The sequence below is a fragment of the Prosopis cineraria genome, unplaced genomic scaffold (genome assembly GCF_029017545.1).
Source record: "Prosopis cineraria cultivar Desert tree isolate PC_DT_omini unplaced genomic scaffold, ASM2901754v1 PC6, whole genome shotgun sequence".
NCBI classification, from domain to species: Eukaryota; Viridiplantae; Streptophyta; class Magnoliopsida; order Fabales; family Fabaceae; genus Prosopis; species Prosopis cineraria.
The window spans coordinates 39,772,550-39,833,663 of NW_026555337.1; the positions used below are offsets into that span (position 1 = coordinate 39,772,550).

At 32.0% G+C, this 61,114-nt stretch overlaps 2 protein-coding genes and 1 long non-coding RNA gene across 7 annotated transcripts; 2 read left to right on the forward strand and 1 right to left on the reverse strand.

Annotated features, from left to right (window-relative positions):
• The first annotated feature begins 9,853 nt into the window (after positions 1-9,853).
• LOC129312843 (putative wall-associated receptor kinase-like 16) lies at positions 9,854-16,044 on the forward strand. The gene is made up of 5 exons (XM_054955595.1): positions 9,854-10,736; positions 12,819-12,980; positions 13,336-14,276; positions 14,481-14,484; positions 15,601-16,044. The coding sequence occupies exons 1-5, from the start codon at positions 9,866-9,868 to the stop codon at positions 15,855-15,857; spliced, it is 2,235 nt and encodes a 744-aa protein (XP_054811570.1). The 5' UTR covers positions 9,854-9,865; the 3' UTR covers positions 15,858-16,044.
• An 18,242-nt stretch (positions 16,045-34,286) lies between these two features.
• LOC129312564 (uncharacterized) lies at positions 34,287-48,130 on the forward strand. 4 transcript variants are annotated; one of them, XM_054955222.1, is made up of 17 exons: positions 34,287-34,311; positions 34,419-34,567; positions 34,893-34,980; positions 35,245-35,424; positions 35,797-35,955; positions 36,742-36,921; positions 38,685-38,843; positions 39,862-40,041; positions 43,232-43,390; positions 43,698-43,877; positions 44,170-44,328; positions 45,000-45,179; positions 45,531-45,710; positions 46,008-46,187; positions 47,464-47,520; positions 47,603-47,704; positions 47,777-48,130. In XM_054955222.1, the coding sequence occupies exons 3-16, from the start codon at positions 34,915-34,917 to the stop codon at positions 47,687-47,689; spliced, it is 2,106 nt and encodes a 701-aa protein (XP_054811197.1). In that variant the 5' UTR covers positions 34,287-34,311; positions 34,419-34,567; positions 34,893-34,914; the 3' UTR covers positions 47,690-47,704; positions 47,777-48,130. The 4 variants fall into 4 exon arrangements, with proteins under 4 accessions (XP_054811197.1, XP_054811198.1, XP_054811196.1 ...); XM_054955223.1 differs by lacking the exon at positions 34,287-34,311 and having other exon boundaries at positions 34,318-34,567; positions 34,827-34,980; XM_054955221.1 differs by lacking the exon at positions 34,287-34,311 and having other exon boundaries at positions 34,318-34,567; positions 34,881-34,980.
• LOC129312566 (uncharacterized) lies at positions 40,246-42,744 on the reverse strand. Of its 2 annotated transcripts, none has more exons than XR_008593625.1 (3): positions 42,568-42,744; positions 42,362-42,434; positions 40,246-40,397 (listed from the first exon to the last, which is right to left on the reverse strand). It is a non-coding gene; the product is annotated as an uncharacterized LOC129312566 (long non-coding RNA). The 2 variants fall into 2 exon arrangements; XR_008593626.1 differs by having other exon boundaries at positions 42,362-42,467.
• Positions 48,131-61,114: the final 12,984 nt, after the last annotated feature.

Here is a 61,114-nt window from a genome sequence, read left to right on the forward strand (position 1 = left end):
GCTTCCAGAAGTGCAAATGCAAAACCGGTTTTGAGGGCAATCCTTACCATCCAAATGGATGCTATGGTAATTCTATGTATATAATTCTTTTTTATAAAAATAATGTAGGTGAGTTGGGTTTCAAAACTCATTAAGGTTAGGGCATACCTCCAATCTTAGAACATTTGCAAAATTACTTATAGACCGCCCTCTAATAAAATTATCACATCAACAATAGGATTTAAACTCATGACCTTGTAGTTATGAGCCAAATCCTTCTTGATCAACCTTTATTTTATCTTTTTATGGATTTTCTTTTGTGAGGAAGTTGCTTGAGAAAATCTTAAAAATATTATTTTTGTGAGAAAAGGCACGAGAAATTCTCTCAATTTTTTTCACAAGAGATAGCTGCAACAAAATCGGTGTTTTCTTATATTGATCATATTTACTTTTTGGAAATAAAATGGAAATGGCAGAGCTTTGATGAACAGAAAGTAAATGTCTACAATCATGAGGCTTTATCAAAACTACAGTCTATGTGTTATAATGTTTTAAGTGAAGTAAACAATGAAATCCGCACAGGTATTAGTTTATCTATATAAATGCTCATAAGAAATCTCCCGATCTCCCGCGTCAAAAGATACATGATGTCTTGAACAATATTGTAGTTCGGATGGTTATTATAAATGGTCATAATTATATTGATATGAGAGATAAGAAATATGTAAGAATAGAAATTGTAGAAGATGGCGTATAGAGCCCTATGTATGATTTCCTTTATATAGTGATAATACACAACCATAATAGGCCATAGAAAGCCATGTATTCAAGTGAAACAATAAAGAATAAAACAATTCTATACATATAACAAATAAAAGGTAAATGGGCTCTAATATTATTAGGACTCTTTGTTGGGCTTGTCTATTGCTTTCACATTCTCCCTCAAACAAAGGATTGAGTTTCTGACCAAACCAAATTTGTCTCTTAACACTTGAAATCATGAGTGAGACAGTGCCTTTGTGAAGATATCAACTACTTGGTCTAATGATGGTACATAGTGAATAGACAATTGGCAAGAAATAACTTGATCTCGTACAAAATGGATATCCAACTCAATATGCTTTGTTTGTGCATGATATACTGGGTTCGAAGCCAGAGTTGAGGTGCTCAAATTGTCACAACAAGCAACAGAAATTTGCTGCAACTTGAAGCCAATCTTAGAAAAGAGTGATTGAAGCCATGCGAGCTCAATGGTTAAATCAGCCAAGGCTTTATATTCAGATTTGGTGGAAGAACGAGAGATGACTCTCTATTTCTTCCCAGACCAAGCAATGAGCGAATCACTGAGATAGACACAGTAGCCTCTCAATTCAATCATCAATCATCCATACACACTACCCAATTGGCATCAGAGAAGCTATGTAAGGTAAGAAATTGACTTGGTCTGATACATAAGCACAAATCTATTGTACCCTTGAGATACCTTAGTACTCGTTTAATAGCCTGCTAATGTTGATTTATGGGTGCATGGAGAAATTGACTTAATCTATTCACAACAAACATTATGTCGGGTTGAGTATTAATCAAATATTATAGAGCACCAATTGCTTGCCTATAGATAGAAGGATTCTTAAGAGGAGTACCTATATTGATAGATAACATTTTGTTAACAACCATGGGAGTAGGAACAGATGCACACATTGCCATGCCAAATTTCTTAAGAACATCCATAATATATTTTTCTTGCTTTTAAGTAGATACCAGTGACATCTCTGTGAGTAAAAAAGCTAAGAAAGTGATGAAGATTCCTAAGATCCTTCAAAGGAAATAAACAATTAAGTTGTTGAATGAATTGAGTCAACATAGTAGGATTACTCCCTATAATCATAATGTCATCCACATAGAATAGAACAAACATCACACTTGAATTAGCTTTAAAAAGAACAAGGAATTATCACATTTAGAGTGTTTAAAATTCCAACTGAGTAGATTGACTTTAGACTATCAAACCATACTCTTAGGGCTTGTTTTAAGCCATAAATTGCCTTATTCAAAAGGCAAATATGGTTTGGAAATCTTTTATCAAAGAATCCCTCAGGTTGCTTCATAAATACTTCCTCTTGTAGATAACCATTTAGAAAAGCATTATTAATATCTAGCTGTCTTATTTGCCACTTGAAACTTATAGTTGGAGTCAAAATGAACCTTAGTGTTGCAAGCTTCAAGATAGGGCTAAATATCTCATCATAATCAATTCCTAGATATTGTTGAAAACCTTTATCTACTAGATGAGCTTTAGGTTTAAGGAAAGATCCATCTGGATTAAACTTGGCTTTAAATACCCATTTCCAATCCATAAGCTTTTCTCTTCCAATATTAGGTACCAAAACCCAAGTTTTATTTTTAACTAGTGCATTAAACTCTTCTAGCATTGCCTTTCTCCATAACTCAGACTTCAAGGCTTCTGTAACAGTTAGAGGCTCTAAAATTTCATTAGAAATAGAATCAACTGAACCTATAAATGGATTTTTTGGTTTAAAAAATCCAGCTTTACTCCTAGTAACCATAGGATGTTTATTTTGTGTAGCAACAATATTTTCTTGCTCATTTGAATTATGAGAACTAGCAATTGTGAGTTTAGGACTAGTACCAAAATCTTGATGCGAATCAACATTATTGGAGTCATTTTCTTCTACTTCTTCAGCATTTAGTTCTCTAATGTTGTCACTACCTTGAGTTGATGACAGTGATTCACTTTAAGCCATGTTACTTCGTGTAGGAGATTGAAGAGCACAAGTAGAAATCTGAGATGAATGAGAGGGTTGATTGCTTGAGGCTGGACACTGTTCTAGCAAGGCTGATAGAAATGGTTTGAAAAAGATGCAAGGATGAATTTCCTCAATAGGAGCGTCTCTTTTATTGATAAAACCTATTTCAAAAGGAAACTCCTCCTCATTAAATTCAACATGTCTAGAAATATAGATTCGTCTTGTGGAACTTAAACATTTAAAACATTTGTGAGAGTTGTTATAGCCAAGAAACACACATTTAGTAGTTCTGGACTGAAGTTTGTGCTGGTTATATGCTCTCAAACAAGGGTAACAAGCTAACCCAAAAACTTTAAGACTGTCATAATTAGTGTATTTAGTAAATAACTTCACATAAGGAGAAATTTCCTTAAAAACACTGCTAGGAAGTCGATTTATAAGAATAGTGGCTGTGTGAAAAGCTTCCCACCAATAATAAAGAGGCATTTTAGCTTGAGCTAGCAAAGTAAGTCTCATTTCAACAATGTGTCGAAGTTTCCTTTCTGCTATTATTTTGTTGAGAAGTATGTGGACAAGAATGTCTAAACATAATTCTAATATCTTATAAAGTTTTAGAAAAACTTCTATATTCACCTCCCCAATCACTTTGAACAATCTTAATTTTACTATCAAACTGCCTTTCAACAAATTGTTTAAATTGGATAAACATTTGTAAAGCCTCATCTTTGGTTTTTAGAGGAAAAATCCATGAGTTCCTACTGTAATCATCCAAGAAATAACACATAATAACAAAAAACCATTCACTGAAGGTAGAGGAGAGGGTCCCTAAAGATTAGTATGAATTAATTGCAAAGGTTTAGAAGTTTCAAAAGTGGAAACATTAAATGGAAGTGAGTAAGATTTTCCATACTTGCAAGATTCACAAAACATAGGTTCAGTTTTTCTATTGACTTTCAATTTACATTATCTAATAACTTAATTCAAAATCCTATCATTAGTATGTCTTAATCTATAATGCCAAAGCTTCCAAGGATCATTTGTATTATTTTTGTCATTTTGGACTTCTTCACCGCTTGCAGCAAAGGTAATTGTGGTGGAACGAAAAGAACATCCATTGGTTGCTTAACGCGGTTTGACAATACAATATGGCACGGTCTTGCAAGGGTTAGCCCAAGATTGGCAAGATGATTTCAAGAGTTATCTACAAAATCTCAGTCAGTGATACCCTTACAAAATAAGGATACACACCAAATACTTTATTTTAATTAGAGATGAATTATACAGAAAAGATCCCGACAAGTTATTACTTAGATTTTTGGCCTTCATTGATTATATGGAGGTCTTAAGACAGGTGCATAAGGAAATATGTGGGGCCTATCAGTCAGGGCCAAACATACAATGGTTGGTGTGTAGACATGGATATTATTGGCCATCAATAATAAAAGATTGCATTGAATATGCTAGAAGATACAGGAAGTGCCAGACTTACAGGTCAACACAATAAGTGCCAGCATCAAACATGCATCTAATTATCAAGCCATGGCCCTTCCAAGGATAGGCCATGGACGGGATAGGGAAGATCTATTTGGCCTCATCCAAGGGCCACTCATTCATCTTAGTGGCCACAGATTATTTCACAAAGTGGGTAGAAGCTGTTCCGATGAAGAAAGTGGAATAAGACGACATCATTAACTTCGTATGTGAACAAATCGTGTTTCGATTTAGGATTTCTCAAACGATTACAACAGACCAAGGGACAATGTTCACTTGAATTGAATTCAAAGCCTTCACCGAGGAAAGTGGGATTAAATTATTGACTTCCTTACCATATTACTCTTAGGAAAATAGATAAGCTGAAGCTTTCAATAAGATCATCCTCTAAATTTTAAAGAAGACAATTGAAAAGAATCCTAAAGAATGACACGTACGATTACCCGAAACATTATGAATGTACCAGATGTCTAAAAGAGAGGCTGCGAGCACCAGCTTGTATGTGTTGACATATGGACACGAAGCCGTTTTACCTATAAAAATAGCAGTCCCTTTGTTATGCATTGTGAGCAGTCTATGAAGACCATCTGATGACTACAATGAGGCTTTAATGAATGAGTTAATATATATTATCAATAAAATTTTAAATTATATGAAACTGCAACATATATATATTTATATGTAGATATAAAATTGAATCAATTATATACCTTACATTTTTCAAATATAACAACAATTTTCTTTTAAAATTTATCCGTGTTGTTCAAAATTCATTTTATAAAATTAATTAGTTGAACGTTGTTACTCCTCTAATGATATATTTTCCATAAAAATAGCATTCTATTCAAAATTTCAAAAGTTTACAACCAACTTATTATAAATCATATTTTATCATATTTAATTAGTTTAAAAAGTTATAAATTTAAAATCACATGTTAAACAAATGCATGCAAAAAATAATTTTGTTAAAAAAATATAAAAATTAAACTAAATGTTTCAGCAAAAAATAAACATAATGGCAAAATACCTCAAACATCTCTTAAATAGTATAGTGGGTAAATAAAAAATATATTTTAACGATAAAAATAAAAAAATAAAAAATATTTATGGAACAAAGTGCAAAAGGGAAAAAATATAAAATATTTCCGGATGAAGACTGCACTTTACTCTTCTTATATTTGCTTTCAGTTTTCTTTTAATCTAATCTCTCACTCCTTGCGTCTCTTCTCGTCCAGCCCCTTTTCTCCACTTCCTCGTTTTCATTTTTCACCTATCTTCGCTTTACCTACGATCTCAGTTTCGTTGAGTAAGGGCAATTGCCCACACTGAAAATGACGTAGGTCCGTCTCTGACGGAAGACTTGGGAGAGTCTTCAGGTTCGAATCCTCATGTTCTCTCCACTACACAGAACACGTGCACGCTGGCTACTAGACTCAGGAACAACTTATAGGATGTGTTTGAATTAAAAAATTTACAATTGAGTTTAGGATTCAACTAAGATTAGCAAATTGAGGTTAGAAAAAAAGTTAGTTAATATAATGTGATTTATATATGGATGTCTTTTTTTAAAAGTCCGTTAGATAAACATAACTTTGTTTGAATGATTTGATTCAAAAGTTAGTTAAGATATTTAATAATAAAAATAAACATAATTTTTTTGTATGTATATTTTTTATTAATTTAAAAGTAAAAAATAATAAATTTACAATTACAATTAATAAGTAAAAAAATCTTAAATATTCAATAATAAAAAGCTAAAATAAATTCATAAATTACAAAATATTTAATTGATATGATCTACAAATTAATCTCATGGTATTGTTTTATGATAATTGAAATTTATTAGAAAATTATTTGAAAGAGAATTTACCAAAATGAGCTAAGTTTTAAGTATATAATACCTAGTCATGATTTTTTTTAAAAGAAAAATAATTGGGTTGTGGTAATAGTAATAGTAATAAGGTTAAGTAGGATTAAAAAATATTTTGTTTTCCCACTAAAAAGATTTTTAATCATCTAAATATTGAGAGTTATGTTTACAAGTGAAGTTTACTCCTTTGGATTTTATGGGAGCATTAAGAAATGATAGCAAATTATGAAGAGATGATTTGATTATTTATGAAATCATGAAATATTATTTTTGAAATTATGTGAGAATTATATACTAAAAAAAGAAAATTAAGAAAAGAACATTTAACAAGAAGAAGTGGAAAAATGGCAGGACCCAGCCCCCTTCACCTTCCCATTTTCATTTCATTATTCCCATAGCCTCATCTTCGAGCATGTGTTAGCTTTGTCCTTTCATTAGGAGCTTTCAAGATCTTCTATGTTTCATTTCGACGGAGGAGGTGCAGGACAGGAGCCACACTTCGAAGTAGGGACAGCAGCACTGCAACTCAGTGTGAGCAACACACACGGTGGAGATCGAGTGTCGGTGGTGGTGACTGTGATCTCTCATCAGATTCGGTAGACTTGGGAGAGTGATGGGCAAGCCGGAGCAACCATGGGAACGGCAATGAAGAAGGAGGCTTGAGACAACATGGCTGGGGTAGATCCTTAGATAGCAGATAAAGAAGAGAGAGAATAAAAATTCAAAAAGCATTTAAGCTCTCAACAGTCATCTACCCAACGCACTATTGATGAAAAAGCCAGATGAATGAACTTTGTTAAAAACACTGGTTGGGATCCTAACTATGGTTGATTTTTTTTTTTTTATCCAAACATGATAAATTCAACGTTTAACATCCCAACTTAAGTTAGAGCTATCCCAACAAGTTAGGATTCAATCCAAACATGCACATAACGTAGTTTGTAATGTAGTCTGTAACTGATAATGGACCAAAGATGACGGGATTTCAAAATGTTGGGCACCTTAAATATCTTCGGGTCCAACACGAGTGCGGAGTGTTTGAGAATTAACATGAATGTATTGCGCTTCCTAAATTGTTGCGTTTATGGTTTTTATGTTTTCCGTATTTTTAGTTTTAGTCTTCGAGTTCCATTTTTTCTGTTTTGTTCTAGTTCATGTTTCTTGGGCCGCATATATTATACGTTGTTAGCCCAGTTGTACGTTTAGCCCAAGTGGCTTGTTCGATTCAAAGTGTTTTCAGACAAGTTAGTTTTCCATTACTTTAAAGGAAGAGTATGTTCATATGAGATATATATATATGTATGTATGTATGTATGTATGTATGTATTTATTTTGTCCCACAAACTATTTTTTCTACTTCCGTGACCACTTGTATGATTAAAATAATTACCGAATTAGGGAAGACACACAAAAGGGACAAGCATGGATGCAGGGAAAAACCACTCGAGAGCATCATCTTTTCGCAAGAGTTGCATGTGTTGAAGTGGGTGTTCCAGAGTTGGCGTATCAGAACTAATGATATGACTAATTGACTATAATTATTTTATTTTGGTTAGCAGCAAAGAGTTATTCCTAATTCCCTATCATTTCATTACGTGAAGTTAGGAGAGAACAAATGAGAATCACAATTCTGAAAATATTAACCTAATGATGATAGTTAGGATCTCCAATAAATTTTTCTAAAAGATAGATTGCAGTTATTGATCTAGACTGTTGTCAATTAAAAAATTTTAAATGTATCTGAATTGCTCATTAAAATTACTTTTTTGTTGACATAAAACACCCACTATTTTGGGTTCATTTCACATCAAGCTAAAAAAATTTGGGAGAATAGCATCCAAGAACTTGCCAAAAAATTTATCCTTAGATAAGAACTAATAAGAAGTCTCAATTGAAAAAAAAAAAAGTCAATATTTTTATTTTAATAATAAATTTAGTATTTGTTCTCATCTGCAAATAAATTTCTTGCCATGTTTTTAGATATAATTTCCTCAAAGAACTTTAACAAGAGCGCATGTGAGTCCAAGTCAAGTTAAGTCGGGATCTTTTTGGGTGAAAATTCTACTAATAATAATATTGCATTTTCAAAATTCAAACTCTAAATCTCTTGTTGAGTTAGTATTACTCTTTTGCTAGCTAGTTGAACGAAGCATATGTTAGTATTATTGATTTAAGAAATTATTAAATTCCTGATAATTTTGGAGGGAAAAGAGGGTGGGGTAGTCTCGGATAAAAAGAAAAGTCAGATAGACTGAGATAAGGAAAGTAAAGTAGTGAGTCACAAAGATAGTTGAGAGACCCGCCACTACCATTGTCGTCCATGAAAGAGACAACCCAACAGCCGTCCCTTGTGATCTATCATGATCAGAGACCCGAATCCTCTTTCTCCCTCTCTTTTCACATACTTTCACAAGAATCTAGTATCCATACACTTGCATGATGTATGTATATGAATGTATGATTTTTAATATGAAACTAAACGCCCACGTATTACATTAATATTGCAAGTGCGAAAAAATGGAGTAGTAAATAGCAAAAAGATTTTGACAAGGGTGAGCTATCAACCATGAATTAGCATCTTATCTTGATTGTTAAGTTCAAATATAAGTGAATTTAAACCAATGTATTGAGTTTGAAAACTAATATATAATAAAAAAAAATAGACACAAACTTAAACTGAGTTTGGGATAAGAAGTAGTATCATTTCACTGTTCTTTGCTCATTTATTATTTTTCCTCATTTTCTGGTGATCGCTTCTCATTCTTAATATTGATATAATTATATAATGTTTGTACCATGCACTGGATCAATTATGAGCTACTACTCCAGTCGTTTTTAATAGGCACATTCTAAAAGAAATAAATATTCTTTATTAATTACAAGTAACTTAAAAGGTATTAATTAAGTTTTTTTAAAAAATATTTCTCCTATATATGATAAAAGATCAAACCTACACGTTGTTTTTTTTTTTCATTTTTTTGATTTGTTAATGAGTCTACTTCCTTTTTTTTTTAAGAGAATTAATCTGTTTTCTTTTCATATGAATGATATTTGGCTAAATTTTTATTTTGAGCTACATGACTTTCATTCATTTTATTTCAACTAATTTTGGGAGCCTAATCTAAACCCTCCATTTTGGGATAAATTGTATTGTTAATGACCTTTTAACTAATTTGTCTGCATTTATTATATGGATTTGGGAGCACTGTTTTAATTTGGAATGAGATGAGATATTCCTTGTACTAAAAAAAAAAAATCCTTTATTTGATTCATAATGTAAGAAAGTGCCACGACAGGACACAATAATTGGCTCCAAAGCTAGCTACCACTGTCGGTGCAGTTGAATCGGTCCAAGTCGTCTTCTTAAGTCTTAACAATTAATCCCTCGTCTCTGAGATATGAACAACCTTTTTTAAAAAAAAATCTGTATATCATTTATTTTTATACAAATATATATAATTTTTTTAATTTTTAATTCTAATTATCAATGTATTTTATAATAATTGAGAGATAAATTTATTCAAGAATATATTTTAATAAAGAAGGGGGTAAAATAGAAAAAACAAATGTTTATATGTAGGCTAAGTTGTTTATATTTTAGATGAAAGGAGTAAAGGTGAAAGTTGACTCTTATTCCTCCTTGAGTCTTCCCATTGGCATCTAGACAATGTGCCTTTAAAAGCTATACAATTAGCTGCCATAGCACAAAAGCATTCCTTTTCCTTTTCTTTTTCTTCTTCCCGAGAAAGTAATCACGATGGTGCTGAAGCAGCTGTTCCTTGTTATACTGTTAGCAGCAGCCGCCATGGCAGCAGCTCATGAAGCTCTATCCCTTGATGGATGTCCCGACAAGTGCGGAGATGCGGACATTCCATATCCGTTTGGTGTCGGGGTACAACGTGGTACTTCTCGAAACTGTTTCTTGGATCACTCGTTCAATCTCACTTGCAACAGCTCCTCGTCCACGTTATACTTCGAAAACTACCCAGTTTCTAACATATCCCTCCAACAAGGTCAAATGGACATTTTGACGCCTGTCTCCAAGCAGTGTAACGGAGATTACAATGATTCCTATACTAATCTTTACACCAAAGATTTCACCATTTCCAGCACCCGAAACAAGTTCGTAACTGTTGGCTGCGACGCTTTGAGCTTCATTGAATTCACCAACAACAACAACTTCCATTGTAACAGCGGCTGCGTGTCGTTATGTGACGAACTGCAATCTCATCAAAACAAGACTAACGATGGAACTTGTTCGGGGATTGGGTGTTGCCAATTGAATATTCCTGTGGGATTCAATAGCATCAGTTTGGGTGCATCTTTTCGCGCATTCGAAAGTACCCCGGTGTCGCCAGTCAACAACTGTACTTATGCTTTTGTTGTCAAAGATGATGGGTTTAACTTCTCCTTTAATTATCTGGATAACTTTCCCAATGATAGCGTCCCACTCGTCCTAAATTGGAGTGTGTCAAATGGTACGTGTCAAACTGCTTCTACTAACTATACCACAGACTATGCCTGCAAAAACAACACAGATTGTGTGAATTCTACCGACGGAATTGGGTACAATTGCAAATGCAAACCTGGCTTTCAAGGAAATCCATACCATCCACACGGATGTTACGGTAATTCCATATGTAATTCCAATATTTCTTTTATGACCATTTTCTCTTAATTATACTCTCTCTTATCCTATTTTATAAGATATTTTTATGGGTGGTTTGACATTTTAAAATATAAGATGTTTGAAGGGTTAACAATCATTCGATTTAATAAAACGACTGTTAGAGAATTTGCCATATCTAAAATATTAAAAAAGTATTAATTTTTAAATTTTAGAAAGGAACAGTGTATGTGAGGACTATTTTAATAATGAGGATAAATTGTATTGAATTTTTTTTGAAGAGGAACATATTTTGATAGTTTTTAAATATCAATGAAATTTAACTGCTGTTATTGAGACACTCATTGAGTGAGTGAACATCACTCACCAAATCCAAATTAATAATTATTAATCTAATATTACCATTCTTCATTATTTCACACTCAAATAAAATTTTCCTTCTCTTATTAATAAAATATATTTTTAAAAGTTTATAACAAAATTAAAATCATAAAATGTATTTAATAAACTATACTATTGATATATGTAACTTTGTCAAAAAAAAATGTCTTTAAATTGGGAGAGAAGGAGTTTATAAAACACTTTTAAAATTAATTCAGTATCTTAAAATATAAGACAAAAATAAGGTTTCATTAATTATTACTTATTATAATATTACCTTCCCTCTTTATTATGTTCTCTCTGTTTAATGTTTTACAAATAAAATTATATTAAATATAGGATATTTTTAAAAATTTATATTTATACTTAAAAAAATAAGATTACAATATATAATTATTAATAAAATTTATTAATATGCATAATTTATTAAATACTAAAATATATTGATCCCCCTCAATTTTGCTAAAATTACATAAACCTCTTGTTTATTTTTAAAACCTACACTTCATTTCAATCATTGACACCATTAGAAATATTTCTTAAATATTCTAAAATATTTAATTTTTTTATTGATAATTTTGTCATCTCTCCCAATTTTTTTGAAAAAAATTTAAATAATTAAGATTGTTAATATTTAAATAAATAATTTAATTTTTTTTAATATTAATGATATTAAAAAACATAAACATAAACATAAATCATATTGAGCAATTTATTATGTTAAATTCTTATTTCATAATTTTCTTATAAAAATATTTTTTAAATATTTTGAATTAATTGTTTGAATATTATTTTAACTAATTTATGTATTTAATTTTAAAAAAATACTAGATAAATACATTTACATAATAAAATTTTTAAAATATAAATGAAAAAGTAAAAAAATATATGCTTTAAATTTTTTTGGGAAATTTGAATTATTTTTTGACAATATATATTTAAATGGGGGTATTTTGGTCAAATATATGTATCCTAACGGTCAACTAAAAATAAAACATTAAAAATAGAAAAAATATTTGTATTTTGTAATTATTCATACTACAGGAGGTTTATATAGGTTTTAACAGTAAAGAAAATATCACAAAAATATCACATATAAGTTCCACACAAGAAAATTAATTACTATAAGGTCCATTAATAATTGAATTAAGACCATTGAATGTTGCCAATGGCTCTAATTCAATTATTATTAATTGATCTTGTAATAATTAATTTTTTATGTGAAACTTTAATGTAATTCTCTTAAAAATAAAAGAGAGATATCTATAATTAAGATAAAATGGAAGGAAATAGTTACTTTCCCTCACATTGCACCTCAAAATACCATTGAAAGTTGCACTATTTACAACTCTTTATGAAAAATTCCACTTCTACTAACTTTTACTTCCTTTAATCCTATTTATAAATTACTTCTAATATGTTTTATTGGAATTAAGAAAGACTTTAAATTTCATTAATTCTGTTTTAAAATTTAATAAATTTTCACTTCTACTCCTATTAGAGCAAAAATAATTATTATTAATAATTTTTAATGAGGGAAAAAAAGTAAAATTGAACATAAAAAATAGTGAAGGACCCTATAAATTGTAGGACCAAAATTAATCTTCTCTCCATAATATAAATAGGATTTGGGGAGTATTTATATTCGCCCATCGATATTATTTATTTATTATTAATACTGATACTCTTTTCTTAATTTCAGATGTTAATGAGTGCGAAACCATCAATGAATGCACTATGCCAAATCAATGCCACAATTATGATGGTAACTATAGTTGTTCTTGTCCACATGGATACAAAGGTGACGGCTACAAAAATGGAACAGGCTGCACTCCATCATATATCTTTATTCTTATTGCTTTAGGTGAGAATATCATCAACGACTCTGGCTCTACTGTTTTAGTTTTTAAAATTTTTTTGGGAATCAGTTATAACAAAAAAATTTCATCATGAAACACTTTTAACAATGCTGGCATACCTAGAAGTACTAATGTAGTCTCTGTCTGTTTGAGCTCCATATATCCCAATTATTTATTCTCATATTATTCAAAGCCCGGTTTTTATTATTAAAAGGATGATTCATAATGGATTTTGGATTAGAAGAGATAAGTATAAACAAACAGAAGATCATATAGTAATCTTTACTAAAAGTCAACAATATTCAAAAGATTTTCCCTCCTCAAAATCATATGTCAGACTACATTATATATTGCTTGCAGGTGTTAGTGTAGCTTTGTTGGTTGTCTTCACACTAATCTCCACATTATGTTGGGCACAAAAGCGAAGAACTTTGAAGCAAATCAGACGAAGAAATTTCGAGCAAAATGGAGGCAACATGTTGCTACAACAATTTTCACAACAACATAAGTACACTGAGAGGACCAAAATATTTACAGAAGTTGAGCTTAAGAATGTCACAAACAACTTTGATGAAGGCAGAATCCTTGGTCGTGGTGGACAAGGCATAGTTTATAAGGGCATATTACAGGACAACACTTCTATTGCCATTAAGAAGTCCAAACTAGGAGGGGATCCTAGACAAATTAAGGATTTTATCAATGAAGTATCTATACTTTCTCAAATTAATCATCGGAATGTGGTTAAACTTTTAGGATGTTGCCTTGAAACTGAAGTCCCTTTGTTAGTATATGAGTTTGTTGACAATGGCACTCTTCTTGATCACATTGATCCTTTGAAGAATGAGTTTTCTATTTCATGGGAGACTCGATTAAGGATAGCTGCAGAGACTGCTGAGGCTATTTCATATTTACACTCTTATGCTTCCATTCCAATTATTCATCGAGATATCAAATCTACTAACATACTTTTAGACCATAATCTCACAGCTAAGGTGTCTGATTTTGGAGCTTCAAGAATTGTTTCTCTTGATGAAACTCAAGTTACCACTATGATACAAGGAACTCTTGGATACTTGGATCCAGAATACCTCCAGACAGGTCAATTGAATGAGAAGAGTGATGTTTACAGCTTTGGAGTTGTGCTTGTGGAGCTACTCACGGGGGAAAAAGCAGTTCAATTTAGTAGGCCAGAACAAACAAATTTGACCATGTACTTTGTGTCTTCAATGAAAGAAGATCACCTGTGGGAAATTCTTGACAAACAAGTGTTAGATCAAAAGAATATAGGACAATTGAAGGAAGTAGTGTAACAGCCCTCCTGGGTCACCACTGCCTCTCCAGGGTCTTTTCCCAGGCGCTGGACAACACACATGTCACCACATGATTGCCGGCTTTCCCACTGGTGGTACAGTGGTTATTCCTCACCCCACCCTCACGGGGGTCTTTTGGAACCTCCCCAGACTCGAACCTCCAACCTCTACCACCTTAACAAAGTTGAGGCTAAGTCTGGTACCATTGGGTCAACTTGACTCAATGGTACCAGACTTAGCCTCAACTTTGTTAAGGTAGTAGAGGTTGGAGGTTCGAGTCTGGGGAGGTTCCAAAAGACCCCCGTGAGGGTGGGGTGAGGAATAACCACTGTACCACCAGTGGGAAAACCGGCAATCATGTGGTGACATGTGTGTTGTCCAGCGCCTGGGAAAAGACCCTGGAGAGGCAGTGGTGACCCAGGAGGGCTGTTACATAAAAGGCGCCTTTTATGTAACAGCCCTCCTGGGTCACCACTGCCTCTCCAGGGTCTTTTCCCAGGCGCTGGACACTTCCCTCTCACAAGGTAATGCCGGCTTTCACCCAGGTGGTACTGGGCTTATTCCTCACCCCACCCTCACGGGGGTCTTTTGGAACCTCCCCAGACTCGAACCTCCAACCTCTACCACCTTAACGAAGTTGAGGCGAAGTCTGGTACCATTGAGTCACTCAATGGTACCAGACTTAGCCTCAACTTTGTTAAGGTGGTAGAGGTTGGAGGTTCGAGTCTGGGGAGGTTCCAAAAGACCCCCGTGAGGGTGGGGTGAGGAATAACCACTGTACCACCAGTGGGAAAGCCGGCAATCATGTGGTGACATGTGTGTTGTCCAGCGCCTGGGAAAAGACCCTGGAGAGGCAGTGGTGACCCAGGAGGGCTGTTACATAAAAGGCGCCTTTTATGTAACAGTACGGAGCCACCCCTTGGGTCTCGACTCGGTACTGGACTCTGGCCCATCACTGGACTAAAGCCGACTTTCCCACAGGTGGTACTGTGGTTATTCCTCACCACTGCCTCTCCAGGGTCTTTTGGAACCTCCCCAGACTCGAACCTCCAACCTCTACCACCTTAATGAAGTTGAGGCGAAGTCTGGTACCATTGAACCAAGTTGGTTCAATGGTACCAGACTTCGCCTCAACTTCATTAAGGTGGTAGAGGTTGGAGGTTCGAGTCTGGGGAGGTTCCAAAAGACCCTGGAGAGGCAGTGGTGAGGAATAACCACAGTACCACCTGTGGGAAAGTCGGCTTTAGTCCAGTGATGGGCCAGAGTCCAGTACCGAGTGGAGACCCAAGGGGTGGCTCCGTACTGTTACAAGTAGCCTCATTAGCATTAAGGTGTATTAGAGTGAAAGGAGAGGAGAGGCCTACTATGAAGGAAGTAGCAAGGGAGCTATGTGGTCTGATGGCCATGGAAATACATCCTTGGGCGAAGGGTGAAAATCTTATGCCAGAAGAAAGTGAATACTTACTTGGCCATGTGCCTAATGTGGATGGAGAAATTGGTGCTAGTAGTTCAGCTTTCCATGATAGCATGCAAAAGGAGATAATTGCATTAGAGATTGCAGATGGACGATGATGATTAATTTGGTATCCATATAGGTTGTTTTTCTATCCTTATACTTTCGTAGTTTTTGCTTGTTGTATGTTTGAAGCACCTTTTGATAGATGTTGCGATTATGTATGTATTCAATTGGTTGGATTTCAAAGCATTATATAGTTGTTTAAGGTAATTTTTTGTTCACTCATACAAACTTGCTAGCTAGCTACACTATGTCAGCAAATAAAAATGTTTGTTGGTTTGGATGATTTGTCAAGCCTTTTTTGAATATTTTTAGAAAACCATAATTTTGATTTCATAATTGATCATTTGAACATGTAATAGTGGTGTTTTGATATATTTTTACAAAACCATGATCTTAACCTCTAAAATTGATTATTATTAAATTTGTATCCAAACAGGTACTCTGGGCCTGTTTGAATATTCATTAGAAAAAAATAATTATAAAAAAATTGATTAATAGATTGATTATATTATATGGTGTAATTGATTTATAAAATTGATTCTAAGCAAAATTGAAAATTAAATTAGGTAAAACCATGATTTTATGAAAACATATCCAAACACCCTATTACATGTCAAAATCAATTATAGATTCAAAATCAATTATGAACGCAAAATCATGATTTTCTTAAAAATATTCAAACACATCTATACATGCCAAAATCAATTACAAACTCAAAATTACAGCTATTTTATAAGCTTTTATTACCTTCTTTTCAATTCATATTTTTTAAAAAATTATCTAAAAATCATATAAACTATTCTATAAATCATGTTTTTGAGTTTGTAATTGATTTTGACATGTGCAAGGGTATTTGAATTAAAGAAAATTATAGTATTAAATTCTTAATTGATTTTCTGATGTATAATGGATATTTGAATATTTTTAAAAAACATGATTTTTATTTTATAATTAATTTTAACCTGTAATATGAGTTTATATATATATATATTCACGAAACCATGATGATTGTTCGTATCCAAACTGGCACAAGAGAAGGGTAAAAAAAACAGAAGAAGAAGAAAGAAACATTAATGATTTACTTCTTCCTCCACGTGTTGGAGGAAAGCGACTTGGTTTGTACAAATGACAATGGAATCTTCACCACCGTCACCGATGGGTTCGTCTCAAGTGTTAATTGCCTCCTCTGCCTCCTTCCCCACAACTTCTGCCCAGCTCTCTTTGTATCTTGTATGGATGATAAGTTATAAAAGGTACCATTTGACTCAAAATTTTAAATTTGAAGCTTATCTGATGATTGTTTAATATGATAGTTGCAGCCATGGCAGCACCTGAAAGCTGCCCTTACCTGTTGCGCCAACAAATGCGTAGATATAGACATTCCATAGGGTCATCAAATGGCGGCTCGGCTCAAACACCCAGAGGCAGAAGGTTGATCTAAAATATAAATTGCAGTAATTAATGCAGACTGTTGGCAATTTAAGAAATTTAAATGTAATTGAATTTCTCACTTAAATTACATTATCCTTTTTTTCATAAAACCCCCCAGCATATATTCTGGATTTGTTCCACGTCACGTTAAGAAAAACTTTAACAAGAACACATACTCTAGTTTGGGTCAGGCTGAGTTATGTCTTTTTGGGTGAAAGTTCTACCATATGGTATTGCATTTTCAAAATTCAAACTCTAAACTTCTGATTAAGTTGGTATTTATAATGATATTAGTTAATTAGAACCAAGAATCACTACTAGAAAAATCACTATATTTGAGGGTCACAAATGTCAAAATTTATGTCATTGACCGTCAATATTAGTTTTATCAACGCTTATGTGACCGTTAATAAGTGTTGAATAAAATATTGTCGAAAATAGTATTATCGACAATAAGTGACCGTGAATAAAAGTTTTATGTTTTTTTCATCAATAAGTGTCAAAAATTATCATACCAAATCAATATACAATTTTCGACGGCCACTAATAATGACGATTATAAAATATTTTTGACTTCTATAAATGAATACTTTCAATAACTATGACCGTCAATATTACATAAATAATAAATTTAATCTTTTTTCCAATTATAATATTTACTCCAAATATATTTAATATTATTATGTATGTCAATAGTTTCTTGATTAATGAAATTATATTATGAGTTAGCAAGAGTTCATTTCAAGAAAGAATATATCTAATTGAGTTCATTGTTTATATTTGTATAAACTTGAATCAACATTAAATGCTTTAATCAAAATTCTATTCCCAACAGAAAATATGTCAAAGACACAATCCAAAAATTGTCATATGAAACAAATATTGAGTCCAAGTCCCTGTAATATAGCTTTAAACAGGCTTATGACCAAATAGCTGAGGAATAAAGCTTTAGAGAAAAAGCATTGTTGACAAACAAATTAATATACTGGAGAAAATTTCTAGAGAAACAGCATTTACATTTTTTTCTTATCTTTATAATGATTAAAGACAAGGAAACAAGAAAAACTCTATCTCTAACTCTCTGAGCCCCTGGCCATTTCCAATCAATTTTCATTTAATTCTTAGCCCTACATTGAAATATTGACTGCACAAAAGTCTACTAATATACCATGGATCCTAATATCAAATTTGTACTTGTATAGGTGGAGCCTTTGACAAACATTGAAAGATACCAAGGGTTGTTTCGAAAGTTGAATTATCTAACAATCACTAATCTCTCCTTGATTGTAAGAGTAGTGAGTCAATTCTTGCAAAGCACCGCACTAGTCATTGCGAAGTAGTGCTATGTATCCTTGGATAAATTAAAGGATACCTAGCAAAGGTTAACCATATGAGGATCACATGTAAATCCAAGCAGTATGATATGCCGACACAAATTGGGATGATTATTAGAGGAAATCATGCTCTGTTTTTCATTTTGGAAAAGCAAGATATAAAATGTTTGAGGACGTTCTGGTAAAGAATTTAGATTTTCAACTAGTGAGAATCACAACATCGAATATATGGAATATATAATTATAGAATAAGGGCTGGATATGGCCAAGAAACAAATCATTACAGTACCTTTGCTTCCCCGCTTCTTCTTTAAAAACCAATCGACCTGTTGAATAAATGGAATCACAAAAATCTTATCGAAATGCACAAAGCCACCGTCACTTAAAACAAGCACAGTCAGAAACCAATGGAATAAATGAGAGAAGAATACCTTTGTGCTTCAAGTCAAGCAACATGAAAAAACTACTAACGTGTTTGCAGCTTTTAGGAGCAGTAACTGCACTATTAAGAATGGTGGGAAATAAAATAGTGCATTTGGCGGCAACTTCTAGTTTTTTTAAAATAAACATAAAATGAAAATACTTTATATCATTTTATAAAATGAAAGAAAAATAAAGCCCAGTTACCTCATCGTTGGGAGAAAAAAAGAACTGCTCCAGATTATTTCCTTCCTCACGCAACACCTTTGTCAAAAACCAATTCATAGTTTTGTTCGAAAATTAGCTAATCATGGAACAAGGCATTGCGATGGCCTCTTTTCTAAGAAAGAGCAAGAACCTAAACTGATTGGCTGAACTTAATTACCCTACCTCGAGTGACAGGGCGGTTGATCAAGGGATACCGAAAAGAGGCAAACAACAGAAGCTTGTAAATCATTGCGTGAACTTGTGTGGAATGAAAAAGAAGAAGCACCATCAGAATCGAAGAAGCAGCCCTTCCTTTGATGAGTTTAATGGGTTTTTCAAATATTAATTCCAAATATAATAATAATGTTTAATGTTTAATATTTTTTTGGAAGAGTTGTCAGTTTTTTATTAAAAAATACTCACTTTTAAAATATTATAGATTATGGATATAGATATAGATAATGAAAATTAGTATAGATTATAAGTAGATATTTAGATATATAGTTATTTTTTATTAATATGTTAAAAAATATTTATTAATTAGGAGTATCAATAACCGAAGAGATATCATGCGGATAGAGGAGTATCAATGAATATCTTTTTTTCAACATATTAATACTGAATAACTATATATCCAAACATCTATCAATAATCTATACTAAAAGTAAGTGTTTTCCTTTGATTAAAAAAGTGATAAATCTTCCAAAAAATGCTAATTGGAAAAAAATTTAAAATATTTCTCTCTCCAATTTTTTTATAAAACATTTTTATCAATTTTATTAATATCAAGAAAGTTTATTAAAAATAAAAGTTAACAAAAATTTATTAAATATTAATATTTTGACACCAAATAAAGAGGGTCAAAATAGTTGTTGAAAAAGCTTTCTTCCAGTAGCATTGAAAATATTATTTTAATCTTGACATGATACTTTGATGGTCATAATTATTTGTGGAAAATTCTATTATTTTTGACTTTAAGTTATGCCCGTCAATATTCTTAAGTTGAAAATACTGTATTTTGCTGTAGTGCATCTGGAGGTATTATTTATTTAAAAAAATTATTCAATTCCCGAAAATTTTGAGGGGAAGGAGGGGGTGGTGTAGTTTTCGGGGAAGGAAAGAGAAAAAATTCAAAGAGACAGAGAAGAGGGAAGTAAAGTAAGTCACAAACATAGAACATAGTTGAGAGACCCACCACTATACAATTGTCCTCAACAATGAATGATCTATTTTCACCAGAGACCTAAAAATCCTCTTTCTCCCCATCTTTCTCTTTTGATTCAGTTCCACAAGAATTCCATATATATATATATACACACACTTGCATTATATATATATGTGTGTGTGTGTGTATGTATATGTATGTATGTATGATTTTTAATATGAAACTAAACATACGTATTGCATTAATATTGCAGGTGTGAAAGTGGAGTGGTAAATGGCAAAAAGATTTTGACAATGGCAAGCTATGAACCATGAATTGACATCTTATCTTGATTGTTAAGTCCAAATGTAAGTGAATTTAAATCAATGTGTTAGGCTTACAAAATACATAACAAAGGAGAAAGACCTAGCACTTGAAATTTGAGATTTTGAGTCTAGAAGTATTATCCTTCTTTCTTTGACCATTTTTTTCACTCCCCTAAAACTATATAATTTTTGTACCAAGTACTAGAATAACTATGAGCTGCTGCTCATCCTAATAGGCACATTCTAGAAGCGTTAAATATTCCTTATAACATTTAGAAGATTTAAGTTTTTTTTTAATATTTCTCCCATTTAATTGATCTTTTTATTAAAAAAAAACTATATGACAGGGAACATAATGCAAAAATGTTCCATTTAAACGTGGGAAAAAATAAAAAATTTATTCTATTTTCAAATAAAATTATTGGCTTAACCATTTTTTCTTGATTTCAATAACATTATTAAAGACATCTTATAATAGAGATTCAATTTTTTATGGAAAAATGACAATTAGAGATCTTATAAGAATATTACTAATAATTATAGACCTAAATAATTAAAATTTTAATAACAAACCATGGTCATTATTTGCAATAAATTATCTTTTGTTGATTGACATGAGATTTATAATGGAGTTTAATAATTCCACCTAATGCTATAAATATTTCCAATCAATTTATGTATATATTAATGGCAAAAAAATACAAATAATTGGATTATGATTTACAATTAACTCTCATAAATTCTTAATTGACGTTGCAAATAATCCAAATTATATTTTAAAATTTTTTTAAGAAATTTATCTATATATTGATAGCAAAAAATCACAAATAATTAGCTTACAATTTATAACCATCTCTCATAAATTTTCAACTAACACTATAAATAATTTTAAGTTTATTTATTGATTTTTTAAGTGGTTTATCTATACATTGACCGTAAAAAAATTAAAATTTATAATTGATCCTTGTAAATTTTTAACTAATGTTACAAATAATATCAATTGTATTTTATTAATTTGTCAAGTAACAGTTCGCATGTTTTTAATTGTACGTAAGGATCATGGTTTGTTATTGAAATTTTAATAATTCAAAGTATGTAATTGTCATTAATGTTTTTATGTGTCCCTAATTGTCATTTTTCCTTTTTACGCACATTGGAATTATAAAAAATTGCTAGGCTATTATTATATCCATAAATAAATATGAGTTCTTCTTAATTATCTACATAATCAATATATTTAAATGATTAAAGATCATACCCAATTGTTTTTTTTTTCAGTTTTTGAATTGTTAAAAAGTCTTTTTTTTAAGAATTAATTTTTTGTTTTTTCATATGAATGATATTTGATTAAATTTATAATTTTGAGTCGGGTGGCATTGATTCATTTTATTTTACCATTTTTGAAAGACTAATTTAGACTATCCATTATGACATAAATCGTGTTATTAACGACCTTTTTAATCAATTTGTTCGTTGATTCATTATACAAAATTGGGAGCCCTTGTGTGTTTTAATTTAGAATGAGATATTTCTTGTATTAAAAAAATCCTTTATTTCATTATGTAAAAACTAAAAATTCAAAAAATAGTACGTTCAATAACAAGAAAGAAATAGGATAAAATAGATTGAAAAAATAAAATAAATTATTATTTATCATTATGGTAAGCATGATAAAATTAATTAATATATACTATAAATGTGTAAGTCTATCATATTTTTTAAAAATCTTATAAATCATGATTTCCAACCTTAAATTAATTACCTCTCTCTTTTATGAATGTGATTTATCTATTTTATTTGATCGTCTTATTTTTATTTTTATTTTTTTAATTTATTCCATTTTAATTCTTTCTAGTACCCAAACAATATTTTTTTTGACTTATTTTATCATGATTTATGTATGTTGAAACCACATTTTAATGGATGTTGTGACTATGTATGTATTCAATTATACATTGACTGGATTCTAAGCATTAAGAGTGGTTCAAGCTTTACTTTTTGCCCATGCAAACTAGCTAGACAGACTGTCCTAGTTTGGTTGACTCATGAAGTCTTTTCTAAAAGATTTATTGCATCGATTTTATCATCATAAATTGTTTCTTCTCGAAATCATAATTAATATCATTACCCTAATATGCAAATAAGCGTATATTTTGAGATATTCAGAGTAATTTTAAAAATAATTTTGTACAGTAAATAAAGTTATGAGATAACTAATATCATAAATATATATCTCATAAATTTTTAAAATAACTAAATAATAAATTATTTTTATAAATAAATATCCACAAAAATATCATAAAATTTTAAAATTATTAGTTAATAATTTTTTTATTATTTTAATCTAGAATAGTTCATTTTTATAAATCCATATAAAATAAATATATTTTTATAAAATTTTTAAATTATATAAAAGTAACTTATCTTACTAGTTCAAATAAGGGGTTTGTGTTTTTGTTACAGGAATATTTATGGGGAACGATAGGAAGGGAGTATCTTGTATGTAACCCAAAAAAAAAAAAAGGAAGGGAGTATCTTGTAATTGGGAACAATAGGAATATTTATCAATTATTTATTAATACAAATATCCTTTGGGAAAAATCACAATTAGGGATCATTGGATAGAATTAATTACTCTATAAGATTAAATAATTTTGATATTACTTTTGTAGAATCAAAAGACTTAGATGTAATTAAAATTTATTGTGAAAAGATAAAAATTTTCCTCATATATATTTTTTGTGATGGAATAATTGATTATTATTAAAATAAAAATGTGACTTGTTTTTTTTTAAATGAAGACTTGTTAACCATAATACAACACTTACTCTCTGCCACCAAGATAATAATTTTGAGCTTTTAATGAAGGAGTTAATTATTGATAAAATAAAAATTAGACTTATTTTTTGGGAGAATGACAGTTAAGAACCCTATAAGGACATTAATCTCAACTAGAGACCCTAAAAATACAAATCCTAAATAAGGACCATAGTTCTTAATTGGGATAAAAAACAAACTTGAGTTTAGAAAACTGCCCCTTTACTAAACATTAAAAGATAACAAGGAAGAAGCTCATATCGTATACTCTGTTTTCTTGTTTTTTGGCGAGAAAAATACTGATGGGATGTGCTCTCATATGCTGAAATTGCGAGGAAAAAATTAGTGGAGTGCATAATCATCTTCTAATAGGTAATTATATGCATTGCTTCTTTTACATTTCGTTCTTTACCATCCATGCAAGAGAAATTTGCATCTTCTTCTTCCATTTCTCTTCCATTGCTATGTTTTCTTCTTTTGCGCACGTCCTTTGTCATGCACACATACAAAGAAGTTTTAGTCTTTGCAAATGCTGTCTTGCACCATTTTTCTTTATTTTATACCTAGGGAAAAAAAGTAATCTTCTTAATGATTAATAGAATATATATATATATATATATAGACAGGCCTAAGAAATGATTTTCGAGAACGACACAGTTGAAAAGGTTGAGGAGTGAAGAACAAGGAAAATGTAACATGGATGTTGAATTTTTTTGATTTGTGTTGAAAAGTGCGTGAATGTTTAAAAACATAACATGGATGCTGAATTGATGTAGTCAAGGTTGGGATTATGGAATGGATAGTTGTGAAGTACTAAATTTGTATGTTGCTTGTAGTTGTTCCAGGTTTATTTCTCATATGGCAAGTACTTCAGCAAAAGAAGTATTTTGTTATCTTCATGTGGATGGACATTTTGCAAAAGATTCATAAGGGAAGATGACCTATAAAGGTGGGAGATTAATTTCTAAATTGATTAGAGAATGTATAAATTATGAAGAGCTGTTGAGGATGGTGTCATCAGTGATAGGAGTTGAAAGTGGTACAGCTAACTTGAAATTTACAATCAAGTTTAGTGAAAACACATACATAGATCTGTTAGACAATGAGAGAGTATAATATTTGTCAAAGTATAATGACGAGTCAGCACATGTGTATGTTGAGACAAATGATAATGAAATAAATGGAGCAATGGATAATTCGATGGAATAAGTTGTTGTTCTTAGTTATTTGTGTGTTTAATTAGTTTAATCACCATTTATATTGACCTATGAGTAATTGTGAATGTAGGATGGAGGATTTATTACACTGGCAGGATCTCCCTATAGGCAAGAGCTTGGAAGTATATCACCCTCTTTGCCATGTTCAACACAAAATGCTCTTACACCATGCCTGAGGTTAATTCGGTAAAATGAAAGGATTTATTTATGAGTATTGGCCAGACATTTGATGATGCAATTGTATTCAGAAAAGCACTATATAAATACAGCCTTGCTTATAGCTTTGGTTACATATTTATGAGAAATAGCCCTAAGAAGATGATTGTCAAATGTAATATTGATAGTTGTAAATGGAAGATATTAGCTTATGCTCTTGGAAAGACAACCTCTATATTGTGTGTGAAAAAATTTCACAATGAACACATGCATTCTACCCAAGACAACCTCCTATTAAAGCAAAAGGCTAAGTCAAGATTGACATCATCAATCATTATTGATGCTGTGAGGGGGAATGTGGAAAAAACTTTAAATGAGATTGGATAAGACCTCTACAAAGAGTATGGATTAAATCTCACATATCGGCAAGCTTTGAAGGGAAAAGATAGAGCATTGGAGGAAATACATGGGCTTCCACAATAGTCATATATGTTGATCTCATGGCTTTATGAGAAATTGAAGGAGACGGACCTAGAACAACTATAAAGTGGGTTGCCTCAACAAGTTACAGATTTGATAGACTTTTTATTGCATATGGATGCTGCATCAAAGGGTTTCTCCAAGGTGCTCGTCCAATTTTGCTTATCGATGGAAGTCATTTAAGTGGTCCATATAAGGGGACTTTGCTAGCAGCTTTTACAATTGATACAAATAATGACTTATTTCTTTTGGCTTATGCAATAGTGGGTAGAGAAACATATGATAATTGGGCTTAGTTTCTTAAAAATGTGAGAGAGATCACACACCAAATTCTGACCATAGTGTCAGACAGGCATAATGCTATTGTTGGTGCAGTGCGTGCAATATTTGATGGCAATCGACATGCTTTTTACTATCGTCATGTCAAAGAAAATTATAGCTCCGAATTTATAAAAATTAATAGAGGCATGCGAAGGATTGATGGGATGACCAAGGAAGATGTACTTAAGTTGTTGGATAATGTTGCATATGCAAGGTTGGAAATAGAATTTCATGTTGCTATGGGTCATTTGATGGTTTTCTCCCCACAGTTGGCAAGATGGTTGGAAACAAATAGGAACATTAGCAAGATTTCCATACAAAAGATGGGACAACATAACAACAAACCATGCTAAATCTTTTAATGCTTGGTTAGTGAAAGAGAGAAAACATCATATATGTACATTGATAAATGAGTACCGAGCAAAATTAGTGAGGAAGCTATATAATGCAAGATAGAAATGGCAAATTGGTCAAACGGAGTTGGACCACATGTTGAAGCGAAGTTGAGAGAGAATGTATTGAGAGCTGAAATTATGGTGGCTGAACATTATAGTATGAATATGATACTAGTGAAGGTAGGAAATAATAACTTGAGAGTGAATCTAACATTGCGAGAATGCTCTTGTTAAAAATGGCAAATGGTAGGAATTCATTGTGCAAACGCATGTGCAGCAATAAAATTAGTTCATGGTAATGTGTATTCATATGTTGAAGAATGCTACACTATTCATGCACAAAAAAAATTTATAGCTCCACAATGATTCCGATGGAAACCATTGACATGCCTCAGTTGACCGAGCTATATTATGAAGATTATGAAAATAATACATTTTTGGAACTACCACTAACTACACGTCCCCCAAGGCGACCACCTACCAAGCGAAGAGAGTCACGGTTTTAGAATAAAAAAGTGTGCTATTGCTCAAGATGTAATCAAGCTGAATATACTAAGAATAGATGTAGGAATCCCAATCCAATGTAAAGATTGAAAGGAAGGCGAAAACCATATGCATATTAGTTAGTTTGAAATTGAAATGCATATGGTTTTTATTTATTTTGTGCATTTTATTATTGAATAACCTTTTATACAAACACTCACCTCATATGTTTTTTGTACTTGTAGAGGTGATAGGTTATGTAAATGGGATTGCAGTCTATATTATTTTTTGGTAAGCAGACTGCATAGGTATCATTTAGGTAGATAGGATATTTTTTGTGTAAAAAGGAATGCAAATATGGTGTGCATGTATTGAAAGCAGTGTAATATAATATTAATAAAAATTTCAGGTCTAAATATGTGCGAGTGAAAATGCTGTTATGGCATAAGACTACTAAATTCACCAACGCAACATAGGGATATTGCTAATATAACTACTGATAACATAGAACCTCACTTGGGATTAAAATTTTCTATAGTATTTCAAACATTTAAGAGACTTGTCAGATAATGGGAACCAATAACATTGATTGGCAATTTCATATCCGAAGCAAGAAAAATTTCTACCATATGTTGTGAAATGAATAACCCCACTTGAGTGTTATTGTTTATCAGAAGATACCTATCAGAAATTAGGATCCAGTAACCTTACCTGAGAATTCCCTAACCTGAGTTAGAAAAGTAGCTAACGTGTAATGTGGAATATTCTAACATGACTTAGGAACTCTTTTTTTAATGGTAAGTCTTGCCACAGATTAGGTTCCAGAAACCTTAATTGGGAATTTCCTAACCTAACTTGGGAAAAAGGTGAACGCATGTTTTTGAAAGAGCTTAATGCGACTTGGGAATTGACTGCATAAGGATAAGCCATTGGGCACGAGTTTTATTTCAACAACCTCACATGAGAATTTGGTAATATAAGTTGGAAAAAGTAACTAATTTATGTTGTCAAAGTTTCTAATGTGACTTGGGAAGTTATTATTTGATGAAAACTGACGTGGCACAAGTTAAGTTCCAGCAAAGTCTCTTGCGAATGTCCTAACCTAACTTGGGAAATAGCTAAATGCATGTTTTGAAAGAGTCTAATGTGACTTGGGAATTGACTGCGTAGGGATAAGCCATTTTGCACGAGTTTTATTCCAACAACCTCATATGAGAATTTGGTAACATAAGTTGGAGAAATATCTAACTTATGCTGTCAAAGTTCCTAATATGACTTGAGAATTTATTATTTGATGAGACTGACATGGCACAAGTTGGGTTCCAGTAAAGTCTCTTGCGAATGTCCTAATTTAACTTGGGAAAAAGTTGAACATATGTTTTAAAAGAGCCTAATATAAATTGGGAATTCATTGTGTAAGGATAAGCTGCTAGGCACAATTTGTGTTCCACCAACCTTACTTGGAAATTCCGTAACATAAGTTGTGAAAAAACCAAACGTCGGTTTTGAAAGTAACGTGAGTCAATAAAAATCAAAAATGGTTTGTCAAATTTCTTGAACATTAGTCAAAGTTTTTTTTTTGAATTAATTGATGTATCATATACAAGAAGCCACAAAAAATACTTAATTACATAAAGGTATAATTTACATATCACAAATATCTACACTATGATTTCAATCTTTTAGATCCTGCATGCCCAGCATTCGAAATGGACATCATGACTTGAGAGCCCACTCTGTTGTGTGGATAAGTCACCAGCCAATATAATACCTCACTCCTCATTTCATTTAATTGTTCCTACACAATTAGATAAAGTCAACTTACAAGACACAAAATTGTCATACATAGGAATTATATCTTAACTTTAACATTTGTTCGTTAAAGGAGGCATAGTAAGGCCACCCTATTCCTTTCGTGCAGTATTATTCCACTATCTAAGGCAAAAGATGACATACATTCCACAATCAAATTTACAAAAAATATAAAATCTGTTGGCACATAGTTGGGAAATATACACTAATTACATATACACAATTTTAGCTTTTTTACTCACGATATCGGTTGTTGTTCCATAGGTACTACTTTCAACTCTAGGTCATAATTGTCATCAACAAGTTCAGGTTTCAGTTTCATTAATATTTCTACAAACTTGTTTTTCTGAAAATAATAACGAAGTGAATGAGAAGCTTTCACCAACAAAATTTTATATATCATTATATGGGAAAAGGCATACAAGAAAATATGTTATTTTTTCCTTCTCTTTTGGTAACAGAGCATCCTTCACTTTCTTTATATTCTTCTTTTTCTTTTTTAATTCTTTATCATATGGTAGTATCGAGTCCAACACATACATTGTGGCTGTTTTTGGCTCCACAACATAGCAAAACCAGTGTAATGCAAACACTATAGGGAAAAAAATAAAATCGCAATCTCTTATATTATACCCGATGTTAGTTGGCATAAAGTTCTTCAAATGGCTATCCAAGACTCATCTTTTTTGTTAGTGGATTATGGTTCCCTGAAATGAAAAATGTAACACTTGTAACTTGTAAGCACCTAATAAAACAAAAAAATTAAAGACAAACCGCAAAATCTGGATTAAAAATGTGTCGCCGCACAACTTGATTATTTTCCTTTTACTCATTGACCAAAAGTCTTTCAATTAATGTAACAACCTACATAAAAAAATTACAATTACATTAAAATTTACTATAACTTGATCTATTTTAACTAGCACACTTGCTCATCGAACTATTGATTCATTGTCTAGGACCTAGACACTTGCTCACCAAACTGCTGATCCATTGTCTAAGACCTAGACACTTGCATTCATATCTTATCAGATAATACTTATCAATCTTTACAATTTTCCTGTTAGAGAAAATAAAATTATATCAACCAATCGATTATGAACATATCAACTAGTAAGGTTGAATATCATACTTATGTCCCTCATTGGGTGGAATAGACTTTGTATAGTATTGGTAAACTTCTTTCTCTGTACATTGTCCTCTTTTTGCCTTCCCTCTATCATCCAAAAAGGATGAACGAATAGTGCTGATTATTTGTCGTTGTGACCTTCTTAGTGTCATTTTACCTTTAGAATCTTATTTTCTAATTGGCTTTTCTACTTCTTCTTCTTTTGCACCCGATTCTCCCTCCTTTTTATTTTTATCTTCTTTTGCTTGTCCTTCCTCTTCTTCTTTTTCATCTTCTCTAGATCCCCCTTCCTCTTCATTTTCATCTCCTTCTGCTTGTCCTTCCTCCTCCTTCTTCTCATCGTCTCCGAATTCTCCCTCCTCTTCATTTTCATCTCCTGTCTCTTCTCCTTCCTCTTTTTTGTCGTCAAATTCTAACTCTTCCTCTTCACCATCATACTTTTTAACAACTTCCTCTCTTCTTCTTTTACTTTAGAGCTTGAGGAGTCTTTGTACAATTTCACGTATAAAGGTCATAACATCTCTATATACCTCTTTTATGTCCTGCACCATATAAAATATCATACGTTTAAAATTATATAAAAAAATAACTTTGCTAATTAACAACCATCATTTTGCCCTTATCGGATCATAAAATGAATTCATTTCTGGAAGCTCTACTGAGAAGCTGTCATGTCCTCGAGAACAGTGATACAAAATGCCATGATCACTTGCCTTCTCAAGCTGAACTCGTGCTGTCACTCTCTCCTCTGTCCAATGTTCTAGATCATCTTCTTGTAATGACACCTCAATTGGCTCTGATGGAAACATTTGAAAGTAGAAAATCTGCATATTTACATCTATATCATATAAGCCACATAATTTTACAAAATAATTAACTTATAACAAATTATATCTTAATTTATCCACATACCACAAGAAGAAATAAGCATTCTCTAATAGTTTTTTTGTGCCCATCCTTCTTCTCACATGCTTTATATTCGGTTATCTCCTTTCCAAGCTTAGATAGTATAAAGAATGACCAATCATAACGTACAGTTCCCAAATTTAATCCGGACATGACCTTCAATAGTTTATCACTTATTTTGGAACTCGAACTTGGACAAAGAAAATTCTCTAAGTAATAGAGAATGAAGAGAAACTCAAATTTATTATTTTCTTTCCCCGAGAGTATCCTGTCCTTTTTTACATTATAGGATACTTTTTTAAACTCCTTGTCTAAGGACTTTAATTTATTCTTATCTCCATTCATATCAATCATCTCCCCATCATTAGGCAAGCCAAGTAAGGCATGAATTGCTTTGCCATTGATGACTTTCCTTTAACCTCTAATGAAAAGGGATGATGTAGGAGGATCAAATGCCTTCATCACTTCATTGCATAAATCTCTAGGCAACTTGTGACATTTAATATTTAAAAGCTTACCAAATCCTATTCTATTAACCCTATCCCTCAAAGATTTTTGCTTTTTTATATAATCAAAAACTTCCTTCATCTTTGTCGGAGAACACCTTGTCTCAAATGGAATCTATCCAAGAAAAATAAGTCAGCACCATTACTTGAATTCATCACATTTTTCATGCTTGAGGTCAAAAAACAACGTACCTTGTAAGCTTTTATACTAGCGTTTTCCTCCTTAGCCAGACACTTATAGTGATCTTGTTCTGCTGATGTCAACTTTTTCCATGCTACAATTGCTTTTGCGTTGAGTTTTTTCAAATCATTTCCCTAGGTTGTATACTTGCCATGATATGCCTCTTTGAACTTTGCTTAAACCAGAACAACTTTTTTGCCTTAAAGGATTTCCTTTTATTTTAGCCATTATCCTGCACACAAACAATTAGGGTAAAAAAACAAACTACTATTGAATATATCTAACATCATTAATAAATACACAAAATAACACTATTAGATTTACCAAACACGAAATTGAATTTTTCTTCATAGAACATTGGAGGGTCAAGGAAAGTCATAGTCACAGCCTCCCTAACGTCACTAATTTTTTGGTCAAGATTGCATTTGTCTTTTACACAAGCAAATTTTCAAGTCGGAAGAACCTTGCCAAACTTTTATTTTTAATTATTTTATTAGTCTATAATATCTTATCCACATTTCTGCTACAATCTATATTTATATTTTTCTTGTATTATGAAAAGTAAACCTTTTTCAATATAGAGACTAAACACCAAACATGCCAATGTAGAACCTAAGTTTCGATGCAACACATGGAAGGAATCAAGGAAGAGTCTAAAGTCCTTGTTAAGCAGTGCCTTTCTCCTTTTTGTAACGGCCCTATGTTTTAAAAGAGCCAGCTCTGGGCCGAGTTTCATCATTTGTTGAAAGACACATAACCAAATGTTACAAATTTCCAGTTCATTGCCAGTATATGTGCTCGGCCAGCAAACGAACAGAGCAAAAATATTACTACAATATTCTCACTTCTTCTCAAATTCATGGCAAAATCATAGAATAGAGCAAAAATTAGGTTCGAATATCACATAAATATAAAGAAATATGCAACCATTTTGGGATCACAAGTCAATATTATTGTAGTTTCTTCTCTTTTGCAAATGCCTTGCTGGAATGACACTAGGAAAAAAATGCACATCAACAACAAACACAAAATCAGTCTCTCCCCCATCGAAGAACAGACCGAGAGAGGGAAGGAGAGAGAGAGAGAGAGAGAGGCACCGAACTTGGAAGAAGAGAAGTGGGGGCACCGACCATAAAGCACGCACACCAAATTGAAAATGGGAGCAACAATAGAGGACCTCTCACCGGTGACTGCGCACCCCTGGAGCTGATATGGATACCTTGATCAGCGATAAAAGTAGGCGGCCGAGCCACGACAAGAAGGAGCAATCGAGGAAGATGCCGAAATAGAGCACGAATAGGGCTTTCTCATGAGCGGGTACCTTTGTTTTGAACTCAGGGGCATTTTCAACAATTTTATTTACGGTCCTTATTTGGAATTTGTATTTTTTAAGGTCCCTAATTGGGATTAATGTCCTTATGGGGTTTTTAACTGTCATTCTCCTCTTATTTTTTCTTAAATGAAGACTTATTCACCGCATCACAATACTTGTTTCTTTACACTAACAAGTTAATTTTTATAGTGAATAATGTTAAAATAAAAATAAAAGTTATTTTTTTTTGAATGAGAACTCGTTAAAATAGTAGATACACACACACATGTGATAATTTTGTCTTTTCATAATAAAGTTTTAATTATATTTAAATTTTTTGATCCTGTATGGTAATATTAAATTAAAATTATTTAACGCTGCAAAGCAATTAATCTTCTCTGCAGAGAATTGTAATTTTTCCCAACGTTTTTGCCCAAATGTTGAATAGATGACGAGGGTAGCAGAACCAATAACTGCCTGATGCAAAAGCCCAAAACATTCCCTCAATCTTGAATCCAACGGACTAGGCTACACCTCAATGCAATCAACAATTGCACATTCTTATAATTATATTCGGTGAAGGACTCTATTTTGTTTCATCTTTAGAATCATTTTTAAAAATAAAATTCTCATTATGAAATAGTTTTTTAATTCTTCTTAACACGAGGAATGACTTTTTTTTTTCCCCTTGTTCAATAATAGAAATGATTTTGAGTGTCAGATAGTAGGAATGATTTTTTATTAAGTAATTTACCTTGTAAAAGGATTCTAAATGCTCATATAAATTCACCAAACCATTCAAGAATAATCTTCGTTTAGAAATACTAATATAATAGGAAGAGTGATAATTAGATCTCAAAAAATTAATTATAGTTAAGTCCTAAAAAACTGAATTAATAATAATTATTTGACAATTTTTCTAAAAAAGAATTTTATATATCAATTTAAATAATTATAAATAGAAATTTCTATTACAACCTAATAGTTATATTTGATACTTAAACATGCATTTTTAAATAAAACTTTTACATTTGCAATTCTATTTTTCAGATTTTTTCAATTATTTTTTAAAAAATTATATTTGAAATTTAAATATCATTAATTTAATATTTTAAAATATAGATGTAATTCTCCTAATATAATATAATATTGATTTGTTCATTTGATCTCTATCCCCCTTTTTTTAATTATACGTTTGAGTTCTATCCCATTGGACAACATTAAAATTTTCTCCCATGTTCAAAGCATGATTTTTTAATTGTTTAAGGGATAAGATTGAGTTTAATGAAAGGAAATTAATTTTTTACAGTATGACAAATAAGATTTGAATATCCTATTAGAAGAAGTGCACATATTTAATACCTAATAAAATATATATAAAATTTGAAATGTATAAATTAAAATAATTAGATTATTTGATTAAATATATTTCAAATTTTATACATTACCAGTAATTTACTTTCTTATCAATTGATATTTTCTCCGTTTAAATATATAAAGTATTTTTTGAAGAGTTGAATGATAAAAAATATAAAATATTTTTAATCTTTTGAAGTGTAATCATTATATTTTTTTTAAAATACCCCTATTAATGAATGATTTTATATTTATTATATAGTGTTTAATAAATATAAATATAAAAAATATAATTAATTTAAAAATAAATAATTATTTTTTAGAAGATGAGATTTGATTAAAAATATTTTATATTTTAAAATAAAAGAAGTATGGACATGAAAATTTCGGTCCCCGTCCAATTAGGTGGCTGAAAAATAATATAAAAAATTCAATAACAACATCAGCAATATTGTTTTTTTAAAATCATATAATATATAATTAGGGAATCTTTCGTACAATATGATTTGATTTAATCCTGTAAGAGGAAATGATTACAGAGGTTCCTTCCTTGAAACGTCAACAGCAAGTCGTGGTCTACTTTCCCCTCACTCCCTGCTTTTCCCTTTCTCCTTTGCCTTTGAATGTTTTACTTACAGTTTGCTATTTCTGATTCCCCTACTTTCTTCTGGCTTCGGTCAGGGTCACCACTAAGGAAGCTTCAACAATTTCTTGACCAGAAAAACAGGAAGCTTCATCCACTCTAAGCTTTCCACTTGCTGAACAGTTCACAGTTTTTTCGCGGGCAAGAGTGTCAGAAACAGCAAAACTGCAAGTGCAGACTTGTCTTTGTGAGTATATTTCTCATGTAGATTCAATATTTTGTGATATTTCTACCACATTACTTGCTTGATGCGCTCTGCAATTAGAAACCTGTAAGAACTGACGAGAGTGATCAATTTTTTTTTTTGGGGTGTTTGTGCAATTGGTTCTCTCACTCTTGTTACGTGATCTTTATGTAGATACCCAAATCGGGTTCTATGGACCTTTTCCCCTCATTTCACAACAATGATATTGGCTTTTACCTTTGTTTCGTTCCCGAATGAGTAGATTAAGGCAAAAAGGAAGTTGCAAGAATAGGAAGAGCTAATCGAATTGATAAAGCTGGAATTTCAGGAGAAAAGATAAGTTGCATGAGATGAGACAAGTTCAGGAGATGGCTGTAGAGTTCGTCAATGCCCTTAATGCCGCCGCCGCCGCCGAGGTATTTCTGGGTGTTACTTTTATTTCATGTATATGTTCCATTCGGATTATGTCAATACTTTTTTATTTTGATTTTGTTCCAAAGTTTTTTTATTTATTTTTTTTTGGGGGGTGGGGGAGGTGATAGGGCTGAGGGGATTTGTTTGTAATTTGTGAAGAAATATGTATATGTATTGATAATCGTGTCTTGCTTTTCCATTTGAATTGTATGTGATACTTCAACTCTATCACTCCCTTATAGTTGGAGCTGTTGCTAACTTTACAGACTGAATGTGCTAAATTGAGGAGGCTGCTGGAAGAAGAGAGAAAGCTTGTGCAAAGGCTTAAACAAGAAAAAGAAGATGAAGCACAAATGGCCAAGAGAAAATTTGAAAGGATGAGTCAACGATTAGCAGAGGCTCAAAAAGATGTTGAGTACGCTGCAACCAGAGCTGATGTTGCTGAGGTTTTGGCTTGTCTTGAGCCCCCTCCCCACAGTTATATATATATATATATATTATATCATATCTTAGACAAACTTACAAGGCATTGTATTACAGGATTCTTCATTTCTGATGTTAAAATTTTCACAATATTTAGACTAACAAGGCTGTGTGATAAATTTATTTGTGCGCCGCTCATAAATTTGAGAATTCTCAAATTAAAATTGGTTTTTTATCTGTCATTCAAATTTTACCCTTAGCTAATGTCCTCCCCAAATGATTCTTTGTATTTATGTGATCAGTTATGATAAGATATTACAAGCCCTTTGAAAATTATTTAGGATAGATTAAAGTACATAAGTGGCTATTGATTGGTATCTTTTTACGTTTATAAGAATGAATGGGTTAAGTTAAAGAGAGAATTACGAGAAGCTCAAGAGCTTGTGCGGTTGCCAAGGCCAGAAAGTGAGGAGACAAGGCAAATCGTACTGAGACAGGTTGACAACAAAGAGCAAGAGCTAGCCAATGCCCTTAATGCTGCTGCAGTTGCTGAGGTATTTGTCGAATTGTCGTTGTCCCAGTTATTTTCTCAGAATATTTTTTGTAGTTTGTTTCCTGCTTGAAAGATGAATTTTAATCCTGATAAACCTTTTGAAGTTTTTTTTTTTTTAAATTTAGTGTTTGCTAAAACTCTACAATAAAGAAGCGGTTAGCATCCCACCAAATTTTCTTGCAAGTTCCTTTATCATTGATTAGTATTTGGTCGATCATTTTGAAAAGCACTGCTTTCTGTTAAATCTTAAAAAAAGACTTTTTTTTTGGGACAAGAAAAAAGACATGTTTGAAAGAAGTATATGGTTGGCTTTTATTTGTACTTTATGTGTTTATGTTGTTGAAAATGTCTTTTTTTCCTGTTTCTAGTTGCTTCTCGTAGGGCGGATAATTTTATCCATCTGTAAATTAAAAGCAAGTGCATGCATTTATGTGAAACACAGAGTATGAAATAAATAATTTAACATAATTATTTATTTATTTCTCATAGTTGGGCTAACCATGATGCAATTTTGTTGCGTGTGGTTTTATAAAATGTGATGATGCATTTGAAAATAATTTGAGTTTTAAGTTGGCTTTTGTTATGTTAAAAACTAGAAATTTTGATTTGGCAAAATTCATGAAAAGATGAAAGTGATGTTGCTCTAATATTAGTTCCTTTGATGCTTGTAAGTTGAGAATGTATGTACCGATGCATATTTGTTGATGATTGAGTTCCCCCCCCCCCCTTCCATTTGATTCAAATGTGATGATTTCCTGTATCACTCGATTACTTTTATGTTGGACAGAGTGAATGTGAGAAATTGAGGATAACGCTGGAAGAAGAGCAAAAACTTGTCCAAAGGCTTAAACTTGAGAAACATGATGAGGCACAGCTAGCTAAGAGACAAATTGAAGGGATAGGTCAAGAATTAGCTGACATGCGAAAAAATGCTGAGTATGCTACTACTAGAGCTGATGTCGCTGAGGTACGATCTGTGTTGATATCTTGTTTCATTTATCTTATAATAATTTATCTATCATTTTTTAGACAAATAAACAAAGTGACCTAGTTTAGAAGGAGTTATGATCATTGCAAAAAGAAAAATACAGGATTCTTGTGATTTAAAGATTTATACAAACCAATCTGAATGATGGAGAATTTCTATTTGTGCATAATTGGGGTTATGGTGGGAAGTAGGAATTATGATTTCGTTCAATGGAAAGGAATTTTGAAGAATGGAGAGTCAACACAATGTGATTGTGTTTGGTTAGGTTGAGGTTTGAGTTGCGCGGGTGTTATGGAAGTCACTCTTAAGGAGGGATATGGATATTCTTGTTTTAATTGGGTGAAAAAGCCAGTGGAGTTCCTTCCGGATTCAGAGGAAGAATAGGATTCTCTTTGCATTTTATCAATGCCTCTTTGATAGGTTAGATCCTTACAATTGCTGCTTTCATCAATTGTCTGGACAAAATTGACGAAGATTTGGGATCCATCAATAGTGAGATCATTCAAATGAGGATCATTATGAATCAGGCTGAGTCAAAGATGTAGAGCATTGAGGCAATGTTACTACAATTATGATTATTCTGCTGCAAGGTGTCTGCATTGCCAGTTTTCATGAGTCAAATTTGGTGAGGCCATTTATTTTTACTTTTGACCAGGGATGAATTGACTGCTCTGATAATGAGGTGTTCGCTTCTCCAATGGTGCACCATTTTGTTTTTGCTTTGTTTTGTTTTTGTTTTCGCAAGACATCCAAAGTTTACCTTGAAATCCAAGATCTAATGGAAGAAATTACAGAGCTAAAGAGGGGGATAAAAAAGGCAAATGACAGGTGAGAAGAGACATGGGCATGAGAGAATAGACTGATAGAGAGAGGAGCTGATATAGAGAGCAGAGAGAGATGACATAGAAGAGATTAGAGGGAGGAAATGTAGAGGGAGACACAGAATCTTCTTAATATTGTGGCAGAAGAAAAGAGAGAAGAAACCAAATATAAGGCAGAAAGGGTACTGAACAGAAAAACAAGGTATGTCCATTCACGCATAGCAGCTACGTGTTGGAAGACATTTCTTGTCTCCTGTGTGTCTTCCTCGTTACCAGATTAATATTTAATTTTTAGTATGGCAAGTGGATAGTAAGTAACTTAGTTTTTACTCATTAAAGATATCTACTAGTTTCTCAATGATCCAGTGGAAAGGAATTTGCTGTGCCTGGTTTGGGTGGCAAGACATGGTTATGCATGTCTTTCTTTTAATGTTGTTCAGTGTCTAGCTCAACATTGAGGACAAGGTTGATTTTCTTTTTTAATCCAACAGACAAGGTTGATTTGTATCGGGGAATAATGATTGGAATATGGTGAGAATGGTGATAATCTCACATGTCAAGAATATAAGAAGAAGGTAATTGGGACTGTGTGCTGGTTAGGTCAATGGTGATTTGCTTTCTGCTTTTCTTTCATTTTTTTCTCCATCACCTTCTTTTGCCATATTTACTATGTGAAAGTATTTTATACCTCTTTCCCTGTTTCTCCTTCTGTGCATTTGGCTTGTGCTTCTTTCATAGACTATATCCTAGCAGTTTTTTTATGCCTGTTATTTAAAATTCTACTCAGAACTAACTCTCCTCTCTATGGTTCTATATATTGATGAGGAGCAATGACAATGGGTATCTTTTGTGCACTTCAATAATAGTATAGGATGCATGGAAACTCTTAAGTGGCTATTAATGGGTAGCTTTAATGTTTAGAATGAATGGATTAAGGCAAAGAAAGAGTTGCAAGAGCAGAGACAGCTTTTGCAATTGCCAAAGCCAGAATGTGATGAGACAAGAAAAAGCACCATGAGACAAGTTGAAGAGAAGGAACGAGAGTTAGCCAATGCCCTACTTGCTTCTGAAATTGCTGAGGTATTCCTTGTTGTTACTATTTATTTTAATTACCTTTGAGTTTGCCTACCTCTATTAATATTGCATGTTATCTTATTTGACATAAACTTTTAAAAGAATTTATTGCTAATATTTCCGAAAGCTGTAACAAATAAGGAATTTGGTTTTTCATCGAATATTAACATTTGTTCAATTTTAAAAAATTTTCAAACTTAAAAGTCTTTGAAGCTTATTAAAAAAGAAGGGATAACCTGCAGGAAATAGCTGAAACATCTATACTTGAATAGTTGGATTATATCTGTACTTTTTCATATTGTTTCTTCGTTTAGCAAGCTCTTACTTAATGCTTCCCTTATCCAGTGGGAAATTAGATCCTTCCATCATTTTAAAGCAAATGTATGCCATTATCAAGTACCAATAAAAAAAAGAGAAAACATTACTATTTTCTCTTATCTTTCTTTCTTAGGTGAAACATGCTATAATTATGTGGCTAGTGACTTAGGCTGCATTTGAAAATGTGATTTTGATGTTTTTTTAGGGCTAAAAGTATATTTTTACTCTTCTAACTTTGTATAAAGTTTCAATTTGGTCCTTTATTTTTGTAGAGTATTTTTTTTAGTCATTTAACCCTAATATCGTTAGTTTCAAATGATTATTTTTTGTGTTAGTCATTGTTATTTTAAAAAAATTAAACTTAATATATTAATATTTGAAAATGTTTTGTCAATATTTGAAAGTTTAACGTAAAAATTTGTTGGAATAAAACTAATAATATTAGAGTTAAAGAATTAAAAAGATATTTTATAAAATTAAAGGACTAAAATGAAACATATAAAGTTAATGGACTAAATGTATACTTTAACCCAAAAAAAAGTAAAATTTATAAAAATTTGAAAAATAATGTTACTCTAATGTTAGTTGCTTTATTTTGTATTTGGTAAAGAAATTTGTATACTTTTTTTTTTTTTCATTTGGGTTTGGTATGACAGTTTAACTGTATCACTTCCCTACCGTTATTAATTCATATGTAATCTTACAGCGTGAATGTGCTAGACTTACGAGAATGCTGGAAGAAGAGCAAAAACTTGTACAAAGGCTTAGACGTGAGAAAGATGATGAGATGCAGCTAGCCAAGAGGCAAATTGAAGAGATTGATGAAGAATTAGCCCGTGCTCGAAAAGAGGCCAAGTTAGCTCGAAAAGATGCTGATGCTGCTGAGGTACTCATTATGTTCTTATTTTCTCCCTTACTTTTATAATATTTATCTACCATATTTTAGATTAACAATATGAACCAACTTACATACATTTGCAATCAATTTGATTACAAAATATAAGAGTCTGAGTGATAGAAATTCAATTTGTGCACAGCTTTTTTGTCACACCCTATTACTAAGGGTGTAATTGACACAAAATATGAGATACACTCACATTCTATAAGCCTTAATTAATCCAAGATTAAAGTAAATTATCGATATATAATTTATAAAGTTTGTAAAGTATTACACATTTTATAAAAATTTTGATAGAATCCCCCGGTAATTAGGACCTCCCACAATTTCTACAGTAGCAAAACCTGCTAGCCAAACCAGAAATGAGTTTAGCTCCAGACCAGTAGATTTATATTAACAAAATAAAATTAAGACTTAACTATGATATACGTGGAGTGCTAAATTTATAATTTTAATATAATATATAATTATATCAAAATGAATGGTCAAAAAGTGCTTCCACTATCTGAAAAACAATACTGCCCTTGATGATTAGCAGAAGGCACAAGGTCAACTACAATATCTGAGACCAAAATTTTTTTTTTGTGAGTAGCATTCCGATCGAGTTTATAAATAATAATTTAATAAATAAAAATAAAAATGTGAAAATAGTAAATAATAATTTAATTTAAACAAATCAAGGAAATAATGAAACACTTGCTTTAATTGACAATAAATGACAAGTTTGCTTAACGGTAAAATCATGGAACCAACAACAATATTAGAACCAGATAAGTTTATAAAAAAAATTATAATATATATAAAATTTCAGCTAATGATGCGATTTTTAAAAAATGCCTTTAAAGAAATTAGTATAAAAACGATAAGTTTTAAGCTCAATCTAAGAAGGTTTTATCTGAACGAATAACAAGCGTGGACACACAGTCTACGAGGTAAGTAACATATCTGGAGTGGCAAGAAGCCACGAAAAACAGGCACAAGTATAAAGCTTACAAATAACAGGTGTGGATTATATCCACAAAACTACATCCTTCATTCCATGTGTGTTGGCCATCACACGGGGCTAGCATTTTCAGTGCATCCTATTAGCTAGGTATACCATGGCGGGCCAAGGGTTAACAAAACTGCTGTTAGCATTCAGTGTTCTAAATTCAGTCTCCCTAATTAAAATCAAGCGTGCATGGAGCCGGAATAAAAACTTCAAAATTTTCCACTTTTAAATAAGTTGTTCAACAATTATTTTCCATTTCTTATGTTCATCTTCCTATCCTCCATGCACAAATTGTCATTTTAAAAAATTTTCATATCAAACATAAAATTTATTAAATAAGTTACTTTTGAGATGTAATACTATTTGTCACATACCAACTTCAATCATTACTTGGCAATAACATAAATCATGGCCAAAATCAAGAAATCATCATTTATAAATCAATTATTATAAAAAATAAAATTTGCAAGAATATTTATACCGCCTATAAAAGAATAATATTAAAATTTAAATAAAGAAATTTTATAAATATTTTACTATAGATTTATTCGGAATGCTACCTACTCCTCTGAGAGTTTTTTATAATCTCATGGTTAGACTTTCTCAATTTCACGCTTATTTCAGTGATGTTCTAATTTAACGTAGCATTTAAATCAATAACTTTTATGTCATTGTGATTTCCCTTCTTCATATATGCAAGTGAATTAATATTCAAACTCTTCAATGATTCTTTAAATTTTCTCATTAACCCCTCAAACTCTCGTTAAATACTCTAATAAATTCTATCAAGTAATCAACAGTACTTGGCAGCATTCAATCTCGATCATTAACACAGCTTTTAATCCAAGCTTAACAAAATCTTAATTATCATTTAGTCTAGCAATTTCCCTTTAGGTGCTGTACAAATTTTAATGGGTAGATCAACTTCACAAATTACATGAAAACATATACTTCCTCAAGTACCATATATAATTCCTTTAGGCTCTAGTAATGAAAATTAAACAATCTTATTCCCATCAATTTTTTCTTTCAAGCATTCCTACAAGCACTATAAGAACATTCACATTTAACTAAATTATATGACTAGCATCCAAACAAAATCAATAATTTCCAACATTTAATTTCTTCACAACATTTTCAGCTCAACATAATTAATAAATTAGCCTCCAACAACAACCAAAACAACAGCTAAGTCTTCCTACCAATGTCACGACAAAAATATTAAAGAACAGAGCACCATCCTAGACTAGTGAAGGAAAAAGAATAATTCACGTAGCTATTGAAATCGAAGGAGAAGAGGAAGAATCAGTGTTTTACCTCTACCAAAGTGCAGTGGAAACTGTCACATTTCAGCTCATGGACCACCGAAGGAGAGAAGAATTCCGCCCAGCTGTTCTTCGAAGAGGGTGAGAAGCAGAAATTACTAACGAAAAAATGGAAAGACTTAAGCTTATAATCCACACATACACGGACGTTTAGTAGTTGAGGAGGAAGGATGATGAGATCAAAATTCACACACTCACCACTGACAGCCTCAGAGCAGAGAAGGAAAATAAATGAGCTGCAGTATTTCTCCTTCATCGTGGCATATGGACGGGAGTGGAAAAGGAACAGACGGAAGACAGCGAGGAGGAGAGAAAGAACGAAGAACGACAGCCTGGAGGAGAGAAGGAATGAAGAACGATGGCGAGAAGGAGAGAAGGTTGAGAATGCGTGAAGAATTCGAAATTTCTCGATGCTCTGGGGCTTTAATTGCAGAGGATAGAAGAAATATCTAAGTATTAGGAAATTGGGCATATTACCAAAAGGAGCATAAAGAAAATTACAAAAGAGAACACAATAAAAATTACCAAAAGGGCATAAATTTTTTTTATAAATTAAAACAAAATAACACTAAATTTTTTCTTAGTAAAATTTGAACTCTAGACTTTTTAAGAAAACTACTAGCATAATTTTCACTAACCGACCACTCTCCAGTTGTTATAAAACTAGTTTAAATAAATACCAATTGAAAGAATTTTTTTTTTTTTGGGAGTCATTACATTTTTAATCTATGATTCTATCTGTCATTTGAATCTTCATATGATTAAATATTATTTGAGAAATTATAAAACATTATGTGTAAGAACTGTTTAGGGTTGATGGAAGCACTTTAAATGGCTATTGATTGGAAATTTTTGTATCCAGAGTGAATGGACTAAGGTGAAGAGAGATTTGAAGAACATGCAAGGGCATGTCAAATTTCTGGAATTGCAATGTCAAGAGATAAGAGAAAGTGCCAGTAGGCAAGATGAAGAGAAGGCACTGAAGTTGGCCAATGCTCTTAATGCTTCTGCGATTGCTGAGGTGAAATTTAGATAAATGTATTGTATTCTAGATAAATGTTCTAGGGAACATTTTCTATCAAGTATTTACATAACTGAATCACAAGAGAACATTTGAAAATGTGATTTTGACGTTGGTTTTTTTTTTTTTAAAAAAAAAAAGCAGTAAAATTTATGAAAATATGAAAAATAATATTACTCAATGTTCGTTGCTTTATGTTTGTAATTGGTAAAGAAATTCGTATATTTTTTTTTTCTCATTTGGGTTTGCTATGACAGTTTAACTGTATGACTTCCCTACCGTTATTAATTCATGTGCAATCTTACAGCGTGAATGTGCTAGACTTGCGAGAATGCTGGAAGAAGAGCAAAAACTTGTACAAAAGCTTAGACTTGAGAAAGATGATGAGGTGCAGGTAGCCAAGAGGCAAATTGAAGAGATTGATCAAGAACTAGCCCATGCTCAAAAAGATGCTGAGTTAGCTCGAAAAGATGCTGATGCTGCTGAGGTACTCATTATGTTCATATTTTCTCCCTTACTTTTATAATATTCATATACTATATTGTAGATTAACAATATGAACCAACTTACATGCATTTGCCATCAGTTTGATAACAAAACATGAGTCAGAGTGACAGACATTCAGTTTGTGCATTCTTAATCTATGATTTTATCTGTCATTTGAATCTTCAAATGATTTAATATTTTGATGTGAACAATTATAAAATATTATGTGTGAGAATTGTTTAGGATTGATTGAAGCACTTAAATGGCTATTAATTGGAAATTTTTGTATCCAGAGTGAATGGACTAAGGTGAAGAGAGATTTGAAGAATATGGAAGAGCATGTCAAATTGCTGGAATTGCAATGTCAAGAGATAAGAGAAAGTGCCAGTAGGCAAGATGAAGAGAAGGCACTGAAGTTAGCCAATGCTCTTAATGCTTCTGCGATTGCTGAGGTGAACTTTAGATAAATGTATTGTATTCTAGATAAATGTTCTAGAGAGCCTTTTTTAACAATTATTTACAAAACTGAATCATAAAGAAGCAGCTGGTCTTTGGTTGATACTTATTTAATTGTTTTAATTTTTTTTTAATTTTTAAATCACCGTATAAGACAAACTAAAAGAAGTATATAATTGGATTACGTTTGTACTTTTTTATTCTTGTTTATTCAGATGAATTTCTTCTCCATTTCTGATTCAGGATTATCAGAAAATAAAATCATTATGATTCACTCGCAGTGGTAACTGTGATCCTTCTACAATTTAAAAGAAAATATTCGCCTTCATCAAACGTGGACAGTCAAAATAAAAGTAAACATTTTTTCTTGCCTTTAGTTGTTAAGGGAAACATGCTATAATTATCTAGCTAGAGATTTTTTTAGAGAGGCTATGTTTGAAAGTAGTGTGATATTTAAATTTTCTTTTTAATCTAAAACTTACAGATTTATGTTTAAAAATTGTATGAGAAAAAAGTAATAAAGCCTTCAGTGTATTTAATTTGTGAAGAAATGCGCATAATTTTTTTATCTTTAACTATCTTTTCTGTCTTCCCATTGAAATTGAATTTGACACTTCATCCGTATCACTCCATTTCCTTTCTGTTAAAGCTTTTGCTAATTTTGCAGAGTGAATGTGCTAAACTTAAAAGAATGCTGATTGAAGAAGGAAAAACCGTCCAAAGGCTTATAATTGAGAAAGATGATGAGGCAGAACTGGCCAAGAGACAAATTGAAAAGATAGATCAAGAATTAGCCAATGCTCGTAAAGAAGCTCAACATGCTCGAAAAGATGCTGACATTGCTGAGGTACTAATTCTGTTGATTTTCCCCGTCACATTCTAGACACATTGATAATATGAACTAACTTATACGGAGTTGTATCAATATGATAACAAAATATAGGATTCATTTGTAATTTTAAAATCGTGAAAATATTATTACTAACAGGGATGAATGATAAGAAATTGTTAGTTTCTGTTCAGTTTCTTATTCCAAGATTTACAAGATTGATGTTACATGTTACCTAGTATTTGAATGCTACTTGTAACTCAATTTTCTTTGAATGATTGTATGTGTTGACGTGGTGTGATTGCATAAACAGTTGTGTGTACTTAAGCATTGTTTAGGATGAGATTAACTGGTTACTTCTATGTTTAGAATGAATGGGCCAAGGTGAAGAGAGAGTTGAAGGAAAAGGAAGAGCTTGTCAAGCTGCTAAAGTTGGAAATTACGGATATAAGAGAAGGTACTATAATGCAAGTTCAAGAGATAAGTGAAGAATTAGATGCTGCCAGAAAAGAAGCTGAGCATGCTCAAAATGATGCTGACATTGCTCAGGTAATGACTGCTTTGCACCAAAAAAAAAAAAAACTTATTTACATTGAATTTGTATCTTTGAAATTGTGAAAATATTATCACTAACCGGGCTGGATGATTATAGATTTTTTTTTTTGGCAGTGCTCTTAAATGTAAGTCAAAATTAATGTTTCTTCATATTTGGCTGAGAGAGATTTGCTTCCCCGCCTAATGATTTTTGTTGTTGACAATTATACTAAAATATTATGTGCATAAAGAATATTTTAGGATGGATTGAAGGGTCTACTTGACCATTAATTTGTAACTTTTTATGTTTAGAATGAATGGATTAGAGCGAAGAAACAGTTGCAAGAAAAGCTTGAGCTTGTGCAGTTGCTAAAAGTGGAATGTCGGGAGACTAGAGAAAGTGCCATGAGACAGGTTGAAGAAAAAGAACAAGAGTTAGCTGATGCCCTTAATGCTGCCACAGCTGCGTCATCGAGTTCTGCTGCTGCCCGGGTATCTAAATAAAAAATATATTAAACAGATCCTTTTTACAAAAACAGACCAAACTGATCATAAATTAGCATACAAGTATGTTGGTTAACCACTTAACTTTTTCAATTCACGTGTCATGCTTACATGTTTGTTCATGATTAGGTTAATATACATATGTTTTAAATAGTGAATCTACCTAATAATTCATCATTTCTTATCCCGATATGCTCCTTCGGCAAGACACTCTTATCTTGAGAAGGAAATTAAATCTTCAGATGGTTATGAATATTTTGCCTCATGTGAGAATGATTTCTTTCTCACTAAGTGGGTACCTGGCTTATTTATAAGTTTCTTGTTTCTTAATATCTTTCTGACTGGTTTGAGGTAAATGGTAAGTCATACAACTTATGTATGTAACATCTACAACTCTTGAACAGAGATGAAATGATGAATTCAACATGCCACAGAGAAAAATTTGGATGTAATTTTGAAGTTTATACCCTCAGGTTCTTCATTAAAAATTTACAAATCAACATCACATGATTCAGGTATCTAAAAAATGGTTATGTACTTGCTATATTTTTATTCAAAAACTTAATAGCAAATATTTGAAGAACTTAAAAAGTTTTATCTGATGCAATATGCAGTTGTTGACTAAATTGAGTACTGCTAATATACTGGAATGATTGGCATCCTGATTTATGTTTATAAATATTGTAGTAAGTAATATGGTAAGAGAGATTTGTTCATTCCTTTCCAAAGGACATTGTTATATAAGGTATCATTTGGATTTGGATTTTAAATCTCTTGCATTTGAAATTCATGTATTTAAAATTTTTATTTGGATTGTTTTGAAAATTTTAAATGAAGATAAATGAATTAAGATTTGAAATGAAAATGAAAAATTAGAAATGATAAGTGTATTTCTATTTTTTAATCGACAAAAGATAAGAAAAGATATGAGAATCATAGAGGTATCAATTGTAAAAACACAAAGAGAATGAGATGTTTGAAAGGATTAGATTTTCAAATAACTTGGGTGTAAAAGAAATTTGAAATTACAAAGAAATTATAATTTGAAATGGGTTTGAATTTGAATAATCCAAATGCACAAATTTTTGTGAATGAGGGATTTAGTTCAAATTCAAATCCAATCCAAACCCTCGCTAATTCAAACACACCATAAACTTAACAAGTTTCTCCAAAGATTAGTCAGTACAATGCATGGCAGTATTTCTTGTATGTTTAACAATGCTAAATCTGAAATAAGAAAAACTGCATTTACAATGATGTGCAGGATTGTGTGATATGTCTGACCAATGAAAAGGACATGGCTTTTGGATGTGGACACATGGTAATAACTCTTAACAGAAAGATTTCATTGCCTTTTCTCTTTGCATTATGAGAATGATGATTATTATGTTATTCTTATGCAGTCTTGTGAAGAATGTGGGAAGATGCTGTCCATGTGTCCTATATGTCGGGAGGAGATAACCCATCGGATCAAACTGTTTCCTGGATGACAAGGAGTATTTTAGGTTCAAATCAAACCTCTCTGTCTCATTCATTCTCTGCATATATCACTAATGTATCAATAGTTTTCTTTCCAGTGTGCTTTGAAGATGATGCAATGTGTCTGGACTGTGTTCTTGTTTCGGATCAGAAGGATACAAGCCAAAAGATGATAACTGTTAATAATGGAATCAGAAAGAACGCAACCTAGCAAGACTTGTTTTAGTTGTGAAAAAGAATGCCTCAAATGTAATCACCACGTGCGACTTTTTTCTTGTGCACCTCGTGTGTCTGCAACCATTAGCTTCTTGAAGCCTTGGGTTGAGCCCAAAGGTAAATGTATGCTTTAATTTAATGTAATGGAGTGTCGTGAGCAAAGAGAACTTTACTTTCTGAATCTTTCTTAATAGATTTGGAAATGGTTAATTGAAGATGAGGTGGCATTAAGTGAAGGATATATGGCAAATAGGGGAGGGGTGGGAGAACCAAGTTTGGTAGTGATAGTGACTTTGATCATGAGTGTCTCACAACATCGTAGCAACTCAGACCTGCAATGATCAGTTAATATGGGTATCTCAGACTATTACAAGGTTAAAAATAATTTGGGAAATTATTAGTATATGTATCCCCAATACTAACAATAATATGGTCATTTTTTTTTTTTGGGGTTTGGGATCATGTTCAAGATAATAGAATTAAATTGGTTTGACAATTCATACATAGATTTGTTTGATAAAAAGAAAATTAATCATTTAGTTCATGTAATTTTATCTTGATTATAATTTGAAGTTAAACTTACTTGACTCAATCTTTCAAGTTTTATCTACTTAATAAATTCTATACACTCGAGAATAATTACTAGGTCTTAATACTTATGTGGTTAAAATAAGGAATTGGTTTATGTTGAACTTAGCTTCAAACATTAAAAATTAATTCAATCAACACTGAAAAAACTAAATGATTAATTTTTTTGCTTTAACAATTCATTGATGTCATGGTTGAGGGAAATGTTAACTGTCTTCGGTACATGAGACCTAAAATAAACAATTTTGGACTGCCTTCATCTTAACCATGTACCAAAGAAAGTGAAAAGATAGTATATATAATAGAAATTGGTATTTCTAACGTAGATGTAAGAACGTTCAATTAGCTTTGTTTTTATCTTAAAAAATAGAGAAAAACAGAGCGATGAGCAAGAGAGCGAGAGAGTAGGGTTTCATTTGCCCATAGAAGGTTCCTACCAAAAAGGTGGTCGGAGATGGTGAAGGTGGGCTTTTGAAGGATGAGGAAGATGCTCTGGAGCGTAGTGTCAATAAGGTATATGACCAAGAGAAACAGAAGTCCGATGTTAGGAATATTGATGTTGAAATGGTTGAAGATGGGCGTTGAAATCTCAAAAGGCTGCTAGTACTGATGGGGGCCCTTCTAAAATCAAATCTCATATCATGAGTCTCTGGTTGGATAGGACTGCATGGAGGTTGAAGAGGACTTTGAAGCTTTATTCAAAGACTGGTTGAAGGAAGAAAATGAAGCTTTTCCAGAACTAGATGAAAACAAAAAGAAACTCTTTGATGAAATATGTAAGTTGAAATGAATGATGCACAATGGAAGAAACTTTGCTTACCGTGAAAAGATGCGTTGATTCTGACACTTTTGGGTAAAAGAATATGTTTGGATGATATAAGGAGGAGACTCGAAGTTATGTTGGGATAAAATGAGTTTGAAATCATAGACATGGCCGATAACTATTTTGCATTGAGGACCGAAAACATGAAGCTGTTTCTTAGATTTTTAAACGAGAGTCCTTGGGTGATCCAAGGCCATTATTTAGCAGTGCAACGTTGGAGCTCCAACTTTAATCCGTTCAGCAACAAAGTTCAAAATTGCTATCTAGGTGAGAATTCCTATCTTCCCTGTCACACCCAAAAAATAAGCCGAGACTGGTACAAAATAGAGGAATAATACTCCATATTCCAAAATCCTTAACTCAAGAGAACTCTAATTCTAATATTTGAATATGTAATTAATATAAGTACACAACTATATATACTTTTATAAAAGCTACAAATCACCAATCTTTTAAACAAAATTTTTGGTAGAACTTCCTGTGAAAATAGAATTTTTTTCCAAAATTTACAACACAAATTTACAACATCAATTTAACAAAAGGGAACTCGCTTCTCAACAATAGTTAAACATCATAATATAAAGATTAGGACTCTAACTATAGTCTATGTGAAGCATCTAATCATATATTTCATAATGTAATACATAAATTCCATATTTGCATAGATAGAAAATATTTACAAAACTAATTTACATGCAACCTAACAAAAGAAGTCCTTTAGTGGTTAGTAAGACATAGCATCAGCTATACTATCTAAGATCAAAATAACTTTTCAGTGAATAAAATACTAACCATAACATTTTTCAAAAATCAAATTTAATAGTTGCAACATTTACATAAATAAAAAAAACAATTCAATGTAAACAAATTTTGTAAAGTTGAAAAAAAAAATTCTATATAACTTTAACATCAGTAAACTTTAAATTTATAATAACAAAGCAGTTTTAAACGTTGGATCTTGACAAGTTAAAATGATTAAATAAACAAATAAGAATAACAATATTTACTAAATTACAAACCATTACGTATGAAATCAACAATTAATTAAAAATTCATATATTTTGGGTGGATTTATCAAAACAACTTACAAACATGGACACACAGTCCACGAGGGTAAATAATTAAACGTAACCGAAGTCACAAAACAAACATAGACACACAGTCCACGAGGATAAGTAATCAAACGTGACTAAAGCCACAAAACAAATATAGGTACAAGAGCCATGAATAACAAACGTGAGAACAAAGCTCACAAAAACAAACTAGCTAGTTATGACCAAGGCGCACCAAGGGCTAATGAAACTGCCGTTAGCAACTAGTATTCTGTATAAAATTTCCTTCAAATTTATTTTTAAACATACGAGAAAATAATCATTATTAAATAAAAATTTTTATTTTCAATGACAAATTCGCATGAATCATTTTCGGTATCAATTCAATATTTGATAAAATAAAAATTTCATAATTAAAGTTCAAACTTGTTTTATTTGATCAAATAGCATTTCAAATCTGGGAAAGCTAATTTCTCAAATTAAAAAAAAATTTAATCAATAAATATTCAATAATCACCTTATTGCTATTAAAATGATTTGCCAAAAAACATAATATTTTAGGAAAGAAAACTTTGATTGGAAAAATCAGTTGAGACGCTATCCATTTACCTGTCATACTCCAAAATCTAAAGATTAATTTTTTTATTTTTTTCCACTTCTAAAAAGTTTGTCCTCTTCTCAACATCCTATATTAAATATGCAAAGAATTAGTTAATGACCTTTACTCGTATCACACAAATTCCCTTTTCCAAAAGTTCTTCTGGAACCATAATTTGAACTAAGCAAACTTCTAAATATCTACTAAAGAGAATTATTGTCTTCTAATAATTGTTGCATCATCAATATATTTACCACCACATATCTTGCCATCATGTGTCAAAATTCACATTGAGACATTTTCTTAAATAATTTGTAGACATTAATCCTCAAACTAATATCAAGCTCTTTCTATTCAACACTTTATTTCTATCCAACTCTTCTCAAACACATATATAACTACATTTGTATATATCTACAAACACCACCTTAATCACATTAAAATTTCAGAGTTCTTCTATCACCCATTTTATCGACCACTTTAAATGCATTCTCAAAATCAGGTCTTAAAATATTATCCTTTATAATAACCAACCATGTGATTCTCCATAATCCAATTTGTCTCACGCTAAATTCATAATCAAAATTATTTACAAACCATCAAGTTAAATCTATAAATCATTAACACCCAAACCAAATATATATATATATATATATCCTTATAAAATTAATGAAGTTAAAAAAAAAAATCTCATAACTAAACTCAACTCTAACAGGAACTTCATCGAATATCTTGTAAACATAAATGCTTAAATTTCAAGTCTAAGCCCATCTCTTCAAACCAAATTCTATAATTTCCAATATCAACACTTGATTCCATCAAAATCCCTACTTATTATTATTAATACATACATACATACATACATACATATATATATATATATATATTTCCATATAGTGCTAGACTCAGAGAAACTAGTTGTGTGTACTTAAAGAATTGTTTAGGATGGGTATTAATTGGTACTTCTATGTTTAGAATGAATGGGCCAAGGTGAAGAGAGAGTTGAAGGAAAAGGAAGAGCTTGTCAAACTGCTAAAGTTGGAAATTATGTATATAAGACAAGTTACTATGATGCAAGTTGAAGAGATAAGTGAAGAATTAGATGCTGCCCGAAAAGAAGCTGAGCATGCTCAAAATGATGCTGACATTGCTCAGGTGCTGACTGCTTTGGTCCGCCCCTCCCATATATATATATATATATATAATGTTCGAGACATTGACATTATGAACTCATTTTCATTGAAGTTGCAACTTTAACATTGTGAAAATATTATCACTAACCGGGCTGGGTGATAATAGATTTTTTGTTTATGCACAGCTCTTAAATCTAAGATAGTCAAAATTACTGTTTCTTCATATTTGGCTTTGAGAGAGATTCGCCTCCTCGCCTAATGTTTTTTGTTATTGATAGAGCAATTATAGAAATATATTATGTGTACGTAAAGAATATTTTTGGATGGATTGGAGGATCTAATTAACCGTTAATTTGTAACATTTTTATTTTCAGAGTGAATGGATTAAAGCGAAGAAAGTGTTGCGAGAAGAGCTTGAGCTTGTGCAGTTGCTAAAGGTGGAATGTCAGGAGACTAGAGAAAGTGCCATGAGACAGGTTGAAGAAAAAGAACTAGAGTTAGCTGATGCCCTTAATGCTGCCACAGCTGCAACATCGAGTTCTGCTGCTGCCCAAGTGTCTAGAAAAGAAAAATATTCAAAAGATCCTTCTTACAAAAACAGATTAAACTGATCATAAATTATCATACAAGTATGCTAGTTAACCTTTTCAATTCACGTGTCATGCTTACATGTTTATTCATGATTAAGTTTATACGCATATATTTTAAATGGTGAATCTACGTAATAACCTCACCACTTCTTATTCCAATATACTCCTGATAGAGTACCGAGTAATTACATGTCGTGCTATTGAACAGTGGGTCTCTTGTTCAGCCCAACTCTACTTTTGGAGCCCAAATTGGAGATACTGCTGTTTATTTGTTGCTCCCACCAAAACCTCCAGTCATCCAAGAAAGTTATTCCCTATGTCTTGCCTTGAGGACAAGGCAAATTTCCAAGGCACGAGTACTGATAGAGCGCCGATTAATGAGAGAAAATAGGTAATTTGGGAAGTTAGAGAAAAATTAGGAAAAAATATTATTTTTACTTTTATTTTATATATTTTTTATTTAACAATATTATTTAGATATTTGGTTATCTAGATATTTAATCAGATATTTAGTTATTTAGATTTTATTCAGATATTTAGTTATTTAAATTTTATTCAGATGTTTATTAAGATACTCAGTTATTTAAATTTTATTCAGATATTCATTATTTTGGATTGTGTATAGCATTATAAATATATTTAGCAACTCAAAAGTTGACGTGTCATGAACAAAACAGACTTTTGAGTCCTTTAGAAATTCTCCTAGGCGTGACTATTGAGAGAAGTATGGAGCTATGTTCTTGTTCTATATTATCTTAATATAATTACTCTTCCTATTTTCTTCTATCAATTCTATATTTTTCTTATTAATATAAAAGTGAGATTCTGATTTCATATTTTAATAAAGATTTATCTTCCTTATTTCTTTGTTTGCTCTACCTTCCTCACATTCATCTTGAGAAGGAAATTAAATCTTCAAATAAATATGAATATTTTGTCTCATGAGTACTATTTCTTCCTTTGTGTGTTTAGAGTTGGAAAATGAGCAGGCCCGGCCTTTAAGGGCTCAAGCCCTCAAGCATGCTTTTCCAAAATTCTTCCAAATCCTGAGGTTTGGTCCTTATATAAAGGGCTTGGGGCTAGGCCCATAAGCTCGATTATAAAAAAAATAAAAAAGTAATATTATAATTTAATTAGAATATTTTAAAATTAAACATAAAATAAATCAAGGTAATTACTCTAGTTGGCCAAAAAAGAATAATTTGGTTAAATTTGGTGAGAATCAGAGCACCCATATAAGACAATTAAAATCAAAGTATTGGCCACCTAGCAACCATGGCAAGACAATAGCTGTGAGTGGAAAGTAGATTGTGAGAGGCATGAGGAAGAGCATATGCAATAGACGTGAGGGGCAACAGGGCAAGCAAATGAGGGAGGGAGAGTCGAGTGACTTTGAGTGAGGTAGAGATCTAAGACAAGGTACGGAAGACCTACAGTTAATGAGAGAGCAGAGATGTCAATTGAGGAAGAGATAAGCGACAGTCGATGGAAGAGCAGATGAGTGATTGTGAAATCTTCAATCTTCAGGTTGAGAGAGTAAGAGTCGAGAGATCAAAAATTAGAAAAGTTTAAGCCTTAAGTTTTTCCTCTACGCACCATTGTTAATAGATTGCAAAAAAAAAAAGATAAAAAAATTTGGAGAGCCGCTTGAGCCCGAGCCCATTTTTTCATGGCTTATCAAGGCCTAATCCAAAAGCCCAATTACCTTACAAACTTTCCATTTTTTTTAAGTTCGAACCTTTATTTAAATAGAACTTTCAAGCCCATCCCTCTAGACAGAACCCTTATTCCTAATTTTGTGTGTCCTTGGCTTATTTATAAGTTTCTTGTTTCTTAATATCTTTCTAATTGGTTTGAGGTAAATGGTAAATCATACAACTTAACCATTTCCAAATCTGTTAAGAAAGATGAGGTGTCATTATTTGGTTCGAGGGATGGGAGGGGAGAGATTTAAATGAAGGGGAGGGAAAGGGAAGGGAGGAATTTTAATGAAAGGAAGATACTTTATTTGGTTTAGGAGGAAAGAATAATCATATATAGACAATTATATCCTTACCTTATTGAAATTATTTTTCCTTATTTTTAAATTTTAAATAAAATATATCTATGAAATTTAAAAAAGCAAGGATAAAAATATACATCTCACGCACTAAACCAAAGAAAACACTTTTTTTTAAAAAATAAAATATTTATGTTAAAAAGACAAAATATAAAATACAATAAAATACTAATTAATATATAAAACGCATTGGCAAAGGACCTCAATTTGAACGGAGGGAGGATGCCATGATCTAAACAGAGAGAGAAGCAACACTAGATGGCAATTTGAAGGGAGGGAGCAATAATGACAAACGACGATTTGAACAGAGGAAGTAGTAACGGCAACGGGAGTTGGGGGAGAGAGATGGCAACCTAAGCAGTTGCGAAGAACTTCGGCGCCAATGACAATTTGAACAAAGGGAGCGACGGTGACGGCAATGTGTGCTGGGGAAGATAGACGGCAGCTTGAGATTGTGGGAGATGGATGGTGGCAAGGCCTTGGGGAGATAGACACCGTTGTGATCTGGGGAAGAGGGCCTGAGTCGGGAGAGGCACAAGAGCAACAGAAAGGTAGGTTATTTTTGAATTATTATATTATAATAAAGACAGATTAATTATAATAAGTCATATTATATCCCTCCCCTCCTCAACCCCCATTTTGGAGGGAAAGGTTTGGAAGGCCTCCCCTCCCCCTTTCCCGAAACCAAATAAGATAAGTGAAGGATATATGACAAATTGGGGAAGGGTGCGAGAACCAAGTTTGGTGATGGTAGTGACTTTGATCATTTAATTTGAGTGTCTCACAACATCGTAGCATCTCAAAATTGTATAGTTAATATGAATATATCAGATTATTACAAGGTTAAAAATTTGGGCACTTATTAATAAGTGTATCCCCAATAGTCAATACTAACAATAATACAGTCGTTTTTTGGGATGTTTGGGACCAAGTTCAAGATAAGAGAATTAAATTGGTCTGACAATTCATACATGGATTTGTTAATTATTTAGTCCATGTAATTTTGTCTTGATTATAATTTAGCTTTTAAAGTTAAACTTACTTCACTCGATCCTTCATCTATTTTAATAAATTGATCTATACCCTTGAGAAAAAAATAATTTTTAATATTTATATGGTTAAATTAAGGAATTGAGTTTCACTGAACTAAATTTCAAACACTGAAAATTAATTCAATCAAAACTATAAAAACTAAATTGTTAAATTTCTCTTTAACAATTCATTGACGTCATGGCTGAGGGAAATGTCAACCGTCTTCAGTACATGAGACCCAAAATGAACAATCTTGTACCGCCTTCATGTTAATATAATAGTACCGCCACTTGCTCTATCTAACAACCCCAATGTATCATCCCACACATCTCTGTTTCAGAACTTGGAGACCATTTATGTTAACAAACTGAGTCAATGAAGGACATAGTTTCAAAAAGATGCGATTATGAGGAATGACTTGGACATGCAACTGTTAGAATGACCACGTCTTATTGGAGGAGGTGAGTTTTCCTGTCTCGGATAATCGAATTAAATTGATTCTGACAACTCGAGTCAAGTATGAATTTCCAAAATGAAAAAAGTAGGTTGTATCATGAAGAAGATAAAGTGTGGAGGAATTGTGTTTTATTTCACGTCATTGTAAAAGGGAAAAACTTATGATGAGATTGATTAAACTTCAAAATATCCCATAGCCTAGAAGAACTTTGTAATTCCACGGAACACACATGAAATCTGGATAGGAAATGTCCTGTCAAACTATAATAATGCAAGCTCACTCATGAAGACCCCCTTCTGAAAATCAAATCAAAATGTAAAGACTGAACAGCATCAAGTTCCAGCTTAGCTCTAAAAACCTGTGCCATCTCGACATACAGATATATCATGCGTATTCACACCAAATGCCTATCAAACTTTATTTCTTCTGCTCTTTGTCAACACCAGTGTCCTTTTGCTTGGGAACAGGTTGAATTCTCACATAAGGGTTTCTGGTTAAAGTCTCACCTTTTAGAGCAGCGACATACCGGTCATTTGCATCCTCCTTCAGCTGAAGCTCTCCAAGGAATTCAGCAAGTCTTTCTTTATTATCTTATCCCATCTAATTAACCAAAGCAACCATGTTGTCAGGACAACATTTTTCACCCGAGGAAGGAATTCATTTGGACCAAAAAAAAAAAAAAGTTCCTAAAACATCCAATGTTAGCAACTATTCATCTCATTTAGTTAACCTCTCTTCAACAAAATAAGAGAGTTATTTAATCTTCAGATAGATATATCTTCCAAGACAATTCAAATCCAATATGATAGACTATCAATGTAGTTATAAATATCAAGAGATCTATAGAGGAAAAAGAAGTATTACAGAATAAGGACAGAACAAGGTCACCAAATGGTCATCAGACTCAGAGTAGTGACTAGTGACACCGACAGCAATATACAAGATGTGATATTATGGGGGAATCCAGAATGAATATATTGTTTTAGAGTTTTGTTTCTAATAGTTGATATGTCACATGGGATACAAAAACCACCCATGAATTTGTATATGGTTATCCTTGGCCTTATCCCAAAGAAAGACACTACTATAAAGAAACTTTAAAAGCACTTCAACTTGGTTTTGCTCCAAGGCAGAATGCTACTGCAAAAATTGTACAAAACAACTGGAGAAATTCATGAAATTTACAAGATCTAGAGATCTTTTACATCAGAGTCAAAAATTACACTGATGTGCATGATTAATTTATCCTTAGGGTCACTGCAGCAAATACCCCGTGGCTTATCTGGATAATCTAAATAAAAGAAAATAAATCAATCTCACAGCTTGTTTCACCTTACTTTACCCTTTTTTAGGAAGATGAATCCGAGGCCCCATTTTTTGTATATAAGTAGAAGCTGATACAGTCTATTATATGGGGTATGGGGCATGCAAAAGAAAATCACCTGTTGGAAATTCTTGACAAATGAGTGTTACATTGAAAGAATGCAGAGCAATCGAAGGAAATAGCCTCATTGGCATTAAGGTATGGTAGTGAAAGGAGAGGAGAAGCCCACTATGAAGGAAATAGCAAGGGAGCTAGAGGGTTTAATAGCCATGGAAATACATCCTTGGCCGAAGGGTGAAGATCTTCTGTTAGAAGAAGTGAATGCTTACTTGACCATGTGCCTAATGTGGATGAAGAAACTGGTGCTAGCAATTTCGCTTTCTATGATAGCACCTTTTGGAAAGCATGTGCCTAATGTGGATGGGGAAACATGTACCTATTGTATGTTGGAAAGCACCTTTCGATGGATGTTGTGATTAGGTATACATGTATTCAATTGGCTGGATTTCTAAGCATTTTAGAGATAATTAAGCTTTTATGTTCACTCATGCAAACTAGTTAGCTACTAGCTAGATAGACAGTGCGTCAGTGTCACTAACAAGAAAAAATGTTCGTTGGTTTGTGTGGTTAGAAATATTAATTATTTAATGTAAATATATGTTATTATTAGGAGATATATTAGGTAGTTAAAATAGAGGGATTTACGCGATTCATTCCTTAATATTCTCTGATTTTGTCACCTTTATTCTCAGAGATTTGATCATTCTTGCTCATGTATATATTGTTGTACATACCTTCTGATCAATACACAAGTATTATTTGGCTTAGTAACTACATGGTATCAGAGACGTCAAGAGCTTAGAAGCAGATAGTACTGAGGGTAACTCAAACCCATCTGACACAATTTTGATGTCGACTGATGATGGGTCCTCTAGTTAAAAATGATGTGTGAACTTTAAAATCACTTCGATCGGAGGTCGAATGGCTGAACGGCGCCTCCTAAAAGTTGACTCGGGAGGGTGACAGTATTGATAGCATCTTTTTATCCCACTTTCGTTTAGCTTGCTTCCGTGCGCTATAGGTAGAACTTATAAAATTTTTTAAAGGTTTTAAATGTTTATTTTGTGATGGTGTATCTGTTTAGTGATTTAAATGATTTGTTTTCTAAATTGGTTAAAGGATCAATTCCTTAACTATACTTAGTTTATTTGAATTATTTGATTTTTGGATAACACTCGGGGCAAGTGTTACAGAATGGGACTTAAGCCTATTTGAAATTAATAGTGATGGAAAGCTAACCTTTGTGATTGAAAATTCCATGAAGAAGGTTCAATATGTAAGAACAAGTCATTTGTTAGTTTTGCTGGCACTAAATTTTCTGTCCCTTCTTATAACCTGAGAAAGTGCTAGAATGCATTGATTGGAGGCTGAGCGAAAGATATTGATGTTTTCATAGTCCTTATGGATGGTGTATTCATTGCAAATACACTTGATGAAAATACCTATACAAATGTGGAGTGAGGTTGCTGCTATGAGATCATGGCCAAATCTTTAAAGTATTTGTTAAAATTAGGTGCGCGTAGGGTTGATAACATGTAAAACTGTGTTAACAATGGAAATGATGGAGGCATAATTTGACTAATAAGACCTCTAGTATACGACCAAGATCTGTTGATTCAATAACAAAGTTATACTGACTATTCTGTGTATTAAGTTTTATTGGTCTAGGTTTGGTTCAAATCAAAAGACACCATATTCAAAGTGATTATCTTTCATGTGAATAACTCAAATGGTAGTGGTCCTTTTGATACATGTGAGGGATTGTTGCAATTGTGTCAAAAAGGAAAGTCCTATATTGTAACACTTGTCCTGAGTGTTATCCAAAAATCACACAATTTAAAAAAACTAAGTGTAGTTAAGGAGTTGATCCTAAAATCGACTTAGGAAAGAAATCATTTAAATTAATAAATAAATATATCATGACAAAATAAACATTTAAAGTCTTTATAAAAATTTATAGGTTCTACTTATAGCGCACGAAAGTAAGCTAGACGAAAGTGGGATAAAAAGATGCTATCATGACAGCCCTCTTGATCCAACTTCTGGGAGGCTCCGTTCCGTCGTCCAACCTTCGATTGAAGTAATTTCAAAGCTCACACATCATTCTTAATGATTACTAATAGTTCACTAAATTTCAAAAAGATCTAACGATCAGATTAAAAATTAGACACGTTACAAGTTTGTCATTTTTGATGTCATGACAACACATTCATACCAACTTCTGGAGTGCACCATTTTGCCATCCGACCGCCGATTGGAGCTATTCTAAAACCCACACATTAAATTTAAAAGGTAATACAAGTGTACTAAATTTTAAAAAGATTTAAAGTTTGGATCAAAATTCATGCATGTTGTAACATTAATACTGTTGTTGTCATGATAGCACTTTTGCTGTCATGATAGCTCCTCTGGACTAAATTTTGCAGTGTCTCATTTCTCCGTTTAGTGTTCAATCGATGTGATTCCAAAGCCCGAAGCGTATAAAAAGTTTTACTTGTAACTTAAATTTTAGAGAAATCCAACAGTTCGATTAAGATTTGGACACCTAGATGTAAAAGTATAGTTTTTTTTGGTAAAAACTATTTTCAAAATTGTCCAAATCTCATCCTAAAGGTCACAAACTTGTGAGAACACTTTGGGCACATCAAATAGGACTAGAAGTACTTGATATAACATTTAAATGATAGAAAAACCTCTTATATTAAAATTTGACCACCCAGGTGCCATTTCCCAAAATGAACCTATAGCCCTCAAAATTTACAAATCACATAAAAGTGGTAAAAAACTATTCCAAATATCATATATACATATGAATACACACGTTAAAAATTTTTACTTGGCTCAGAGATCTCCGTGGGGCCCACACACCTACTCTCTCTATCCAAGGTTTATGTTTGCCTATAGCACACCATTTGCAATGCAACAACTTTGTATTTGCTTGTAGAATCATATATATATATATATATATATCAAAATAAATATCTGCTTGTAGAAGAAACTTAGTCTACTAAATAAATCCATCAAAACCACATATCATAACCAAGTTTCCTAGCCATAAGTCTACAAGTAGAGAAAAATTCATACACAAGCCATACAATTCACACATATTCATACACATATATACATAATTACATCCTATAGACACTCTAATTCTAAATACATTATAATCGATTTGCTTAAAAGAAAGGGGTTGCAGTTTTTTACAATCCATAAACAACCCCTAGCTTTGCTCATTTCCTTGTCCACCACTGATTTCTTCGCCTGACTTAGAAATATTGAAAAGAAAGGGGTAAAACAACCACAGTCTCAGTAATAAAGAAATCTATATTAATTATTACTAAGTAATCCATAATCGAATAAATGAATAATATATTCAATATAGTATATAATTTAGTCATTTCAAATGCATGAATGCATGACATAGGCCAATATGGCCTTTGCTAACCAACAAAAAGCCCCTTGGCACTCTTTAACTCGTGGGTAAACCTTATAGCCACTTGTTCT

Bases quoted from the DNA above. Each gene is read 5' to 3' on its own strand.
- LOC129312843 (XM_054955595.1), top strand. From the start codon at position 9,866: ATGGTGCTGAAGCAGCTGTTCCTTGTTATACTGTTAGCAGCAGCCGCC. The intron at 10,737-12,818 runs GTAATTCCATAT...TCTTAATTTCAG, and splicing joins CCATCCACACGGATGTTACG to ATGTTAATGAGTGCGAAACC. The intron at 12,981-13,335 runs GTGAGAATATCA...TATTGCTTGCAG, and splicing joins CTTTATTCTTATTGCTTTAG to GTGTTAGTGTAGCTTTGTTG.
- LOC129312564 (XM_054955222.1), top strand. From the start codon at position 34,915: ATGAGACAAGTTCAGGAGATGGCTGTAGAGTTCGTCAATGCCCTTAAT. The intron at 45,711-46,007 runs GTAATGACTGCT...TTTTATGTTTAG, and splicing joins ATGATGCTGACATTGCTCAG to AATGAATGGATTAGAGCGAA. The intron at 47,521-47,602 runs GTAATAACTCTT...ATTCTTATGCAG, and splicing joins CTTTTGGATGTGGACACATG to TCTTGTGAAGAATGTGGGAA.